This window comes from Esox lucius, chromosome 2 (assembly GCF_011004845.1).
Source record: "Esox lucius isolate fEsoLuc1 chromosome 2, fEsoLuc1.pri, whole genome shotgun sequence".
NCBI classification, from domain to species: domain Eukaryota; kingdom Metazoa; phylum Chordata; class Actinopteri; order Esociformes; family Esocidae; genus Esox; species Esox lucius.
Genome location: NC_047570.1, coordinates 32,796,314 through 32,868,243, shown reverse-complemented (window position 1 = coordinate 32,868,243; position 71,930 = coordinate 32,796,314). Strand labels below are relative to the sequence as shown.

Here is a 71,930-nt window from a genome sequence, read left to right as displayed (position 1 = left end):
AGGTAATTTACTCTTAGAAAAAGACCTCTTTGATGTGTATCCAGCGGTAGCCTAATAAACCGCTCTTCTAAAATTACCGCTGAAATGTCTAATTAAAAGCGTCGCGCTCCCGCAGTAGCCTATATAGGCCTACCTGCGCTGAACTCCCGCCTTTAATGAGAGTGTCGTGAGCCACGTGAGCTCACGTTTCTCCAGAATAAGCCGTGACAATGGCTCATTCAGTCGGTGGTCTAAATAATTAAAAAGAGAGGAATAATTACAGTATAAAATTGTAATTATTGTTGGGCTGGAGGAAAGCCTTTTGATTGTGAAAGAAGACACGAAGGAGCCTGGTTGGGTTTAGGTTTCCTTTTCCATCAATATTGCAGGGAGCTAAGCTGACCGTGCTTCTCGCTATCTGTAGCCTACTGCGTGTGTATTGCAGGGCAGACCAAGTCCAACTTTCGAAGTAATTTTAATATTCATTAGAGTTGGCCTAACAATGATTGATAGTATTTGAAGAAGCCTATGATGACGCAGTCGAGCAAATGTGTGACTTGCAAATTAATTTAAAATGTTTCCCTCCTAAATATTTAGACTGATAATCTAATTTCTTGTGATAAACATTTTATAAGGGCGAGACATCTATTTTAAGAGACATTTGTCTACATTCTGTCAATTGCAAAATATCCGGCGTTAAATAGAGGCTTTAGGTAGCTTAACATAGGCAGATTCAGTATCCTTTAATGTCAAGTTCTACATTATCAACATATGATGTGTAACCTATGCTATGTTTTCAGGGCATACGGCATATGCTTTACTTTAATGGGGTCTGCTTAGCAATAGTTGGCTTGGGGGCGTTTATGGACGTTATTAACTCCTATTTGATTGTGGTAATTGTTCACATTTTGGTTCGGACAGTTTGATTAATTACAGTTTAATCAAATGTCAATTTACGACCATGTTGGGCATATAGTCTGCTACTCAGGCTATATGTGTATGCTAATAAAAAAACAATTGGTAATTTTACTTAAATCCTTCAAAATCATAATAAGGATTAAATGTAAAACAACTTTCACTTTTTTCTACTCAAACAAAGGATGAACATCCTGTATGCAGACTGTGCCAAAATGTTGTTAAACTTGAGGTTAGTCCAAATAATTTAAATGCATATAGTTAAATGTTAAACTAAAAGGAAGTGTTGAACTTTAAGATGGGAATTTATACCCGGGCAAGGTATTGATACCTCAGCATTAGGCTTACAGGGGTTAAGCGAGGGGCATTGATCAGGTTATGAATAGTTAATATGGTCTTACAGTATTGGGTTCCATTACTTACCTCAGCCTATTGCTCTAATATATCACTGTGTTTGTAGACGCAATCTGCTCTCACCGTGTCCTGTGTGCTCAACAAATTTGCTTCATTTACAGACTGTTTGGACCGTGGGTGGTTGACAGAGAGAGAGAGAGAGATGGAGGGGTGCAAATGACAGTTTAGCCCGAGGCGTGTTATCTGCTCATCTAAGATGCAGTCTATTTTGAATGCAAAATCTGAAAAGAATGCACGGTATGTGATTTAAATCGTGTCGAATTGTTTGACATTCGAACAAAAGCATGCAAGGCGCAAGCCTTAAAATTCATTGCGTTTTTACCAGAAGGGCAGAAATTGATTTGCGTGTCCACGAGAAGCCAAACAGATGGTCATGTAACTTGATAAATGATACACTCAGTCATTCTGTTGCCTTCGATTTCATATTCAGTCCAGTCCTTAATTTGCTCGTTTGTTAATACCGAGGAACAGTAAATAGTATTGGAATTTGGTATAAAAACTGTTATTACAAATCTTGTCGTCATTAATTGTGTGAATGTATGCGTCACTAATATGTGCCTTCCAACTTGGTACACCATGTTAATGCATAGCCTATCTATTATGTTTATCCGTGAAATCTATTATCAAACTAGCTAACTAGCTAGCTTCAGGATGTATCATTAGATCAATAGGTCTATCAATTTTTTTCACTTATATAAAGGATCCAGCGAGTTTGGTTTAAATGGGCCAAGTAATAGCCTGGTCTACCGTCTGTTATTCCTTCATAGTCTCGGAGACAAATAGTTAAAGAGAAGGAAGGAACGCTGTAACGCTAAGTGGGTGTGCCTAGCCATTAGTTTAGCGGTCACTTCTTCAGTGAGAAGCGTGGGTTGAGGAGTGGCGAAGGCTCAAGGACTGCCATGTGGTCACTATCTAGTGCGACATTCAGCCCGAGAGATTCGAAGAGGATGGAAGTCAGTTTACAGTACTGAGAGCGAAAGAGAGAGAGAGACAGAGCGAGAGAGGGGGTGATTAGTGCTAGTCTGCATCTTGGCAACAGTCTCTTTTATCTCGGAATAGACCTCTGATTGTGTTGGTTGATTTGTTTAACTTTTATATGATCAGTTCTTTCGTAAGCCTAGGAGTATTGTGTTCTTTTCCTGCGAGAAAGGTAAGAATGCTTTTTTGTGTAATTGTGTTATTACAATTTAAAATGAATGTTCTCCCAAGTTTTCGATTGTAATTATTGAATATTCCCTTTAATTTATTTTGCAATTAATTTAACATTTCAAGAATATATCTTTCTGTGGGAACTGTTTACTAGCGAGAAATCGGCAAATGTCTGCCTTTGCTCAAACAAAAACGATCTGAAGCATTTGAGATTGTTAAATAAATATTTGCATTTTGCAAAAGTCGAATTTAGATGTTATTATAGGCCTTTAAAGCCATTGTACTAATCTAGGAAGACACTCATGCGATGTTTTAATTATATATAGGGCTAGTCTTTTATTAACAGATCAAAGACGTACAATTGAACCCGTGTAATTACCAAGAAAGCAGCTTATCTGTTCTTTTCCTCTTTGATAAGCGCATTGAAGCAGCTCAGTGTATTTTCCTTCTGCTCTTTTGCGTATAAGGATCTTAAGTCGTTCTTAAGTAATCACCCTCGCCCCTGAGCCGATTTAAAGACTTCAGGAAAAGGACGAGCACATAGACAATTAACTGGTCATGGGTAGCCTATGTTGGCATAGGCCTAGAAAAATAATATCCAATAGATGTCAACAGAAAATATTTTTAAAATACTATTTAGATTGTTTAGAGACTATTAATGTGGATAGGCCTGTATTCAACATTATTGGGGAAAACTTTGTATGAAAAATATTTTTAATAGATATTTTTGTATTCATTTAGCTGATATTAATAATTATGTTTTTAGAACTGGGTCACCAAAACGAAAAATTGTCTGGGTTTAAATGTATTTTTTTTGCTGATGTTCAATTAGTAACACTATTCGTTCATAATTTGTATTATTATACATAGAATAATATGATTGTCTATGATAACACATTTTTTTTGAGAGTGATTATACTTTGACTGTGCTTAATGGTAGGTTAGAATGTATTGTAATTTCCATTGCTTTGTCGATTTGTGAGGAACTTCAAACTATGTAGGCCCATTGAACTTGGTCTACATTTGGAACAGTGTCAACGAAAATGTTAGGCCTGTACTTTTATCTTCAAAAACCTCAAAATTATTTATTTCTTTATACAGACTTCCAGGAATGGAGTCGATACCCAATCAAATACCAGCGGGACTAGATTCCAGCTCTTCCCCCAGCTCTAAGCAGGACGTCCAGCCCTTCTCCAGTCCCAGCTCCCTGAAGCCTAACCAAGTCAGTGAGACCGCGTTGTATGGAGTGCACATCGTCTCTTTGGTCATAGATGGCCAGGAAAGACTTTGCTTGGCTCAGATATCCAACACATTGCTAAAGAACTACAGTTACAACGAAATCCATAACCGACGCGTTGCCCTTGGAATCACCTGCGTCCAGTGCACGCCGGTCCAGCTCGAGATACTGAGGCGCGCTGGCGCGATGCCAATCTCCTCGAGGCGCTGCGGTATGATCACCAAGCGCGAGGCGGAGAGGCTATGCAAATCTTTCCTCGGTGCTCACAATCCGCCCAAGTTACCCGAAAATTTCGCATTTGACGTCTCTCATGAATGCGCATGGGGAAGCAGAGGTAGCTTCATACCGGCAAGGTATAATAGCTCAAGGGCCAAGTGTATTAAATGCACATATTGCAACATGTATTTTTCCCCGAATAAATTCATATTCCACTCACATCGCACTCCTGAGTCGAAGTATACACAACCAGACGCAGCAAACTTTAATTCGTGGAGGCGTCATCTCAAACTAACAGACAAAAACTCAGCAGATGATGTGGCCCACGCATGGGAGGATGTCAAAGCGATGTTCAATGGGGGGAGTCGTAAGAGGACGCTACCTATGACCGGGTCACCCATGTCTTCTCCTTTGAAGTCACATTCCTCCAGTAACCCAACCCAAAGAAGTTCTCCTGATGTACCCCATAAAACGTTGCGCTGTGACGAAGACCGAGGTAACATCAGTCTGGCAAATGGTGTCCGGAACTACCCGGTGATCCCCGTGCCCAGCAAGAGCTTTGGGATGCTTCAGAAGATCCCACCGCCCCTTTTCCCCCACCCTTATGGGTTCCCTGCGTTTGGACTGTGTCAAAAGAAGGATGACGGAGTTGGAGAGCCAAATAAAACCAACGTATCGGGTGTCTTTTGGCCAGGCGCAAAGGACAGTATCTATCCCTCTTTCCCCATGTTTTGGCCTACAGCAAGCGGCCTACCGATGCCACCGTATCAACAGTCACCGCCCAAACCGCAGTCAGAACTCTTAAGTGTCCGGCAGAATGAGCTCGAGTTATCGGATCAAAGTGACAGGTGCGTAACCACACCCAAGGATGGTTTCCTCGACAGCGAGCGCTGCTCCAGCTCACAGTCCACCCGGAACGACGACGATAAATCCGGCGACGAGACCCGGTCGATGGAAGGACCCCCCACAACTCCACGTAAGATAAGTTACATCTCTGCGTTCAGACCAGTGGTGAAAGACGCTGAGAGCATTGCAAAGCTGTACGGCAACAGGGACACGTACAACGGCGTACGCTCTGGTTACCTATCCCCAGATTTCATAAGTGAAAGTTCTAGCTATAGATCTATGTCCCCGGATGTAGATAGCGCGGACGACCCAGACGTTGACGTGGAGTCAAACAGGGCACAAGAGGATGAAGAATCAGTCCAACTGTCAGTGGAGGACCGTCAGAGTCCCATGCCCTTGAACCAAGCCCATTCCGGGCCTGAAGATAGTCAAGAGCTGGGGACAAGTCCAAGACCTTCCCCGGAAAATCCCAACACTGGGTCTTCTGATGACGAGAGACAGGGAGACCAGGGGTCAGACCGCAATGATACACCTGTTTACGAAGTGAGTATGCCAAGCTCCATATGAAGTCTTGCTACATGCTGATTTGGTGCCATCACTTTCATGCGCAAATAATTTAGATATAATTTCACGAAGACGTTTGTTTGGTTGTCATAAGAAAATTGGTGATGTGTGAGGGGATATGTATTTATGCGACATTGTGTTAGCTAATGTTAATAGACCTATGCAATCTATTGATATGGTTGCCAGTTTGTAACAGTGTGAGATTAGTAGGCCTAAGAAATGTAAACTCCACAGAGTTTCTGGCGAATTATTTAAATATTTTGTTATAATGAAAAAACAAAACACACATATTGTCAATTCGCATTGTTTTTTAACTGATCCCTTCCATAACAGAAGGCTTAGTCTGTTCAGGGATTATTGACAGGTTGAGGGTGCTGCCTAGTACAATGAACAAATATGGAAATTATCGGTTGTTAAGTAGGCCTACATTTTGGCAATGACATTCAGAAAAAAGCCCATCGCCCAAATACTAAAGAGGTTGCAAATGGAGTATTTTAATACGAGTGTGGAGTGCCTATCTGTGTCTTGTCTTTTGTTCTTGATAATTACAGTGTTTCTGTTAGGAGTGTTTACTGCGCTCGGTGTAGTGTTTTCAGTAAAGGTCGGGCGGGCCCCTGCCTCATCCAAATTTCAGTCAAGCTGCAATTTAGAATATAGATGGCCATAAATTATTTCCCTATAATTATGAATTGTATGCGTGGGTATATCTGCAGAAAAGAATTGCTTGGGAAATTAAGAGAATTACAGATAATTGCGGTTGTATCCACTATAATGGCGATGGTTAATTTTGCAGGTGTACACACGTGAAAAGGACAGACACATGCCTTTAAGCAGTCTATCTACGTTTGGATTAAAACATAGCGGCCCAATGCAATCGAAAGGTAGGTCTATTATCTTGCACAGGCACACATGCGTGGGATATTTTCTGTATGCAAATACTCATTTCGTTAATGATACATCTTTTCGTTTGTCAGGTGGCCTCCATGTTTCCGACCAACATAAGCCACGTTCTCCCACAACAGACAATGTTCCACAGAGAGTGTATCCGAACCAAGGGAAGGAAAGTCCACTTTGTGAGTCTCGCGGTGTGTGTGTGTGTGTGTGTATGCGCGTTTGGCGTAAATTGAAATTGTTAAACAATCGTTTTTCTGCAAATTACGTTTTTTGGTGCACGAAACCGTCTGGATTAAACGGATTAAAGGACACATTTTATGGTTTAAAATGTATCTTCCAGGTGATGGGACGTTACGTCAGCATGATGTCAGTAGAATCCCCCAAAAAGACATCGAAAACATGGCTAAAGGTAACAATTTCCCCGACTTTTAATTATTATAAGCATTGTACAGAAGACTATAGTAGCTATGAAACGAAATTGTTTTTCATTTCCAGTATAGCCTCTCATCGTTCAATCTTACATTAAAAAAATGCAAGGTGGAAATCTGTTAAAACACTATTGGCCGGTCTGTTCCTTTTGCATGTTTTATATTTCGTATAGATTAAACGACTAAACATAACTATTTATTATAAATATTTTTTAACACAACAAAACGTCGTGAACAGGGATCTATTGTAGGCTACATCTACTTTCACAATTTAGTCCTAAGCAAGATATACTCATATTTTAATGAAACTAAATACTTGTTCAATTATTCTTGTCCGACAAGTTGGCTATGATAGCCTACATAGACGTGTTCAATAACCAATCTAATATGTTGTGTATATTACAGAGTTTTCATATGTTCTACCACACTAACGAAATTATGCTTGTAATGGATTGTCTGTAATAATATGATGCCACATGCAAAAAATAAAACAATATAATTGTGGGCCTACAGTTTACGCTATCGCATTTGAATTGTTTTCCATTCATTAACCTTCTCTAATTGTACTCATTATTGTAACACGAAATCGTTTTTAGACTATTAATATTTTAACGAGCCCAGCTATTACTCTGCAGCTCTCCAGCCTCTAACCCCAAGGCGATGGAGCTAATTATTTAGCAATAGCATGCTTGGGGAAACAGTGGGGCTGAACGACTGTTAGTGTTCCAGCAATAGGTCTTCTAATATCATATAATCCTTGGGAAATAAACCAAGGAAGACATGTATTGTGGTTTTTACACATAAATTAGTAGGCCTATGGTCTATTATGCTAGGCATATTAAGGTCTGTAATTAAAATCAAACGCTTTAATATTGAATAGGCTATAAGATAAATAAGATAGGCCTATAGGTTTAAGGGCAGCTGAGAGCGCCATTTGGGAATTTACTGTTATTCTTATTGTATTTGTAAAACTATAATTTTTATTACGTTTTGGTCTTGCAGAGGAACTTCAGAAACAACTTGTAGAACAAGTGGAGCTCAGAAAAAAGTTGGAACGCGAATTTCAAAGTTTGAAAGGTAGGCTATTGGTATCTTTATCCTTTTCTGCTGAAAACAACCAAGGGTGGAAACATGCGTAACTCTCCTCAAGTACATGAATAAAGTTGTAACAAAGAGTTAAAATAAAAAATGGTTTTTGGTCTGTTTTGTAAGTGCCAATACAAAGAGACGTAGGCCTACAGGAAACATATTCAATTGGCTACAGTGAAGAAAACATTTTAAAACAAACATTAGTGAACAGCTTCATGACACTGGAGTGGTTTGAGCCTACCCAGAGACACAGACTGCATCTGCGGACAGCGGCATGGTGCTGAAAATGAAGTAAAATATTTGTTTAGCTTGGAAGCGTGAGGAGCGCATGTTTCTCAATCACTTAATGTTTATTTAAAAGTAAGCATATCATATGCCATACTGTTGAGAATCCATTAGGCTTTAATTCCATTATTTGGACTCACGCAGCTGTGTTAACGGTAGCTTTCTGCTTGCTCACTATGCAGATAATTTTCAGGATCAAATGAAGAGGGAACTGTCCTACAGGGAAGAGATGGTCCAACAGCTTCAGATTGTCCGAGGTGAGTCTCCACGAGAGTTAATGGTAATATACTAACTGGCCAGAGAGTTTTCATGAATTCAATAATGCATTACGTCCCGTCAGTTATTGAATGAAACGACTGGTATTGATACCAGTGATGTATGAAAACATGGATGTAGAAGGTCAGTCAGATTGACTTTGTTGCTTTCGTGTAGGCCTACCACACACGAAGAAGGAAAAGTGACACTTGCATAAATTCGGTGATTATCGAATTGGATTTCCCCAATAGGCTTCAAAATAGTCACAGTTGTTTCCTGTAAGTCCTGAAATTGTTGAGTCCAATAATTTTAAACCAAAGAGAAATGTCTGTCCCTGTGTTTGGTTTGCAAAGGTTATTTTACATCCAATTCATGCTCTGAAAAATTGAAAAGACGGGCCATTACGTATAGTCGTATCAGTTACAGTTGCAAGGACGACATGAACTGATGTTGGCCTTTCACGGATAGGTCGAGTTACTACATACTGTAGTTCAAGTGAGCTACACTCAAGGGTCACTCAAAATACCCGAGGGCACGAAACATAAATTACCGACCTTCATTTCAGAGTTTATAAACCACAGCTGTGTCACTACATCATTGCGTTTTTCTTATTTATTTTTGTTGTTTGCTTAGACACTTTGTGCAGCGAGTTGGATCAAGAAAGAAAGGCGCGTTATGCAATACAACAGAAGCTTAAAGGTAATTTAAATGTTCCAAAAATTGAACATGTGCAGTCGCTAGTGAGTCTACACACCAAATATTCTAAGGCATTCCCACTTGCTGCTTTCAAAATAAATATACTAAAAATGATTATATATAACTATTCTATCTCCCTAAGAATCCATTTCACATGTTCCAATTAAGGGATAAATTACAGTCAATTTATCAAATTAGTTACAAATAAACAAAGACCACGTGCAGCTTAATATGTTTTCACACACCCCACAGTTAATGCTTGGTGGAAGCACCTTTAGCAGCCAATACACATATCATTATTTTAATCAAAATTCCTTTGGCCTCGCAAAGCCTAGCACAATCTTTTCAAACAGTACAGACCCATTCTGGTGTCATTTTGGCATTACAAATGGTGAAATTGTCCCGCTGAAGAGAAAAATGTGTCTCAGCTTTGTAGGTTTTCATACAACCCTTGATGGTTTTTCTTCACCCTTTCACCTGGGTTTGCTCCTGTCATATGGCACCAAATCTATGTTGCTGACAAATATACTCCTAACATGATGCTGACACAAGACAATACGAAAGGATTAATTACATTGCATTTGTTTTTCTTTACTGTCCTGAAGGACTGTGGGGAAACAAAAATACTGTGTTAGACAATCCATTCAAAATAATGTTTGCAACCAACCAGACGACACATCAAATATAATTTGGCTGAAATGGACGTTTTCAGTGAAATCCTCTGTATTGTCCAAGTGTTGTTGTGGCAGTATTGAGGTGTGTATGCTTATTTTGGAGGGGACTTCTGTCACAGTCAAAAGAAAATGTGAAACAAAAAAAAGTTTGTGGAAATACTGCCTCAGACAGCAAAATGTATATTTTTCAGCAAGACAATTGCACAGAGTGTGGCAATAAAACACTTGAATTTCTTTCCATTACATATTCTAAAACGACTTTTTCACTTTGAAAATGTGCAGTAAGTTGGGTACATCTATAGAAAATAAATCAAATTAAATCACTTTTAGATTCAATTTTAAAGAAGAAAAGTGGGAAAGGGTGTGCAGAATTCGTGAGCCTCCGTAGCTGCCTATTCTGAATTAGCTGCATTTTGAATGACGTCATTAGCTAGCTAGGTCAGGACAAATACTGTCTCATTCAGTTTTATTTTCAATATTCGTAGTATTTGTCGAATTTTTGGTCCAACCGTCCCCATGCAAGTGCTACTTTCTTTCTTCACTATAGCATGTGTGCCCTCATCAGGTTTAGGGTTAGCATATGCTGATTCAAAACACATGTCATAGGAGATTATATAATCTACCATGAACTGGAAGTAGGCATATGACGCCGTGACAAGTGAGAATTGTGTGCACGTCAGTAAAACAAGTGCACGTCGATTTGCCCGCTGTTCAGCAATGTTTAAAGTGACCAATCCCCTTTCTCCCTAGAAGCTCACGACGCGCTGCACCATTTCTCTTGCAAGATGCTCACCCCTCGTCACTGTACTGGAGCTTGTGCTTTCAAACCCCCTTTACTGCCCCCCTGAGAACCACGAGAACCTCATCCAACCCTGGTACAGCTCACTGCAACCAAAAAAAAGGGACACCGGGCACAAGTAGTCACAGTGTGTCCGCGACGTCTTCACCTTGGGCCTCTCTCACCGGTCATCCAAGGACTCACCATGTACACACTACATACAGGAGCCACAAACGCTAGCTCTGTTGATTTAGCACAGAAGAATTGGGACGTGGAGGTTAAGAGAACTGCATCTTCCGTTGAAAAGAACTCTTGAGCTAGAAGGTACACCCCACACTAAACTACTGTTCATTGTATGTTTTCTATTTCTAGGCAGTTATCAAGTTGTGAAGAGCTCTTGATATGGACTTGGCAAGTCCTTTTGAATCATAATCGATTGCTCTTTAGATATCCTGAAAAGAAAATATATATATATACGTATATATAATTATGTGGAGATGTGCAATGAGTTGTATATTGTGATATTTCATATGTAACACTAACCCCATAATTTAGAGTTATTTTGTGTGTTTTTTTTTTACCACATTATGTATGTGTTTTTACATGTATTTATTTAATGTATTTAATTCAGTTGTTGATGTGTTCTGTCCATATGAAACATTCCACAATGTATTTTGATGTGAAGCACTTTAAATGGGCCTCATTAGTACTGATATGGACCACACTAATAATAAATACAGAAAACCCCTTAGGCATCTAATGGATGAAATGCTCTCCCTTCTAACTTTTGGATCTTTGTGATCCACTTTTACACAAATGCTCTAATCCTAACACAAAAATAAGCCTTGATGTCTAGTCCTTGATTAGGCTATTGAATTGTGCGAATGCCTAGGCAGATATAACAACAGGCATATCCCCTTTGGGTCACCAGCATGAGGATTGGGGAACTAATGCTCTAACGACACTGAAAACTATTTTAGCACTTATTTCACAATAACCAATGAACTTTCAACCTTGAGCTAATTAGACTGAAGGCTCAGTTTGCCTGAGATGACAGACAAAAGGGTAATGCATGGTGACAGTGTATCAGAATGTTCATTGTCTCTCTTAGTAGATATCTTTAAGTAAATACCACGTTGTCTGTTCACTGTACATTTCTTCTCGTATGATTTGGGTGTCTGTGCAGTTATGAGACCAGGTTTCGAATGATTCTTGGAACCCTACCGTACATTTAGAAAACCACAAAGAGAAACCAAACTATTTGTTGTGTATTTAATTACATTTATATATTTTCTCATTACAATCCTTTGTGCATGGCAAGAGTTATGAGTGTGGATGAGATCCAATGAAACCCAGACGCCACCTAGAGACTTGAAACTACACAAGACTGTGTGACTGTAAATTCTATGTTGTGCAGTTGATTTGTATAACCGCTCATTTTTTGATTTCCAATTGATCAATTCCAAGCAAGTTGATGTTGATATTTTCCACAATCTATATGACCTTCAAATTCCTGCTGTGGCCCCATTAACAGCCAATATCTCTAATGTATGTATAAATAACATAAATTCATGTAAAATATTATTAAAAAGTTTCGCCTCTTTTTGCCTCGCCTCATGAATTTCTCTTAATAATTACAACACTGACACCTGGTGGATCTGAAATTTATTTAAAAAAATAAGTATTAAGGTTGTTTAATTTGATGTTTCGTATCTTACTACTCATTCCATACATGGTCCATCTCAGAAGTCCAGTCAAGTTATAATGTTTGACATTCTGTCAGGGGAATAGTTGGATTCAATAGTGAAATCTAATTCTTCTGATGTGAGGCCTAATAGATATTGATTAAATGCTCTTTAGATGGCCCCTTGTCCCAAGACACAGCCGAGGGAGACCTGCTCATATAATGGCAGCGAGGCATGTTGAATATTAATCATTTTTGACAGTAATTGCTCCCCACATGAAGACTAATTTCCTTTGGATACTAACCACTCATGTGTATTGTAGTAACGTTTTACACAGCAAACACTGAAGAACTCATTCATCAACTGTACTTATCATTTTCCTACTCCATCCATGTGACAATGGCATTACAAACAGGTTGTGTTGCTTTTTTCCTATTAAACATTTTACATCAGAAGCAGTTTTTATAGGATAATTTATGTATTGATTTTCTTGTAGAGCTTTACAATATCACAGTCTATACAAATGTGACTCGGCAATTTCAGACGTGAATTTCACATTTAGGTGAAATACTGAAATAGTTGCATGGATTGTATTACACAGTATGATTATTTTTCCTTTTTTAATCGTTTGTTGGTAAATATTTTTACCAACAAATTTTAAAAGGGCCATGGGATGAATTATCCTTAAATTACAAGATGCAACAGATCCCATTACTTCCTCTGTAAATAGTTTCTGTCATCTGTTTTTAACATCAAACAAATTACTCAAGCTGTTTATATTGTGGTAAGCCCAAACATAGACATGCCCACTTTAAAATCTAGTTTACTTAGTGAATCCACTTTCCTTGGTCCGTGATTTCAGATGAATATGTACAATTATTCACAATGGCCTTTTCAATCTGAAAAGGTATATGGTTTATTCCTTGTAGAAGTAAATGTGTTTCAACCTTTTAGAGTGACAATAAAATGATGTTTGTTCAAGGTTCATTATCATATTTTAATAGAAAACAATAATAACCTGGTCATGGAGTCTAACAATAAAAGACTCAGGTGACGAAGACCAATTCAAAGTTGACCTGCCTTTGCCCTGTCACTGTGGATGAAACATTGAACTGGGAATGTGTAACAGCTATACTTGTTCAAAAACACCTCCATGTGAACCTGATCTAGTGGATTTGTGTCAGCAATTATTTAATTCTAGGTAAATTGCATTACTAGCGAGATATCTTTACTCTGCCCGGTGTGATATCTACCCTAAGGATAAGGAGTAGCCATTTATGGTACTCAACTGCAAATACTGTATGTAGATGTATAAACACTGGGAAGCTGGGTATTATCACATTCATTATTAGATATGAGATACAACAGAATAAAGCAAGCAGGGTTGTATTTTTAATGTTCATGAAAACTTCGGGGTCTCAATAATTATAGAAACATCCGGAGTCTGGCAGTGGTTGTTGTCTCTATTGCAATGGTGAGAGTGCCATCTACTGGCTCAAGTGAATGTAGACTACTCCCGCATTTACAACTTCACACACGCGAGTAGGGCCGATACTGCTTCCATCTCGTTCTAAATTATAACAAATATATGTATTAACATTTGAATACGTACTACATATAAGAATTGAAAAGGTAAACAATACACTTTGTTAGAAATGCTGTAATTTTAAACCGGATATGGCACTGCGCTCTGTGCTACAATGTTAATTGCAGGCCAACCGAAGATGATTTAGGGTCCCCAAAGACGTATAGTCATGCCAATAATACATATCTATTGTGATTACCGGACTGATGATCTCTATTGGATAACTAAAACTGTTTCAAACACTCGAACAACGTTTCATAAATTTGAATAGAACCCCACAAAGTGAGCGCACGCAGCGTGTTGTTCGTCAAAGTCACGTGACATCACATCATCACGTTTGCGCTAGGAATTTCAAGATGGCGGAGAGTGCGGAACTGAAGGTAAAGCGCAGCTTGAAATCATTATAAATGTAAACGGTTACCAAACCTTATAATGCCACCGGAAGGCTTTGCATGTGTCATTTAAATGACATTTTTTTTGTGTGTGTGAATTGATGTCTAGTTTGCGCATAGTAAGAACTTTAATTGAATTAATTATGTGTTTATTGTTGATGTTAGGAGAGACCCGCTCGTTCGTTTAGCGGTCTTCTGGATGGGATATCTTCATTCGCTACCTAGATGAACAATTAAAAGTATTTTTCTTTTTAGTCCTTTAACATTGAGTAAACACTTAACTAAACGTGTCTTAAGACAAAGAAAGGAGATTTTTGACTGTTTGAAATGAGGATGCCACTATATCAGGTAATTAGTTGGATATCGTTTGGAAAGGGCGCGAGCGGTTTTGACGTTCTGTCAAGCTAGTTAACACAGAGCAGAGGCTCACACCAGGAGCGAGGGACGGTAGATGGACATGTGATGTTTTCTGCTATTTTACAAATAATACTAAATCAATTTGATGGTAATTATTTTGTTTTTTTTATGTTCGGAACTAGCCATTGTTGTGTAATTTTAAAACATTTCGTTGCCTGACTAGGTAACTAAATGACAGCAATGTGAAGAAAAAGTTAATTATTTCTTTCTCCACCCTGCTAACTCAGCATAAATGTTTAGCCAAAAGGTTTATTTCTGTTTCAAGTTTTGGTTACTTATCTGTCACTAGCTATTTCAGTCTTAATTCCAGTCTTAGCTAGTGGTCAGAAAAGCAAGCCTGCATAGCCTACTTTTCTGTCTCAGTATCGATGATTTGCTATCTACCGTTTTGCATGGTTCCCCCAGAACACTTGTCTTTTTATAATTATTTAATTTGAGGTTCAAAATCATGGTATGGTTGGTAATTAATTGAAGGACCCCGGGTCAGTAACCCTTGAATAGTTTCGCCAAATTATTGTTTGTGGTTTAGGCAGAGTGCCATCTTTACGTTTGTATTTGTTTTCTCTCATATTCAGCAATTCCTTATAAGATCGTTTTGCATGCTGGGTTTGATGAGTTGTCTCTCAGTCTGTAGATCTATTTGTGAGACATTGCAGCTGCAAATACGATGAGGCCTAGCAAACCCAAACACTTCAGACCAAAAATGTTCAGTCTGGTGGACCATTGCGTCAAACTTGGCCTTTAAGTTTACACCACCACCTGAGGTAGCGTGCACCATTATTTCCCCACACAGAGGTTGGTAAATGTGAAGATAATTGTCGGAACTCTATAGTTTCTGTGCAGTACGCATGCATATTGCCCTTATTTTCTCTGGATCGACGCCCACAATTCTTTGTAGTACGTCCGTGTGAATTCAAATTTTATGGAAGTTTTTAGGTGGCTTAAGATTCGTCTATCTAGCGTTTTATTCTCTGTTTGGTAATGTAAATAAGCCCTCATAGCCAGTCATCTCCCAGAGTTCCTTTTCCCTTATCCTCCTCTTAAACGGTCTTGCTTCCATTTCGAGTCTCACCTGGGAGCTACCATTCTCGTTCATCATGCAATTAAATTATGAAATACTTCACTATGTAAGGTCACTCCCATTGAATGGTATAACAATTTCTCCCGTCAAGGCCAGACGGGAGAAATTGAACTTCTCTCATACTTTAGATGACTTCTGTCATACGTGATCTTCCACTGTTATCAATGTGATCAATTAATTACTGCAACCCTGGAACAGATTTTTTTTTTTTTTTAGGGCTCACATTTAAAAATAAAATCAATTCTTAAATCTTCTCATTGAAATATAATTTGGGTCTGTGTAAGGTAGGCTGTTTGGGTGCAGGCAAAAAACACTCATGCCATTTGTTTGAATGCAAAGTTATACATTGGCTTTATAGGAACAATATTGGAACAATGTGCCAAAAGGAAAAATCTTTGCTTAACATCTAGCATGCTGTTGCAGTACACTAAGCTATGTAACTACTGTATTAGTTGTGACATTTTATCATGAAACATCTTTTCAAGTACTAACACCTATTAAATATTCAAGTAAAATGGTATGAATAAAATAATAGAAACATGATTCTCTTCCTTTATCTATGAGTACGTACACACAACTGTTTTGTGTGTATGTATTCTATTTGAAAGTTTATCCTTTTTTTGTTTTTATTATTTATTTTTTCTAAATCACCAGCAGGATGAAGTAGCACTTGGACATTCGTAACTTAATAATGGGAAATAGAATAATTTACATGGATGTAACAAGCGCATTGGTAGAGACATTAACATCACTTTTTATCGTTCTGTTTTTGGATATCTTGGCTTAATAGTTAAGCTAACCCTACTCAGAATCCAGGTTCCTATGTTGTAGTAAACATGCAGTTTTAACAATAGTCATATCTGAAAAGAGATTAGCTCTGTGATGAATATTTGCTATAGCCAAAGATCTCAATGGCTAATGTAGCTTTAAAACGTACAGTACTAAAAAGAAGCGGTACATTAATTCCTGCAGCCACTGTTTGTTTAGCGAAAAGCAAAAAAAAACAAAACAATACGTGATCCAAATGCAGTTAGTAAATAATTCTTCAGGCCATCTTCCAATGCATTTCAGGACATGCACCTCCTAAGGTCGCCCCAGGGTGAAGGGCTCATTTGAAGGTCCCATGTTGCTCAGCTGGTAGAGCAAGGTGCTTGCAATGCCAAGGTTGTGGGGTTAATACCCAAAGGGGACCAGGAGGCGAAGGTATGAATGTGTGTCCGCTCGCTACTGTATGTCGCTAGGCGTCAAAGCGTCCCCTGCATTACTTCAATGTAGGGGTGGAACGGTACGCCTCACAGACGGTGGTGGGGGCTGTGTTGCGTTTTGTGGGTCATTGTTCGGTACAGGCTGGAACCCTCTATTCTCAAGCATGGAGTACAGGCACATATCCACAGCCATACACAGGTTGCTCGTCGTTTCTTCAGCCTGATTACACGGATGCTACAGGCTGCTTGAAGGCACTGCGGCGACTACGTCGTCGTCGTTGTTGTTGTTTCTTTGCGTTTTCGTTTTGTTTCCGGGGATCCTGGTCCTGGGGGTGATGTTGGTGTACCTGAGTCAACGCGTTTTGAGGTGGTAGCATCAGTGATGACATACTGTTGATGTTTTATCGGTACCTCTGTCCATCACCGTTGTAGTCTACCTGGGAGGCCAATATGCTGTCAGACTGGAGATTTAAACTAAGCTGGAGCGTTCTACAATGTTGGTTAATCAAAGCCACCACTCGCCGAGCTCGCTGGCTCATAAAAGTAAAATTTGGGACATGTAAGTGTGATTTCTTCTCTGAGTGAGTTACCCTATGTTAATATGTATGTTTACAGAGACAGTCATTTGCTTGATTTATCAGATGTTTTAGGCCGACTCAGTCCTCCTGATGTTGTCTTTGTAGGTTCTCCAATCTCCAAAAAGAAACTCGGAAGCACTTAGTGGCCAATTGAGTCCTTGGTTATCTACTGTCTTGACTGGTTACTTAGTTTGGCAGCGCAATCAAGAGGGTTGGTGATTCCAAACATTGTCCCTTTTCACAATTATGTTTTTTGCTTTGACATGAAGCCACTGTGAAGTGTGGGATCTTATGTAGACACGTGTATACCTAAACGCGCGTGGCAACCATTCAACATTTTGTGTCACTTGGACATTTCCTGTTGTTCTTGAAATAAATGTTTTGTCCATTAAAACAACAAAATTAATCAGAAATACCGTGTAGATGTTGTTGCTGTCGTAGATTTCTAGCTGGATACAGAAGATTGTTTTAAATATAATATCTACATATGCTTACAGAGGCCCTTTATCAGCAAAAATCGGTCCTATGTTCCAATGGCATGTTGAATTTGCTAAGTTTATAATTTTAACAGGTTAATTGATCTTTTGCAATTGTTAGCACAGCTGAAAACAGTTGTGCTGATTTAAGTAGTAATATAACTGGCCATCTTTAGACTAGTTGAGCATCAACAGTTGTGGTTTGTATTACATTCTCAAAATGCACAGAAACCATTAACTTTCTTATGAACCTCGAATGTCTATTCTTGTTTTAAGAAATTATGGCTTTTCGATGCAAGAAAATGCCAAAAATCTGAAGTTCTCTTACAATGCTGTGTACTTATCCCTTCACAGAACAGCGCAAACTTCTCTAACCAGAATAGAATGGGGAGTGGGAGGCCCTGGTGCACAACTGAGCCAGAGGAAAAAATACATTAGTGTATAGTTTGATAAACAGGCAGAGTTGCAAAGAAAAAGCCATATCTCAGGCTGGCCAATAAAAGAGAAAAGATTCCGATAAAAGAACAGACACTCGACAGAGGAACATTGGGGAAAAGTGTTTTGGGCAGTCAAATCTAAGTTTGTGGTGTTTGGATCTCAAAGAAGAACATGTGTCAGATGCAGTCCAAATTAAAGATGCTGGATTGCTTGATGCCTTCTGTGAAGCATGGTGGAGGTAATGTGCTGCGGGTGCTTTGGTGGTGGTAAAGTGGGCCGTTTGTACAGGGTGAAAGAGATCTTGAAGAAGCAAGGCTATCACTCTTTTGCAACACCATGCCATACCCTGAGCTCAGTGTTTGATTGGAGCCAATTTCCTCCTATATCAGGACAATGACCCAAAGCGCCAAACCATGCAAGAACTATTTGGGGAAGAAGCAGTCAGCTGGTATTCTGTAGTATTTAATGTAGTGGCCAGCACAGTCACCGGATCTCAACCATATTGAGCAGTTCTGGGAGCAGCTTGACCGTCCGGTACATAGAAGTGCCCATCAGGTCAATCCAACTTGTGGGAGGTGCTTCAGGAAGCACGGGTTGAAACCTCTTCAGATACTCTCACGAAATTGACATCTAGAATGCCTGAGGTCTGCAAGGCTGTAATTAATGAACTAATTAACTAATGGAAAAAAACCCTGAATGGAAGCAAAGTTTGAAGGACCCAGTTATTTCAATTAAAACTCTTTCAATGACTACATTTCCTATTCATTTAGTTTTATTTCCAATTCAAACTCATTTCATGTGTTTTCATGGAACACAAGAACATTTCTAAATGTCCCCAAACTTTTGAATGGTAGTGTAATATCCAATCAATAAGGCAGGTTGGGGTGTGGTATATGACCAATATACAACAGCTAAGAGCATTTCTAAGGCACAACGCTTCACGAGTGCCTGGACACAGTGCTTAGCCGTGGTGTATTGTTCGTAATATATCACAATAATGTATCACAGAGTTTGTAATATATCACAATAATGTATCACAGAGTTTGTAATATATCACAATAATGTATCACAGAGTTTGTAATATATCACAATAATGTATCACAGAGTTTGTAATATATCACAATAATGTATCACAGAGTTCGTAATATATCACAATAATGTATCACAGAGTTCGTAATATATCACAAACTCCTGAGATGCCTTTGCTCTTATAAACCAGTTAGAAACGCATTTAGAGCTCAAACCCGTGGTATACCGTCTCTTATAAACCAGGTGGTTTGAATACTGATTGGCTGATAACCCTGGTGTGTTGGCCATATGCCGCACTTCCTCATGCCTTATTGCTTACATATACCACTTACATATAAGCCATTCAGCAATCACAGTTCAAACCGCACTATATATATATATATAGACGTGTGTAAAATCATATGTCTGCTTCACTACAGCCAATGCCGGATGTTATAAGTCCATATGTGCCGGGCTTTGTGGGAATGTTACCATAATAAGGTCAACCATGTAGGCTGATGGTCTTGTCACCTTAAGCTATGACCTCGACCTAAGCTACTATAGTCGGACAAATACATCCGCTCTTTCTATTTTGAATGGGCAGTTATCAGACATATTTTTGCAGTAGCCTCTTAGCGTTCCATGGCTGAAACCAGCAGTGCTGTACAAACGGCTCCCTGTCCTCTGGAGGCTTTACAGGTGGCGTCTATTTGTAGAGCCTGTGGCTAGGTTAATCTCCCAATGACACAGGTCCACCTCTCTCCCTCTTCTTTTCACAGCTCCAGGTTATCTCTCTTCGTTATGACCCCTGCCACTCTATTCAAAGGAGGAGAGATGTGTGCTCAGAAATCACCAAAGTGGATGATTATTGTTTTCTTCTCGCGTGTGTGTGTGTGTGTGTGGGCTGGCGGGCGTGTGTGTTTTTTCTTTGGTGATGTTTCTGTGTACTTACGCAACAGGGTCTGTGAGGTTTGCTGTAATTCTTGGTAACTCGCTGATGACTGATCAGATTGTTCCATTGCGTCAGAATAAGTGATAAAGCTATTTAATGTCTAATTATTCCCGTGTGGGTTTCAATAACATGGAAAGCTTGTTTCAGGGTCGGAGAATCTGCAGTGAGGAACCTGCCGTTGACAAAGCCGGACCTCTCCTTTAAAAGGACACCCTTAAGTTCAAGTAAAACAGATTAGCGCCGCGGGTCAGTGACAACACCCTGCGGCAGGTCGTGGGTGACTTGGTTAGGATCATTAAAAGCACCAAGTCGTCGACTCGGTTACAGCAGGTCTCTAAGCAGAATTAATTGCTGTTTTTTTAGACCCCTAGGTGGCGTGTCGTATTGTTCCACTCCCCTGCATGTAGCTACTTATAAATACAGTTTTGCCGAGTTGTCGACGCGTGTTAACCCTAAAATTGCTAGTCATCGCTGTTCAGTGTTGTGGAACAGAAAATAAAATACACTTGTCATTCTCCGACTGTCCTAGTTTCTTGGCTCCCTTATCTTCCTCTGGTATGGTGGCTGTTTGGCCGCTACGTTCACCTGCTTTGCTTATTCAAAGGGACATGAACGTTTGTCCCAGTGCCGGGTATGTAATAAGAGAGTCCATTTGAGTTGACTTAGTGACTGCAGGTATTTCCATGGGTCTGCTCGTACTCCTCATGCCCTGTGGGGAATCGAACCCTCAACCCTGGCGTTGTATGCGTATGTGTGTCGGCCACTTTACCATGATTGGCCTGGCTGTTTACTGCGGTAACAGTCAATCAAATTCCGAATTGTCCTTTTTTTCTAAATGCAGTTAGTGTGGTGACTATTCAAAATTCAGCCCTCTCACTTAGGCTAATTGGCCGACGAGAGCCTGCTCGGTTTTTGTATTGAATTATGCAATTCTGGAATTGCGTAACGCTGAATTGACTGATTTCGGTGCGCAGGGTTGTGTTGATCCACATTGTGCATTTTCATAATAGCCTCCGGGAACCAAAAATAGAATTTTTAAATATCTGCCCAGAATAGCCCTCGCCTCAGCTCGCTCCCGGGGTGGTTTTCAAGCCCTGTGTTGCCGTGGAAACGCGTAACTGGTGTTTCAGGCTATCTGGACAAGGACTGGAAGCACACTGGAAATGATTTGTGTTGAAGAATTGTCTTCTTGCTAGTTGTCAGACCAGGTTTCCATTCAGCAGACGAGTTTAAAAGGTCTGTCTGATCAAAGTCTAGGCGTGTGTGTCTGTGTGTGTGTGTGTGTGTGTGTGTGTGTGTGTGTGTGTGTGTGTGTGTTTGTATTTTCATTATTTTTGGGTTAACCATTTGTCTTGTCGTGTAAAGGTTTGTTGTTCTGAGGATTCTGAGAAGGCAGCGGAGGGGGAGGGGAAATATAAACAGATTACTTCCTTCTACCTGGGTGTAGTTCCAGTACCTATTTACATGTTTCAAGGTTCCTCCATTCCATGCACATTCCAGCGAGTCTCATATAACACAGCAATCAACTTGGGTAGCGTCGTCGTGCTTTAGTGACAACTTGTGGCGGCTTGGGCTCCTGTGAGCTCAATTAAATTCTAGTGAGTGTGTTTATTCTGTTGTGTAAATATTCTGTTCTGGACTGCCTGGTTGAACAAGCCATGTGAGATAAGGACAGAATAGAATGGGATGTGCTTCTGGAAGCATTCCTTGACACTGACTGTTTGCAGTCTACATGGACTTGCTAGGATAGAGGAGGACCTTGTGAAATGGATCACCAAGTTGAAGGAAAACTGGGTAAAAAGGAAAGTCCAAAAGCCAGTTGTGGTCCAGATAAATGTCAATTATTGGGAAATGTATAGGTCCATTTTAATTTCCACGTGCTTATGTCGCTTTAGTTGTTTAATTGTGGCCAGGATAGTTTTTTTTTTTTTCTTTTTCCAAAAGATCTTTAATCATATTTTTTATAAACTGCACACAGGCTGAATTTGATGGGACATATTGTTCTCTAACGAGTTTGTTTCCATTTTTAGCTACTACAGAGGAAATCCCTTTTCTGTTCCCGGATGGCTGGATGAAACGAACACGGCATAAGCCTATACATTGGGGTCACTCGTTTTTCTTTCCGTTGTTTAGTGACTGCTGACATTTCTTTGTTGCCCGTGTCATTATGAGTTACTTGGAACTGGGCTCAGCAAGCAGAACCGCACACACGACTTGTATCTGCAGAAAGAACAATACAAAGCTACGTCTTTGCCAACCTTTTTTCACCCGGTGGCCTATCTTCTGAGCCTTGAGGAGAAAAGCCCTGCTTTAATACGCGTGTGTGTCTGTGTGTTTGAGTGAATTTGGTGCATCTCTGTAGCACAGTGGAGATGAGCAGGATAGCACACACCTTCGACTGCCTGTCTGATTGTAGTGATGGGTTGGTCTACAGTTAAGCAGTACAGCAGGTATGTCTGCAGTGTTTGGTTGGTCTAGAGCAGAGGTCTCAAACCCACGGAGGGCCATGTGTCTGCAGGTTTTTGGGTTTTCCTTTAAATTGGTTCCCAGTTCAGACCTAAACAACCAGGTGGGGGTAGAAACGAACCAATTAGTGACCTAATTAGTCAATTAAGTACAAGGTGAGAGCAAAAACCTGCAGAAACTCGGCCCTCCGTGGAGCCGGTTTGAGACCTCTGGTCTAGAGTGAATCAGTACAGCAGATATTTCTCTGATAGCAGTGCTGGGTTGCTCTACAGTAGGGCTGCACGATTAACAATATGGACATGTGCAACATCCAAATGGCCAACTTGTGATTCTCAGCACCAAAAAGGTGAATGAGATGCGAATCAACGGCACGTGTCGTACATCCTCCAAGTTGGTAATAAGTGTAAAATAGCAGGTTATCTTCGCTCTTTACCCGTTGTTTGAAAATTAGAACTGTAATGGCAATATTTGTCAGAGATATTGCAATTCAATATTTTATCCAAATCGTGCAGCCCTATTCTACAGTGAGGCGGTACAGCAGATATCTGTGTGATTGCAGTTCTGGGTTGGACTATGGTAAAGGTGCCCCTGGGGGTGTCATCAGAGTGCTAGAGGTGTAAACTGGGCTCTTCTAACAGAATGGATCATCAAGCGATTAGCGTAGTGCCTTCCTGTCATCCTAAAACCACGGAGGCATTGATTGGAAAGTTGTCAAACGTTTGTTTGCTGATAATATCTTGCACAGGAGTTTTAAACCCATTTTGACCCATTGCGCTGTGTCCGGACTTCAAAGTGGTGCAGTGAGCCAAAAAACATTCGTTTTTTTCTTTCCTTTTGAAAATTGCCAACAATTGTTCACCACCTGTTGTTTTGGGAGTTGTCAGTGCTCTCTGATTGTCACAGTCCAGAAACTGTAAACGTTGGGTCCGTTGTTTTTCAAGTGACCAGACGATGGAGCATTGGTAGAGTTTGGTTCGAGTCGTCAGACAAATAAATGTTCTAGTCATGTAATGACTACTGTTGCCCCAACGTCCTGTGTTCCTTCTAGAGCATGCGGTTAAATGTTCCGTTGTTTGTCTAGAACGCTGGAAGGGACTCGTGCCTTTTCTCCATGGCTTATTCACATCTGTCGTTTAGCCAATGGTCTTAACGCGATTCTCAGTGGCGCGTCTGTCCTTTTTCATATTTGGTCACTATCCCCTCGTCCTGAGTCTTAGTTTGCCCTAGCAAGCCACATTGAGAATTATTTACCTCTGGCCCGTTTGCCTGAAGACAGGTAGAACCGTGGGTCTGCCTCCCTCTTCCCTTCTTCAACCTCCTTTTTATATTCTTTGTTCCGCTGTGGATGATTGAGGTCAAGGGAGAGGTCAGCCGTAATCCTGCGGGTGGGATGCTGCCCCGCCGGGACGTTCTTGTTCTGGTCCCCTGGCCCCTTTCCTCCCATGAGCGTGTTGCATTACTCACCAAAGCAACTCAACCCAACGTTTTACGACGGTTTTGTTGGGCCGTCTAGTGAGGTTGGGGACCCAAATCTACGGTTTCCAGCAACCGAAGAAAGCCTGTATTTACAGTGTTGTGCTTTGGGTGTTTGAAACTGTGGTATGTAACATAAATGGTAACTTTGAAGCTCCAGTCGCCATTCGACCCCGTTGTAACATGTGGGGTTGCGTTATCTTGGTGACAGTAGTCGTTTGGCAGTGGAACTCCACCACTAGCATTGGCCGTGCCATTTCGGGTCTTGTCTGGCTCACCCTCGTGGAGTACGTCACATTGAGGGGTTTGATTCCCGCAGTGGACTGGCATGTCCGGAGACAAGGCATTAGCCTTGGCTTTAGCTCAGAGTGTTTCCTACATGACTAAAATAGTGTGAGATAAGAAATAAACAGTCAGTGTCTAAACTTGCATTCTGCTTCGTCTAGCTGGGGGTTGAGAAATCAGTCTTGCCTGCAGGCAAGCTGGGGCCAGACTTACGTAGCCCTTGGCAAGTTGACACACCTGATTCTTTACCAGACATCCATACAGCCGAGGTAGGTCCTGTCTGAACGACATCCTCGACGCCCGAGGCTTCAAAGACGAGGGAGGAAGGTCTCCATTCTGGTAAGAGGTAGTAGCCCCGCCCCCTCATCTTCCCGCATTTACGTCTTCTAGCTGGTTCCTTCCTTTGTGTCCCCGTGGAGACCGTAATGTGCTCTGTCTATGTGATATTACAGCCATGCCCAGAGAGCACAATGAAACTAGGTATTTGGGAGTTGAGCTGGAGCCAGGAGAGCTGGAAGGCAGAGCGGTTGGGGGATGGGAGAGTGGAGAGGGGGGAGGGAGGGAGGGAGGGAGGGAATGGGGGGAGGGGGAGAGCTGGCACACATAATAAAGCATTACTCCCTCTAGCTGGGAGCCAGGGCTTTATATAATGGGGAGGTAGTCCACCCCCACAACCAACACACACACATTCATAAATATACACACACACACACACACATGGTCGCATACTGCAGAGCTTGGCCGGCCTGGCAGGCCATAATCAGTTTCATCTCCCAGTCACCTAGCTAGAAATAAGGAACTGCTTTTCTGGGTTCGTTTGCTAGTAAAAGAGAGGGACTCACCAGAGCGATTGTTGCTTTGTTCGCTGTTCGTTCACGCTCTGTTAACGCAGTGCGTTATGTGGACCGTTCGTTCACGCTCTGCTAACGCAGTGCGTTATGTGGACCGTTCGTTCACGCTCTGCTAACGCAGTGCGTTATGTGGACTGTTCGTTCACGCTCTGTTAACGCAGTGCGTTATGTGGACCGATCGATTGCTGCCTCATATCTACGCGTAGTATAGGTTTGCCAATCACGTCCGGCCATCTGTTCCGAGGTGCTGTTGATTTGCACACGGTACTGGTCCGTATGTGACTGGTCCTTCTTGTAAACGGGATGCATACTGTGTTCTGGACTTGTCCCAGATGCACTAATTACTCCACCACGCTGGCTACTCAGCTTGATGTTTGGGGAAAGGTGATTTTGGACCACAGAACAGGGCACCAGGTTTGGTGCCACTGAACAGGGTACTGCTCTAGATTACAGAGTGGGTCAAAAGCGATGCCTGTCAAGGGCAATCGATTTGAACAAACAGTTTGGTCAAACCCTGAGATAGAGCGACAAGAAGCCTTTGTTGTTCTCTGGTGATGAATTCTGTTCTAAATACAGTTTCATATCCATACCCAGCAGAGGTTTTAGTCCCTGGGGAAGGCATATATAATAGTTTTTTCAACGTTTTTACATTTTAAAATAAGGAATAACAAACGGCTTTGCTTCCTGGTCAAACATCGGGGTGTCTTATTAAAACGTCTACCAGACAAAGTTGGGTGAAAAAGGTGAAATCCTTGAAAACAGAATTAAAGTTGTTAATACCCCTAGCCAACTAATGCTAACATTAATATTGTTTCGCGGAAATTCCTGACCTGTGAGTCTGTAAAATATTGCTCAATAATCATTTTCTTCCAAAGTCCTACATTTTCTTTCTCTCCCAAGAGAAGGAAAGAGAATGAAAGTTCAGAGAAGTTACTGAAATGGGCAGACTGACCAATGACTTAGTGTTTGTTGGTAAGACGACCTCGGTGCGGTCCGCACCCTGACCCAAATGAGTAGGCCTGCACAAAAACAAATACTTTCATTATTAAAGTACTAGGCGTATAGGTTCTGGCTAGACTGTGTTGTAGACAGTTGAGGAAATCATTGAGGAAATCTACAATAATCCCCCATCCCCAGGCACTCCTTTAAAGAAGTCTTAGAGCCTATACACACATTATAATCAACATCATGTTTGACATTGTAATCTTGACTGATGCTGTTCAAACTGTCCTTTTGAAAGATACCACGGGCACAGCCAGGTGCTGTCTACAATAGCAAGTAGTGTATTCTATTTACCAGGACCGGGTGATCCTTCGTCTTTAAGTCTCACGTTTGGGAACATTTTAAGGTCTGTGGAAGTTAACATTTTTAAGAATCCAATACGACTGAGAAAATATCTACTTGAACAGCTCTCCAAATGATAATTTATGGGAAACTCCTATAAATTCCACCTCTCCCACATGACGACTTCTGACACAACCCCTTCTATGATAACTGACTGTTATAAACCGTGATTTCTGACAGTTGAATGTAATGTTTTTTTGTTCTTGATATTTTGATTTTTAGTGTCAGAAAAGGAATGGTGGTAGATAATATACTTTTAAAAAAAAAATTTTAAACAATGCCTCAGAAAGAAACAAAAAAATATCTCAACCTTGACATAAAATAAAATAGAATCTGGGTTTTTTTTATCCAATTTTTTTTGTTTTTGTTGAACTACCTGGCCCACTGCTTTGTCATAAAGCTGTGTCATTGTGGTCAGGGGTTTGAATCCTGGGTGGGCTGTACTGACAGTGACGTGGGGCTTGCAAAGGGCAGTGTAGTCCTAAATTGAGATGTTGGACCGGCCTGTCTCTTAGGGCTCTTGCGACTGCAGTTGCCTGCATGAAAAATCATGGTTTATGGCCTGGGTGTGCGCTCTCCTCCTATGCGCATTTGCCAGTACAAGGATTAAGTGTCCTGTCTTGAAAGATGCAAAAAAAACTTTGACACAGAGCAGTGATTACTGTAGGCTGTTTTTGTTCTCAAGACGTTTAAGGAACCAGACATGTTGACTCACAATGTCATACAGGCACTTTTTGTGAAGAGGAAAACCCCAATTTGATCAACTAAGAAAGAAAATAGATACTTCCGTGTTCCCTTTAATATTCATCAACACAGGCTCGGCATCCCAGGATGTGGACATTCTTGTTGAACATTCCCCCTCCTTTTTTTCATCAGCCCCTAGGCAGACAGAAGGGACTCGATATCACTTTAATCTCACTTGTTTTCTCTCAGATTTTGGCAGGCGGCTTAAATCTTTCAGTACATATCTTTGCACCGTGTTAGCATTGACGCAATTGGTTGCATGACAACCGGTGCCTCGGAGGTGTGACCCCTGTGCGTATGGCTGTTTTGGTTTCACCGTGTGCAGTGTGCCGTTACCCTCTGAAATACTTGCCATTTGTGTGTTCCTTATTTGTTTCTTCAAAGCGTGCCAACGCCTTTTGTGCCCACGCTAGTTTCCTATCGGTTTGTACATTGGCAGTGGAGTAATAAACCGTTTCCTTAAGGACTGTTACGTGAGATACGACCCCACCTTTCGCTTCACCGTCCAATCTGGCAGTTATGTTGAAAATAGACATTTCTTTACCAACCAAAATGTTTTTTCACAGTTGGACCATAAAACATTTTTGGCTGTGAGAAAAATGTGACAGCGTTCCTATGGTAACAGGACTAACGGCATACTGTATCTGAGAATCTTCCCCCACTGTAGTTCCCCCTCTGTAGTTCCTCTTGCTAGCTTGAATATAACTATTGTAATGGGTACACGTCAACAAAAATAAAGCAAGACAGATAAAATAAAGCGACATTAAGACGTGTATGAAGTACCTAATTTTCTTCATGAGATTGTAATACCGGGGCGTTCACAAAATGCTAGTAACATTGGTTATTTTACCGTATTAGTACCTGGTATTAATGGGTATGTTAGGTGTTTTTCGATGAGCTCCTCTGCCGGAGTTCACCTGTAGGGCCGTCTCATTTGGCTCCTGAATGACTCATCACTTAAAATGCTTAAGAGATAAAATCCAAACAATGAAAAGATTGCAGATAACCAAAAGGTAAGGCAAAGTTGGCTATAATTAGTCTGATATGGATGTCCAAATAAGTTATATCTATGGTGTCCTGTTCTGCCAACAGACGTTATGCCACTCTGGCATAAGAGCTGGAACACTAACATGGTCTCTCACAATTATTTATTGTTAGTGCAATACAGATGAGCAATATTTAATGAATAATTAAGCAAATTTGTCTCTATGTAAGCAATTATTGTCGCAGTGGAAATTAATGGCTTGGTTCATCAATGAGATGCAGTTTCCAATGGTCACCTTAAAGAGCCGTTGATTGGGGAACGACCCCTCGCTGGCTGCTGGCCCCCTCAAGCCTAACCGTAGGTCGGGACGACCCCGTGGGTATGGAACCTAGGTTGCCTGGCAACCCCAAATATCTATGAAGTGAATGCTGAGGACGACGCAGAGTTGAACTCGGGCAGCACGCTCCCAAGTAAGATTGTTCCTCCGTAGCGGCATAAGGTCGTTCCCCCCGGCTGCAGGAAAGCTTAGCGAGAGACACTGGCCCTTTCATGTGTGCGAGTGACAGGAGCGGCGACTCCCATGTCCTGCCTCGGTAATGACATTTGAGTGTATTTATCTCCTACAGCCTTGCGCTCCTTCTGCCAGATGAAGCAGTCTGTTCAAAGAGGCTGCCGTGTGTTGCACAGCTGAGCCTGCCTGCCTGCCTGCCTGCCTGCCGCCTGTGCGCCTGCCTGCGCCTTCAAAGAATATATATTTTTTTCCCCTTGTTTGCTGTCTGGTTTGTTTCATTTGTCAAGATGGCGGGGCGAGACGTTAACAGGTGTGTGTGTGTGTGTGTGTGTTAGTGGCTGGCTGTGTGTTTGAACTAGCCCATACATCTGTACAGCGGTGTCGACGCATGCGCCCATCTGCGGGTTTGCGTGTGTGATGATTTTTTTTTTTTTGTGCATGTGTTTGTTTGGTCTTCGTTATCTTGGGTTAGGGGAGTGTCATAATGACTTCCTCTGATGGATACAGTGACATCTGTGAGGACCTGTGTTACCCATCTCTCCCGTCCCCCTTGCCCTCCGTCTTCCCACCGGTTTAGTTTCAGTTTAAAGGGCTTTATTGGCATGGGAGGCGTTTGTTTACGAGTTTCAAAAGGATATTAGTAATGGATGCACGACACATCAGTGTTGTTGTGCCTAGTGGAACCCTTGCTGTTAATAGATTGCCAGTGTTCCAGTTTCCCACTAAGCTAATGAGTATGCTGAATGACAAGTTCGTCTTCTGAGAGCTGGCGCAAAACATTTTTGTTGGCCAAAATATCGACCCGGAACCATGACAAAATCTCAAATGGTAAGCCCCCCCCCCCCCGGTATTTTTCTGATTTTATTGCTAGTTCATATGGGCTACATTATACCCCCTCCTGTACATATCAACAGTGATTGAGGTGGAGGAAGAAGAGGGAAATTAGCCATTGTTATTCAGTGTTTTGTAGCTTAATATGTCGCATGTAAGCCACCCGATGTGGCCTTAAAAACAGCATCTGTTGAAACTGCTAGTGGGCTGATCAAGGTGTAGGCCTTTTCAGGATTTTGCTTATGGTGCAGTTTGTTTTGTGTGGTGTCTTTACAGAATACTGTCATTTTTTATCCAATGGGTCCTGATGGGTCCTATGGCTGATTTCAAGAATTTTTAAGCCAGTTCCTGATACCGTTTTGTAATTTTCTTCAAGTATGTTTCTGCCTTGACTTAGATCTGTCATAGCATTGTTGAAACTACCTAATGGTGTTGACGTTTAGGCTGCCTTTGGTGTAACTCTTTGTGTGCTCTAGGGCCACTTTGAACACTTCTCTGCTCACTCATTTAGATATGCTTGTCCAATTTTGCACGGCAATTGTGATTGCTGTCCGAGACGTGCAACATCTTGGGCCTGAACGAGCACAGATAATGTTTCATAGGTAGACAGCCCAAATTCTTTCTGTTCATTAAGCTGGCTAGGATTGCTACTGTGAAGATGTGCAATCTATTTTATTAATGCACTATATTTATAAATTACGTTAAAAGTTCAGATTTTTCATTCAGCAAAATTTTATGAAAATAAATAAACGATTAATCTGATATCGGCTTATTCAGTATTGGTCAACCTGCATTGAATAGCCAGCTTTTTGTGTTGTTTGTTTCCAGGATTGAGTTTAGGAGTGAACTTTTTTTTTTCCCAATCCTGTTGACCAGTTTTCTGACATGCTGTTCCTTCTTTTTTTCTTCTTAGTGTATTCCCAGCATTTCCCTTTTGTTCATTTAGTAGCAGTGGCCCGCTGCTGCTAAATTGTCCGCCGCTCCAAGACAAGGTGATGATTTATAAATCTTTTTTATTTATTATTTATTTTTAAGATGTATTTGCTTTATATATGCTTTATTGGACAGGAAATTGATGAAAGATTGAGGGTATCGGCTGAAATAGAGGTGGGATGGATTCCACCAGGATACGGCTTCGACTACTTTATCACCCTAGGCCATTTATCTCTGAGGGGGGGGTTCCCGAAAGGTGCCTTTTAAGATCAAACAGAGCCTAGCAATACAAGGAAGCAGTGGGTCAGATGAGGGCCAATCAGCTGCTAGTGTGACATCCTTACTGTCTCATTTACTGTCTCCCCAGCCATTATAAAACTTTATAATGTGTCACAAATCACGCAACAGTGACCGGGACGGACACAGTAGCCAAACACAGTGGTTTAGAATTGGTTCATCCTCTGGGGACAGATTTTTCTCAAAATTTAAAGGTAACTAGCTAGAAGTTAGTCTGGTTTATGTTTCAGTTCTGTTCAGTAAAACAAGAATCCTGATAAATTAGTCTTGTTACTTTCGTGGCACGTTGTGGATGATGATGGCGATCAGCAGAAAGGTTCTGTATGTTGTCCATCTCGAATACGCAAGAACGCATAAGTGTCTTCAGACCATCGCTAACTGCTGCAACTTAATGCTATGCTAGTAGTTTGGGGAGATATTTTCAAGGCTGGGGGAAAGTTTCAAATGTTCTGCTGGGCTTTGGCACAGTGGATTCACGTTGATATATCAATTGAAACTTAAAGGTATTACCTGAGTGATGTGGGGACGGTGTTGGATAGTTCCCTGCTATTAATCAACATCCAGGATCACAACAATCTTTTTGCCGGACCAAGTAAGCGGAGCTGGCCAAGAAGAGCGAATGTCTCATTCTGACTGGGTGGGTGGGTGAGTGACTGACTGACTACCCATTGTTAAATACCGTAGTGGTTACAGACACGGACTGCCACAAAGACAACCGATGTTCGATCCTCGCCATGGATGACAAAAATTAGGCAATAGGATTTTTTCATGATAGACTCAAACTTCACTGGCTACAAGCATAAAACTGCTTACTGTTATATAGCGATGGACAAACTGCACCAACAAGGAACATATTGCTCTCAATTTACATAGCGTAGTTCACATATGATAATGGTTGGTTATTCAATTGTCATTGTTTTCTAAAGAAACGAACCAGCCATGGCATGACTGGAGTCATTGTTTTCATTATAGTTACTGTATAGCCAGACTACAACATCTCTGGCTACAAGCTTCAGTAGCTACTTCATAGTAAGTGTAAAGTAATACTGTTTATGGTTATATTGAGATGGACGAACTGCACTGACAATGCACACACTCCTCTCGATTTCGATTAACATAGCATAGTTCACATAGCGTAGTGAATCCTGCTGTGCAGTGATTGGAGTCATTTTCATTACTCTATAGCTATTAGCTAGCCATCTAGAGTAGTCTCTTTTTAATTTAAAATGTTGAATATAGTGTAGCAACCCTGTTATACCTGTTGTTGGTGTAGATGTTAGCTAATGTAGGGAAATACTTTCCAGATCCTATGAAGTGTTTCAACTAATTGTTTTGACAATGCAGAAGTAAACAGACACTACATCTCTACATACATATCAAGTGCAACAACACCCGCTGTATAAATAGCGTAGTGATTAAGGAAAACCGCAGATCGAATCCAGCCAGGGGTAACAACATTCATCCCTTCTAATCACGGGCTGGCAAAACTAGGGTTGTCTGGTTCCTTTTCTTGTTTATTATTACTATGCTACTGATTTTACTATTATGGGTTATTGAATTGGCTAGTTATGATATTGATATTCAAAAGGTTAATCTGCCCTTGATTTTCAGATGGGTTTACTCAAGTATTTGTTTTTAAGAAGACCAGAGTAGCAGAGAAAGTGTGAGGACAAGGGTGTAAGGTAAATTTCAGTAAGCGCAGGATCTTTTATCTCTGTCAGAGCCCAAAGTGGAGCTGTGTATATTAGAGTACCAAGTTAAGAGAATGCATAAAGATAATTGTATTGTTGTTGATGATCAGTGTATTGTTCATATTGCTAGATTGCAGAAAGAATTTGAGGCGTGGCAGTGGAAGAGCCAGGAGCATGTTGTTTTCATTATGACAAATTCAGAGTGAAGTTGAACTTGTGGACAGAAAAATACATGCTGCTTTTTACATAAGATTAAAGACCTTAGATCAAGATTTGCCACCGCTGCAGAAGATAATCCTAGGGGAAACACTGATTTCTTTATGCTTTGTTTCCCCACTCAAAAGCTGTGTGTTTTGGTTTTCTGGGTCTGTTTTTGATAGGCTAGGGTTCTCCATTCTTTATTAGGTTTTTCTTTCTTGCTCTCGCTCTCTGTCTTTGTTTGTCTCTCTGTGTGTCTGCCTCTGTCTGTCGGTCTGTCACTACTCTGGGCAACTCTCCACTGAACACTTCGAGGTATTTTGTTCAAGAAACAAAACCAGACAAACCCATTTTGTTCAAGAAACAAACCCACCTCAGCGTCAGCCCTTTCTGACCTCCAACCACTATATTTTAAGTAGTTGCATTGTAGATTTCGTATTTTAGGACAGGCAATGTCGTTCCTTCAGGGCCAAAAGAGTTTTTTGTTTTTATGTGTTTAATTGCCTTCAGTGCCTAATCTACTTGTCATCATGGCTCATAGTCTATTTCAGTGCTGCTCTGGAAAGGGAAGGCAGTGCTCCGCAGTGCGAAAATCTGACTCTGTGGCCATCTCTCCGAGATCAGCCGCCCCTTCACCCTGACTCACCAGCTCTCTTTGCGCCTGCCTCCTTGTTTTCACTAGAGCTGTGGAGAATTTCATTTGTTTTAGAGGCTCAGCTGCTCGTTTCTCTCCCTCACCCCTCCCTTCAGAGGAAATGGGAAGTTAAAGTTACCAAAACAAGCCTTACCCCCCCCCCCCGCCCCCCAAAGAAAATATACCACAGATGATGCTGGGTCTGAAGACAAGGATAAGCAGATGGATGGAGACAACATATATAGGAAAGTGTAGAAGCTATTAGGGGGCTTGGGGTTGATGTGATATGACCTTTTACTGTTTTAAATATATACATACATACAAACACACACAGTAGAAATCCTGGAGCCGAACATGCAAGTGGGCACTACAGAAATATCTGCATGTCAATGTCACACGGGACCTAAATCTGAACTTGTGAATCTGGATCTTCCTTGTGGTTGCTGGCTTGTCATGTACATTTATGCGTTGTCCGTGTGACGTGAAAACGCTAGGCCACGTGCTGCCGTAATATTAGCTTTTACTGTAACAGTCGTTTGGCTCCCATAGCGCTCCATTACAGTTTTTAAAGCCCTTTAAGTGATTTGGAAGGACCAGAGGAAGTTTCGGAGATGAACCAGTCAAGTCATCATCTTTGATCTGGCCCCCACCGTATTGGAAGCAGCTTTTCTCAGTAGAAGGTGTAGCCTCTTAAATTCAGACTCGGCGGTAGAAATCTCAGTCGAAGGGTAGATCTCACCCTGTCCCGATGTGCAGCCCCCAACTAAGTGAAGCCACAGCAACAGCTAAGGCCCCGGAAAACCACGTTGCACAGTATGGATTCCCAAATAGTTCGCTTTGAAGCTAGGCACCAGTGAAAGCTGCTATAAGCATCAAGTTCTTGCAGGTTTTTATAATAGCTGCGTATGAGTGGCGGTTTTAACGTGCTGCGCGATGTCAGGTGTTGTGGCCCCTGTTGGCTAAAATAAGTGGCCCCGGACATCCTTTGCCAACAGCGTCCCCGATGGCGACTCTTAATAGGAGACCGTGTCACCTCCTGTGAAGTGCGAGTGACGAAAGGAAGAGAGGAAATGAGACGAAGAATGCTGTCCATCAGTCTCCTCCTCCTATCGCTCCCGTTGTTATTTTTTATTTTTTTTGGACCCTTTGTTTTAAATATTTCTCTGCTGTAGGAATGCAACACGTTCAAAATGTCGAGTGTACACACACACACACACACACCATCTCGTGTGTCATGCTGTAGAGTATGGTCACGGGTCATGTGGCGCACAGGTTGACGGTAATCTCTCTAAGGCACTTCCATATGACGTACTGTACAGGAAATGATTTACTTCCTCAAAGGACGAAGTTACCTGGCTGATTTAAAGTGCTTTTCATTTCTGAAAACAATTGAAACCCAAAATAGACAATTAGGTTATTTTGGAAACAGGAGGATAAAATGGAGAACAACATGGAGCAAAGTTTATATAAATACACACACACACCCCTCTGGATAAAAACTGAGACCACTGCACCTTTTTCTCTCCTTTCCAAAAAAGTCGAAAAGGAAGGTTTTGATTGAGGAAAAGAAGGGTTAAAATTAAGAGACTATTGCAAATTGAACGCTTCTGTTCCTCACTCAAACTTTCATTTTCAACATTTTTGGAAAGGAAAGAAAAATGTCCAGTGGTCTAAATTTTTTCCGGAACTGTATATCTATCTCTTATCAGTCCCAAGACCCCAGCAAAAACTGTCTTTTATAATTTATCTGACTTGGATTTCACTGTATATCCAGGTCTTTCTTTTCATGAGAACTGAGGCTATAAACAGAACCCAGCAGTTTAGACATTAATAAGTGCATTCGTGTGTTTTATTAAAAATGTAACAAAAAACGCTCCATAGGGCCCTACCAAATGTTTTATTTTATGTTTGGTTCAAATGTGTATTTCCCAAATTATTATAGTTTTTTTCAGTTTGGTTTTTCCAGGTTCCACGTTTCCCTTGAGTAATAGAGTTTTTATTTTTTTTTATAGAAAAACAACCTAATGTCATGTTTTAAGTCCATAGCAATGCTTAGAAACCACATGTTGCCGCTTTTGAGGTGGAATTGCCCTTTATGTCAAGATGCTCTTCTAGCGAGATGTTCTGTTTCAGAGGTTTTCTTGTTGAACTCATCTAAATGTAATACTAGCTGGCTTTATATTCATACCATCCTGCCACCACCAAGTATTGACTATTTACAGATAACATTTAATCCTGAAGGTTTTTGGGAAAACAACTCTCACACATTCTCGTTGCTTTAGAAATACAAACAACGCTTTCTGGAAATTCGAATTACTAGTGGATTCTGTCCTTTATAATATTTGTTTTTGTTTATTCCCTACTAAAGTTGTTGAATTCTGATTCAATGTCTGGATTTTCGGAATTCGCTGTGTGTTTTCTGTAGTGCATCTTTTAAAGAGTGCTAGTTCCATCTAAGTGCATAATGATCCATTCATTCATGTGAATGTTGTAAGAGCTGAAATTGTTTTCTCAATCAGAAATTAATATCTGTTTAGTCAGTAATGACTGTGTGAACTTAATACTATTACTAATACTCACCTTTTCTTGAATATTCTGTGTAGAAAAGCTTGCCCAGGGGCCAGTAAAAACATGTCAGGTAAATGGATCTGTCACTCACTGCTTTGTTGCCGTTTGTGTTCACAAGAGCACACGCACAGTCGTGACCAAAAACATGTTTGTCAGTCTGATCTCTGAACTTCTAGGTCAATTTAGGCATGTGAATGTTTTTAAGTGTGGTCAGAAAAAATAAATGGCCAAAAGAAGAACGCTACAAATTGAGCATTCAGCTAGCTTACTTCAGCCAGTACAGGTCCTCTTTTGGAATGTCTGTGTAAGTTGAAACATTTTCACGTTTGCCAAAATCAACGTGAAGTTATTTAGCAAATTTGTTTGGCCATGCTTTGGAATAGGAAATTAGGAGTTCCACCTTTTATTACTTGGCGTAAATAGCTTCTCTGAAATCCTTAACAAAAGCACCATCCGCCGCCCCCGTTCCTCTGCTCAAACTCTGGAATCTGTGTCATGGTATTGGACTCTGGGTACCAGTCCATTTGAGTTATCGTCCCCCTGTCATGCCAGACAGATGACAAGAAGGGCCACACATTGGAATGTAGCCTGAACACATCTGGCACCAGGCTACAGAAGGGGAACTGCTTATCTGTGGTATAACTGTGTGTGTGTGTGTGTGTTTGAGCGGACTCCATTAATATGTATTTGCGTGTGGATAGAATGGTGAGTGTTTGTGCTTTCAGAGCAACCACGGTTTTAGAAGTGCATGTGGACGTGTGCGTGGGCGTGCGTGCGCGCACTGTGTGTACTGGCTTCACGGCAGAGCATCCAAATCACTGCTGTCTCTGTGTGTCTAGTTGTGTGTGCCTTGTGCAAATCTGCTGGATCAATAGACTGCTCTTATTGTGTTTTGCCTGCAAACAATAGGAGCTGTGTTATGCTAAGCTACTCTTGAACTGCTAGCTTTGGTAGCCATGCTGTGCTATGCTAATGCTCTAATTCGGCTAGGGTTACATTTTCGGTTCCTGGGCTATGTTAAGCGTTTGGTAGTGTTAGTAGCTGGCCTATGCTAAGCTACTGTTGGTTCTTCTTTTGGAAGCTGGATTATGCAAAGCTTTCAACAGTGCTAATGCTAGTAGCTGGGCTGTGATAAGCTGCCGTTGGGGTTATTGTTGGTAGCTGGGGCAATGAACAGGCAGGCTGACTGACTAACTCACTTTTCAGCCGTGTGCACGTGCGCCAGCCTGGAAGGGGTGGGGGGGGGGGGGGTGGGGGGGGGGTGGTGGGGGTTGTTGGTTAACCACTGGTTTTATCTCTCCCCTGTCATTAAGAACAATGATATGGAGGTGGCAGTCTGAGTCTCCAGCATTCCACGCCCAGGGCGTTAGCCTCTGCCAGAGGTTAGGACGAGCCCATGGATTTAGAGTATAGGTCGGAAATGGGGGGCGTGTGTGGTGTTTATAGTTGTGCACGTGTTCTGCACATGCGCGTCTGTGTGCATGTCACAATGACTTATGTGCTCCATCATGTCTGGCATTTTGTCCGTATATTCTAGTATCCCATTAGGGCCCGCTGAGGGGCTGGCATCCATGTGAGAGTGCACAGCTGTTGCTCAACGGGCCCGTCGCCTCTCGTTCCACTCAGACCCGTCTGAAATGGCCTCCCCCCAGCCACCTTACCTTTCCTGAGAGACTTGTGTTACCGGGGACGCTTCGCAGCTGGGTCTGGCCTGGCCTCCATCAGTCCATGGTCCCTCAAATTCAACTGTGGACCTTAAAGCCAGTTCCACCCGGTTTCCCTTTAATCGTGGACTGATTAAAGGGAAAGTTAGGAATTTTGGGGCCCTGTTATTGAGTCAGATGATGGTTGTGGATAACAACATTTTTAGTCTTTGCATGTAGGGAAGGGAAGTTGCATTGTTAGTACGGTGTTTCCCGGTCTGTGACTGTTCTTCATACTGGACACAGGAACATGAAAACGGCATCCACAAGTTCACCGTAAATGCATGAGTGGATCGCTTCACTGCCAAGATCAGATTAAGCCCTGGGACGTTGGTGTCGTTAATGAGCCGGTTGAACAGAAATCCCCAGGAAAGTATGGAATACCCGGTTTTAGATGCAGGAACACTTCGTTTGATGTTTTTATTCTTCACTGTTGATAAGCATATTGTAGTAGTGCGGCAACAAAGCTATATTGATAATGCGTCTGTTGATTATTACTGTTGAGTGTTTACACTTAAAGTACTCTTTGTTTTGGAATGTGCTTTGAATTGCATGATATCCTTAATGAGTCTGTACAATACTACTATGTGACAGCACGAGGACTAAGGAACCGGTAGACATGTCAAAGAATCTCCTAGCAGGGAGTTTGAAAAATAGCTCATATAGTGCCAGAAGTACACGTGCCACCATACTCTATTGAATTAAATAGGCCTTGACTGGATGTAGAATTTTCCCAAAGTTTCTATCGTGGAGAATTAGAATGTCCATTTTGACCATCAAGGCGTGATCCGTCCAGTTACTTAGATATTGCGTGGCTCGCAGGAGCTGCTTACTGTCAACAAACTCATTCCACAAGTAATCCAAAGGTTAGGTGATGATTACCTTCCGTTAACGAACAGCTTATTGTCATCTGTGTCGTGGATTGGTTGTTTAAATGCAAGATGTGTGTCATTATTATGGTACATGGAGTGGCTGGGTAGCTTGGTGGTTAAGTGAGTTGGACCAGTAAACGAAAGGCTGCTGGTTCTGTTTGTCTGATCCGACAATGTGAAAAACACCCTGTCGGTCTGTCTCTGAGCCGGACGTTTAACCCCTAATTGCAACCCGGTAAAATAGGCATTCTAAGCATATGTACTTGGATGAATAACGGTAAAAATAAATGATCAGCGTGGTCAAGTAATTTATGAAGTTTTATCCGCACAGACACATCAGAATCACTTGTCTGTCTGAGCTTAGATGCAAGAATCTGGACGGAAACTGCTTTGGGGATGTTTCTGTGAGGCTCTTGGGAATTACTGGGGACGGATCAGCGACTTTCTGTAATGACCTAACTGACAGTGAGCAAAATATATACCGAGAGACATTGTTAAAAAAAACAATTATTAATGGTGTCCTTAGTCCTGGAAAATACTCTTTCGCAGTTAAGACTGGTGCTAAGCACAGGCAAAATAATGGAGTATTTATACCACTTAGAAACAAACTTTTCTTCCATGAAACGATTTAAAAAAAAAAAAGTTTACCTAGAAGTTTCCCCAATTACATTAGTGTCCAAGTTCGTTTTTTACTTCAATCGCCTTGAAGTCTATGAGAAGACTTGAAAGTGGCTGTCTAGCCATGATCCCTAACACAGTTTCTGAAGAATATTGAAAGGAATAATGGGCGACTGTTGTGCAACCTCTGTGTGGAAAGCATTTCGAGACCTACCCAAGGCTTACGCCAGATGTTCCTGACGTACTAGATCAGCACTACCCACCTAATCATAGTCCTGTTTTTCATGAATCTTAAAACAATCCCGAATTTTTCCATCCACATTCACAATGAGATTCATTTTAATCCCTCTTTCTTACCAATACATGTGAATGCTCAAGGGAAGGGTGAATACCTAAATTCCCACTCTGTAGCCTAGCCCAGGGATGGGGAACATAAGCAGGGGTGGAGGTGACAGAGGTTGCCGCTCTGCGCACCCTCATCCAGAATCCAGGGCGGTAATGCCGTTTCTGACTTGTTTTTGCTTGACCCACAGCTGACAGAATGTAGGCCAGCTAAATGAGAAATATTCAAGCTGTTAATGCCGGAATCCTGGAATTCCAGGTCACACAGCACTGATCTCACGGAGGTTCGGCTCTGAAGGAGAGAGAATTAAATATTACTCACTCTGTCTCTAATGTCCACAGTTCATAGGTCACGCCGGCAGGAAAGCAGTCTGTCAAGTCTGATGTGGCCCGATAACAATTAATTTAAATTCGTATCACATCCTTTGCAAATGTAATTACCCACTGTATGTTGCGGGAGCTGCATTATGACTTATGAGTGCGCTTTAACTCGCATTTCACGTGCATTAGCCTATATGTTATAGGCTCCATTTTCACTCGTTTGATTAATTCAGACTAATCCGGGGGCCAAGAGAATCCAAATTGTGCTTAATAATTAACCTACAGGCTGTTTAATCGAACGAGTTTGAGGAAAGCGTAGAATATTGTCTGGTCTGTTTGATTGCCCTCACAGACGTTCATGTCACATGACACATTACTGCCTCACCCAACTCTCCATCTCTCTCTCCCCCCTCCCCCCTCCCTTCCCCCTCCCCCCCCTCCACAGCAAATGGTGATGAGCCTGCGGGTGTCAGAACTGCAGGTTCTTCTAGGTTACGCCGGACGCAACAAACACGGACGGAAACACGAGCTCCTGACCAAGGCCCTTCACCTCCTCAAAGCCGGCTGCAGCCCGGCCGTGCAGATGAAGATAAAGGAGCTTTACCGTCGACGCTTCCCCACCAAAATGCTCTCGCCGTCGGAACTGGCGCTGCCCGGGCCGCACCATCCGGCCTCCGGGGGGCCGCCCGGTAGCGGGGTCATCGCCGCTCTGCCCGCCGGCCTCAGCCGGTTGGCGTATGAGGGCCACGGACACGGCGGAGTGCCGTCGCCGGCCGCCCTGCTGCCCATGTCGCTGCTGGGGCCCGGCAAGCATGAGCTGGCGAACCACCCGCCCACCTCAGCTACGCTACACCCGGTCCACCCCGACGTCAAGCTGCAGCGGCTGCCCTTCTACGACATGCTGGACGAGCTCATCAAACCCACCAGTCTAGGTGAGGAGGGCTGCTGGGTGTAGGGCGGTTGGTGGGTTAGCTTAGGTGTGGGTGTTGGTGAGTTACACTGCTCAACGAAATTAAGGGAACATGTAATCATCGCGGTATAACACCAAGTCCAGGTGGACGTCGCAGATGTCAATCTGTCCAGTTAGGAAGCATGAGCGATTGTGAATCTGTGTCACCTGTTTTTGTGCAAATGAAAGTGACAACAGGTGCACTGGAGATTAGTGATGTGCGTTCGAGGCTTCGTTACCGTTCTTCTGGCAGCAGGATATTATGCTAGCACCGCTAACTCAAAATAAAAAAGCTGTCATGGAAATATTTAAGGCAATGTAGTTAACAATCTAGTCATTTTATGTTCCAATGTTGTTCTTGTCTGATGGCTTTTATTATGTTAAAGAAAATCTGAGCGCTGCCTGCATAATATCCTGCTGCTAAAATAACACTAATGAAGCCTCATTTGGCCATCACTACTGGGAGGCAACAGCAAGACAATCCCCAAAAAAGGAATGGTTTTGCAGGTGGTGGCCACCTCTCTAGTTTAGCATTTTGCTAGCGTCCTTGTATCTACTGGTAGCTCGAGGTGGTACCTGCAGCTAGTGATGGCCAAACAAGGCTTCATTAGGGCATTATATATTTCAATTATATATTTGAATGAAGCGCTGCTAGCATAATATCCTGCTGCTAGAAAAACTGTAATGAAGCCTCGATTGGCCATCACTAACCCATTCATGTTGCACAGGTAGTCCAGCTTCTCCAGGATGGCACATCCATACGTGCCATCGCAAGAAGGTTTGCTGAATTTCTATAGGTCTGTGTGTGTGTGTGTTGGTGAATTTGTGTCTATGAGCATTTGCTGCTGTGTTGTGTAGTTTGACGTGGGGGGGGCTTTCCAGGGCCAAAACGCAGATTCTCATGAAGGCTAGTGACACTCGTCGCCAGACCCGTTAATTGTTCCCCCCCAAAAAAAAAACCCCACAGGAAACAAATTCTCTGTGCTGTTTCTGTCCATTTCTACACCTCCCGTCTCAGTGTCGTGCCAGTTATTCACCACATGCGGTTGCTTCTCTTCATTGTGTGCATCACACCCCACTGCAACTAGGATGGAAAACCCTCCCCACACAGCCTCACCAACATGAGTGTAAATATATGGAAATGTTCATTTTCCTCCATTAGCATTTTGATGGAGTACGAGGCGAGATTGTGATTAAGTGGCCTACGCTTGCATGTAGCGACACGCAGCTCAACTCTCGCCCCAACTCATCTCTCCCCCTCTGTCAACCATTTCCATGCTCTTTCGCCATTCCTTTCTCTCTCCTCTCGCAACTTTTTAATCTCACCCCCCCCCCCCACTTCCTCTTTTCAACCATTTCTCTCTTCACCCCCTCCATCTCTTCTCCCACCCCCCCACCCCCCATCTTTCTCTTGGGCACACGTCATATTCTTCGCTGGCGCGCGCTCACTCACCCTGCCTTCCAGACAAATTTGCATGCATAGTGTGATGAAATCTTACAGGCATACACCTGTGCCTGCAGAACCTATTCTCCATCATTTGAAAGTTGGCCGCAAAACCACACACACGCTCGCTCTAACAAAACCTGATAAAAACAGAGGCCCACCCAAACACGTATTCCTAATGAATAACGCATGCCCAGCACCGTTCTCTCCCTCAGACGTAGTAGCGGCCCTGCACTGGTGGCTGTAGCCGTCTCCAGCCGTTGCAGACCTGATTTCTTCCCCTGAATGTGTGTTAATGAGTTATCCACTGACGTGGCTCTGATGAGATGACCCTCTTTATCCTAATAATAACAGGAGGACTTTAATGGAGCGGCTTGGTTAATTAATTTGTCTTTCCAGGCAGACTGGGGGACTGCGGGAAACGATGCTCTTGCTCTTTCACATGCTCTCCATCTTTCAGTGTCTCTCTCTTCCCTCGCCTTCAATTCATATCATGGATCTCCCCTCCTCTCTGCTTAAATCGTAGGTCTCTTTCCTCTCTCTCCTCCCTCCCTCTCTGTTTATCCTAGATCTTTTCTCTCTCTCTCTCTCTCTCTCTCTCACCTCCCTCCCTCTCTGTTTATCCTAGATCTTTCCTCTCTCTCTCACCTCCCTCCCTCTCTGTTTATCCTAGATCTTTCCTCTCTCTCTCTCCTCCCTCCCTCTCTGTTTATCCTAGATATTTCCTTTCTCTCTCCTCCCCCCTCTCTGTTTATCCTAGATCTTTCCTTTCTCTCTCCTCCCCCTCTCTCTTTTTCCTAGATCTCTTCCCCTCTCGGTTGATATCATGGATCTTTCCCCTCTCTCCTCCACCTCTTTGTTTATCCTGGATCTCTTTTCTCTCATTCTCTTCTCCCTGTTTATATCCTAGATAAGGTTCTGTCTCCTCCCCCTTCTCCCTGTTTATATCCTAGATAAGGTTCTGTCTCCTCCCCCTTCTCCCTGTTTATATCCTAGATAAGGTTCTGTCTCCTCCCCCTTCTCCCTGTTCATCCCCCTACCTCCTTTCTCTTTTTAACCACCTCAGTTCCTCTCTGTTGTCAGTATTAGCTCACTCCTCCCTCTGCCTCAGTTTATTGCTAGTTCTGTTCTCCAAGCCTCCCCCACACTGTCAGTTACATTTTCAATTCAAAGTACTTCATTGGTCTGGGTAAGTAGTGGAGTTTAGTGGCAAATAAAGATAACATTAATGGCAGAAGTAGAAAATGAACCTTTGAACTATGGAGGCGGATCTTCCTCTTTCAAGGAGACTTACTTAGGTACCCTGGATATGTAACAGAAATGCTGCATTGTTTTAAAGCCCTCTGTTTGATTAGAATAACAACAAGGTCAGTGCAATAGATAATGGTGCTATTTCTGTGTGTGTCTATAGTATATGTCTGCATCTGAGCCCATTCATAGTAGATGTTTTCAGGATGCCATTTCACGTTTGGTGTCTTTGGTGTTTTTTTGTTTTTTTTACATTTGCAACAGGAACGTATCACGCAAACAGAGCTAAAATCATCCAAATGTAAATGAGGCCCGAATTGACAGGCCCTAGTTGACTAGCTAAATCCATTAAAATGACCTAAGACATGTTCCCCATTAAGGCTTTGTGCTTTTGTCTCATAATTATCAAATGTTTTGGTTGCACGTTAACTCAGAGCTATGCGATTTGTGCTTCCTATTTAGTATGGCATTGAATGTATGACTTCTGGCCCCTGTTCCATGTCTATAAATGTGAATGGTTCAAACCATTTCAGTGGTTCTACAAGCTTGTAGTTGGGCTTGCCAAAGACTGTTGTTGTTGTGACGAAATGGTCATCTTAACATGACCGTACACACTTAAGGTTTAAAGCAAGATATTTGGCTGATGGCAATCTTGATTCATGGAAATAAGATCTAAATATATCTTAGATCAGCCGGTAGCGTAGGCCGTAGGTAGATGAATAGATTTGGCTACTGACACTGTGGTAATATTTTACTGTATATTACATAACAAAAGAAAAATAGCAAATAAAGCCTAATATGGGGCCAGTCAATTTTTAAAAGCATTTGATTGTGGAAGGTACCTCACAAATGTGCATTTTTGTATGTAAACCACTTGTTGTTCAACGTAAAAAAGCCTGGGAACAAGGCACAGTTCGACTGAGATTGCCTGGGGTTGTTCGAAATTACTTGTAGATCGATAACTCAAAGTGGCTGTAATGCTTAGTTCTGCAAGTGTTGTTAGTTTCAAGTTAGTTAGTTTAAAAATAAGGTTTTCAAGGCAGAAAGTCATTTTATCAAAAAGATTAGTCAGCTGGCGATTAAATGGGTTCTTTGATCGATTCCTGCTCCATTTCTATCACTTTGGGGTCCCTGCAGTTCCATGCACGCATATCTTAAACATTTGAATCGGGGACGGATGCGCACTGGTGAATCATTGCGTCCTTGTTGCACACAAAAACATTTCCGAAGGATGGAGGCACCTGAGTTATGTTATTAGCTGTCTACAGTCTGCAAATTGGTCAAAATATGAATGACAATGGGAAATCTAGAGACGGCAGAGGTTCCCTTTAAATTATTTGTGTCTCGCTGGCTGGTTGCCCTTTTATCATGGCAACGGGTCACATGTTGCTGCTGTGACACTGAGGGGTCACTCTCTCTCTCGGTCTACCATTAGTCATCTACCTCTCTCTGTCAATTTAATTCGCAGTAGCTGTATGGGCATAGGAAACCTTTTTTTTCTACAATAAATTGTTCTCCCTCTTTTCATTAGCTCTCTCCCCCTGCATGTCTGTCTGCCTCTGTCAGTTCAATTCGGTAGTCTTTATTGGCATGGACAGTTAGGTTAGTTACAATGTCAAACCATACATAAAATAACAGTAGTCAGACCAATGGCAAAACAGCCAATGATAATGTTAACAATATGAAACCATTCTCATTATTAACAGCAACAATAGTAAGTCATGAGAGTCGTAATGCAATATAATATTGAAGTAGTAGGATGGTGGTGTTGAAATGACAGAAAAAACGTGACATGAAAAACTAAACAAATGGTATCATTGACTGTAGCTCAGATTGCGGCTCAAGGACAAATATTTGACTGCCATATATATATATATATATATATATATATATATATATATATATATATATATATATATATATATATATATATATATATATATATTAATATTACTTGGCAGTCAAATATTATATATATTTTAAAAAATCCCACCCGATGTGTATTTGAAAACATTTTTCCTTTTATTGTAGTGACTGATAATTTTGGAGTTCACTTGGGTCTTCATATGTGTCTCGGTTTAATGGGACATGCAGCTGTCTCTACCTCTCCCTGGGGGCAGAGTGAACCCCCCTGGCTCACGGTCTCCCTTGTTGTCCCCCCGTTGTTTTGAGCCTATTTAGTCTGCAACAATTGTTGTGACAACAATGTGCAAATCCAATTTTGTATTCACACTAGCAGCGACAAACTCTCTGCGCCGGTGCTACGTCTTGAGGTACAGGGCGTGTACGTATGAATTCACTGTTCCTAAACTAGGTTTGTTTATCTAGATGAATGGGACTTCTGGACAGCTTCACGTTGGAGATCGTGCTACTCTCCTGAAGTTATGTGGTTTAGGGTAAGTGTTGGGGGGGCTACTCAGGGGGCCTCAAATTCTACTATCAACCAGAAACTGCTTGTTCGAAAGAGACGGCCGTATCGGTTACCCTGGTAAACAACATAGTGAGTTTTTACACCTTTGAGGACAGGAGGCCAAAACACGTCGTACGCGTGTATTGCGCCTTACAGCATATCTCTGGCCCAGGGAGTTTTCCCTTATCTACTGTGAATGGATATAAGCTAGTATTTAGATCTTGTTGAAATGCTGTTTAAATAAATTTTTCGTCAGGACCATTGTTCTAGTCTAAACATACTCGTCAGTGTGATGTGATTTTAGTTACTTCCCCAGAAAAAAATAAATTCTGGATTCTGTTTGTACTTTGAGCCAGAAAGACTTCAGAACCAAACTTCCTCTGGCATTGCATATCCACTCCAATACACATTGTTGGAGATGTCGTCTTTAGGCTTTTATTTATACAGGGAGACCCACTGTGATCAAAGTCTGATTGTTGCATTGCAACTGCAAAATAACAGATTAAAAACGGGTGAAAATACACATTGATAATACCAAACACAATTCACTGTAAAATGATCAACCAAATGTTTAAGAGGCAAAATGGTGTTCGGTGTTCTGTTTTACGATTTTACGCTCATTATAACAATAGGTAGAGTGTCTCGTTCGGGCAATGCTTCCCCCGGTATGCAGTGCTTCACTGGACACCGCCGTAGCTTTCTTAGCTTTTCTAAGGGGATGTCCGACTCTGCGCGCACTGCCACAAAGTTTTTCATGTCACACATCCACCGCTCTCTAATAAATTCTCGTCTTGAATCTGCTGAAGCAATTGCATTAATGATGGTCAATTGAAGAGGCATGCTCTGCCTAACGCAGTGCTTTCCCTTGCTCTTCACATGGGCTTTAGAGTAAGATTGTGTATTTCCACGGGTCCAATCAAGAGTATGTTGACAGAATTTACAAAACAGCTCATTGGTTGACTCAGTACTCTGGATATTGCTTGGCTCTGAATTTGGTGGGTAATTTATTTTGTTATTGACGAATCTTTCATAGTGACCGCAATATTTGGCAATATTCAATGTTTTTCAGTTGGTTCCATTCTTATTACCAAATTCTGCAAGTCCATGCGCATTTTCCGCGTTGCGGTAATCATAGGGCCCAACGAAAGTGGTGTTCATCGAAATAAAACTCTAAAAACCCTATTTTTCAGTCTTGTGTTCCCTGATTATCTGTGGCTCAGTTGCCCTCCTTTTCTCTGGCTCTGGCTTGCTCCCCGTCCCCTCCCCCACTCCCCCCTCCACCGCTCTCTCCCCCCTCCACCGCTCTCTCTCTCCCATCCCCCCGCTCTCTCTCTCCCATCCCCCCGCTCTCTCTCTCCCATCCCCCCGCTCTCTCTCTCCCATCCCCCCGCTCTCTCTCTCCCATCCCCCCGCTCTCTCTCTCCCATCCACCGCTCTCTCTCTCCCATCCACCGCTCTCTCTCTCCCATCCACCGCTCTCTCTCTCCCATCCACCGCTCTCTCTCTCCCATCCACCGCTCTCTCTCTCTCCCATCCACCGCTCTCTCTCTCTCCCATCCACCGCTCTCTCTCTCTCCCATCCACCGCTCTCTCTCTCTCCCATCCACCGCTCTCTCTCTCTCCCATCCACCGCTCTCTCTCTCTCCCATCCACCGCTCTCTCTCTCTCCCATCCACCGCTCTCTCTCCCCCATCCACCGCTCTCTCTCCCCCATCCCCCGCTCTCTCTCCCCCATCCCCCGCTCTCTCTCCCCCCATCCCCCGCTCTCTCTCCCCCCATCCCCCGCTCGCGCTCTCTCTCCCCCCATCCCCCGCTCGCGCTCTCTCTCCCCCCATCCCCCGCTCGCGCTCTCTCTCCCCCCATCCCCGCTCGCGCTCTCTCTCCCCCCATCCCCCGCTCGCGCTCTCTCTCCCCCCATCCCCCGCTCGCGCTCTCTCTCCCCCCATCCCCCGCTCGCGCTCTCTCTCCCCCCATCCCCCGCTCGCGCTCTCTCTCCCCCCATCCCCCGCTCGCGCTCTCCCCCCCATCCCCCGCTCGCGCTCTCCCCCCATCCCCCGCTCGCGCTCTCCCCCCATCCCCCGCTCGCGCTCTCCCCCCATCTCTCCCCCCATCCCCCGCTCGCTCTCCCCCATCCCCCGCTCGCTCTCTCCCATCCCCCGCTCGCTCTCCCCCCCATCCCCCGCTCTCTCTCCCCCCCATCCACCCGCTCTCTCTCCCCCACTCTCCCATCCACCCGCTCTCTCTCCCCCATCCCCCGCTCCCCCCCATCCCCCCGGCCGTTCTCTCTCCCCCCCACTGCGCTTTGCCATACTCCACTTTTTCTCCCTCCCTCCATCTTCCGCCCCTCCCTCTCCTCCACCCTCCCTACCTCTCCCTCCTCTCCTCTTCATTCTCCCTCCCGTCTTTTTCTCTCCACTCTCCATTTCCCTCTCCTCCTTCCTCCTGACCCTTATCAGTACTGGTTGGAGGCCTCCGGTCCCCCTGCTCACTGTAGTATGGACTGGTTAACCCAACTGAGGTGGCCACATTCGTGTTTTTGTCAGACACCCAGCTCTCCAACGCCACCATACCCTGGCAGTGTGCGATGTCTCTGTATTCATTATGGATGTCAATGTGGTGTGCATACATTATACATGCTTTTAATCACCATATTCTTGGGAAAGAATGTAGGGCCTATTTCAAATTTGATGAGTGTTTCATGCATAATGAGACATTTCTGAGACTTTGTTTTAATGTACCTCTTTAAAGTCATGAATTCTTGGAAATACTAAGCTTCATTCTGTTGTTTTGTGCGGAGTGGGTTCTTGTAAACCCATTTCGAGGGATGTATCCGTTTTTATGTATCTTTTTTGTTGTTACAGTATCTTTTGATTGAACATTGTAAGAGAGAGAAATTCAGCTCCCCTAAATCCACTTGGTGTACTCAAGAACAGTCTTTACCCTTAGGATTTTATGTCAGTGGAGACCAGAGATGGATGGAGCAGTGGTAGGGAGGGGTGGGGGGTGCAGAGGTAGGGAGGGGTGGAGTGTTGGGGGGAGGGGTGGAGCAGCGGTAGCCAGGGGTGGCTGTGGGAGAAATAGTTTGAAGCATGGGGTTGCTCAAGGCTATTCAGGAAATGGGGGGGCGAAGTATTTTTTTTGTACGTTTTGTATAATTGACTTAATGAAAACATCATGGTTTGGGTCTAGCCCTGCCCCACCTTGCTCTCTCCCTCTTCTCTAGTCAGTCCACTTTATGCTGTCAGAAATTATCTGTAGACGCGGTCCAGTCAGTCAGTTATGCAAATAACAGTCCATCTTCCCCAGATCATCCTCAAACAGTGTCTGTTCTTAATACATTCCGTTAACTCAGTGGCTGCTAACATTCCAGGGACCCACAGTTTAAAAGCTCAAAATTGGGAATAGTTCTCCAGTACAGTGTGAGTTCTACCTGCAAGAAATACATTTTCCAACTGCCAAACACTGGTCGCACACGTGCCGTATCATATACTCATAAATCAATGCGTCCAATAGGATCCCAGGGAACATGCCAGCACACGCGCACTCACACAATCACTCTGCCACTGCTACAGTGGATTGACTCGGATTCAAGATGGCCCCCAGAACGTGGACCGCCGCGGGCCCTGCGAATGAGGCAGGCGTGTGAACGCAGCCACGCGGGCCCTGCGAATGAGGCAGGCGTGTGAACGCAGCCACGCGGGCCCTGCGAATGAGGCAGGCGTGTGAACGCAGCCACGCGGGCCCTGCGAATGAGGCAGGCGTGTGAACGCAGCCACGCGGGCCCTGCGAATGAGGCAGGCGTGTGGACGCAGCCACGCGGGCCCTGCGAATGAGGCAGGCGTGTGAACGCAGCCACGCGGGCCCTGCGAATGAGGCAGGCGTGTGAACGCAGCCACGCGGGCCCTGCGAATGAGGCAGGCGTGTGAACGCAGCCACGCGGGCCCTGCGAATGAGGCAGGCGTGTGGACGCAGCCACGCGGGCCCTGCGAATGAGGCAGGCGTGTGAACGCAGCCACGCGGGCCCTGCGAATGAGGCAGGCGTGTGAACGCAGCCACGCGGGCCCTGCGAATGAGGCAGGCGTGTGAACGCGGGCCCTGCGAATGATGCAGGCAAACACACTTGATAAACAAATTCACCCTACACAATCTTCTTGGTTGATTATACACACCCAGTCCATCAACGGACATTTTAAATCATCGGGCATATGCCGATCTCTGGACCACCTCAAAACTAGCCCTTCATGTCCGGCTGCACAAAATGCCCTTTAAGCAACAGAAGGAAACGTCCACAAAGCAGCAGCACCTGGTGGCCTCCTTACAGCTCTGTGCCGGTGCTCATAGAGCTGCCTCAGAACAGACTGTCTTTCCAGCCTTTTCCGCCTCAATGTGCTCTCCATACATCGCCTCAGATGGCAGGGGCCGGATTCCAGCGGCATGCTGGGAAAAGACACATCTCGTCTAGCATGAAACAATTGTGTGTCTGTTAAGTGTGTGTCTGTGTGTGTGTGTGTGTGTGTGTGTATGTGTGGCTGCAGCTGGAGCTGTGGAATTTCTTAATTGCCACTATAGAGATGCTGGCTGCTTGGTATGGGCACAATAAAGGCTTGATAAGGCCGTGGTAGGACCCTATAAAAAAAGACAAGTCTGTTGTGAAACACACTGGAGGAATCACATAATCCAGACGTTGTGGAATACACGGGAGGAATCACATAATCCAGACATTGTGGAATACACAGGAGGAATCGCATAATCCAGACATTGTGGAATACACAGGAGGAATCGCATAATCCAGACATTGTGGAATACACAGGAGGAATCGCATAATCCAGACATTGTGGAATACACAGGAGGAATCGCATAATCCAGACATTGTGGAATACACAGGAGGAATCATATAATCCAGACATTGTGGAATACACAGGAGGAATCACATAATCCAGACTTTGAAACAGACTTCAACCATTTTTTTAAATGTTTTGAATTTAGTAGTTTTGAACACACAAATAAAATGAAACCTAGAGAAGGTGCCTAAAGGTCCAGCAGAGGACAGTGAAACCAAGTTGGATAGTTTAGATGTTGGACAGGGCTGCCTTGCCTTTGTGCTCTAGCAAATCTTGTTGGCCTCCTCCGTGCGTATATGTACTGATGAATACTTCCTGGTTGAGCGAGTGCAATGTTTTGCGATCGCGTAGGAAGACACGTCTCAGTCTTTGACGCCATCGAACCTGCTCAAGATTCTGCAACGAGACATAGTTGTGAATTTGAAAGACAAAATGGGGAAAAAACGCATAGGGTTAAGGTGTTAGGAAATATATTTTGTGTTCCCACAAAAGATAGTTAAACAAACGTGTGGGCAAGCAAAAGTGTCTGTTTGAATGACAAACTGGGATGATGCCTCTGGCTGTCTGATTGACTCCAGCTGGGCTTTGCTCTACTGAAGAACTAGAGCAGAACCCATTCTCCCATGCTTTACAGTTCACTCTCATCCCTTCCTTCAAACTGACCCCTGAACACATTTACACTACAAAGAAAATGTACAAATGTGAGCTCTCTGTGTGATTTTCTGTTTTACTGCCTGATTGAGGACAGAAGGTGTGGGGCGAGAGTGACTGGGGAGATGGTTGTGAGCGTGGGGGAGATGGTTGAGAGCGTGGGGGAGATGGTTGAGAGCGAGGGGGAAGAGGGGTGCAGTCTATTTATAGCCTGCATGCGGGTGGGAGAAGACCGTTGTGAGGAACCACTCGAGGCTGGCATGGATATTTTTCTTCCTTCTGCTGTCTAAGATACAGTACAGCAGACTGTAGCTCATTAGAGGCCCTGACCAATCCATCTCCTCTCATCTCTAATGGCACCTCAGGTAGTGGCAGGAGAACAGTCCCCTCTTTCCCAATAGATAGACCAACGGGCAGGGTGAGAACGGACCCTTCCCTGTCAATGCAGATAAGAGAACAGGAACCTGGTGGCTGAGACACTGATAGGTGGGAGCTCTTCCTGGTTTGTCCCTAAGCCTTCGCACAGAAATTACACTAACATCTTATACTACTCCGATAATTGAACTCGGAGCATGTGCGCGCGCGCTGTTTGTCGTGTTTGTCTGAGAGGTGTGTAATACAAGCTATTCAGCCTACTGGCTGTCAATGCGATTGTCCCTGACTGCGGGTGATCTGGTGTGCTTTAGCCTGTGCCCATCAGGTGAGCTGAGCTGAGAGAGACAGCTGCTGCTGGTTAGTGGTGTAGCCTGCATGACGGCCTGGGAAGATCTTTCTGCAGCTTGGGAAAAGCTTGGATTATTTAAGGCCCCCCGGCTATTTTTAGGAGCCACTTTTACCTGCAGTGAAATGACAGGGGCCGAGGCGCGGAAGGGTGTTTGCACGTTCACGTATGTGCGCGCGTGCTGGCCTGCTGGTGCGCGCGTGCTGGCCTGCTGGTGCGCGCGTGCTGGCCTGCTGGTGCGCGCGTGCTGGCCTGCTGGTGCGCGCGTGCTGGCCTGCTGGTGCGCGCGTGCTGGCCTGCTGGTGCGCGCGGCTGTGTAGGTTCCTGTGAGGCTGTCTGTTTGCTTACGGCTGTTGCTCATGTCCCTCCTCTGCCTACAGTTGTTTGAAAGCGGTTAAGCTTTTGGTGCCATGTAAGACCTCGGCTGTGTCAGGATGCGGCAGAACCAAATAGACGAATCCTTTTTTTAATGTTTGTCCAACCCTAAACAGCCCACTTGTTTTTTTTCCCACTAAATGGAGAGATCAGTTTTGGACCTCCAGTGTAAATGAAGCCCTGTTGCCTGTGTTTACACATATAGTGCACAAGCTGATTTACTATCACATTCGAGCCTTCAGGGGACATTGTTGACAGGAAGCCTCTTCAGGACAGTAAATTGAGGTAAAGCCCCTTCGACATGAACCGTCCCTCCTCGTGTGGACTCTACTCTGACACGACTTCAACCACATTTACATGATTGAGTGAGCAGCTATGAAGTCTGATGATGCAATGACTGGGGGACGACACCAGAAGAAATTGTCAGAGCCACTCCGGTCACATGATCACCCCCCTGAAAGGAACCAATCATTAGCTTGCAAGACGAGGTGACTGATTCTAGCCTTTTAAAAGACACCTGAATACTTCAACCTGATTTTGATGTTCATTTATTTATGGTATGTCCACGATGGTCTGAGGTCATTTTTGTACTGCTGAGGTAATGTTCTATGATAGTTTGGAAGTCAAAGCCACATCCTCCAGCGCTCATACACCATTGAAATATGGGTTAAAATCCCACCCACTGCTCTTTCAGCACTCTTACTTTCCTATTGTCTCTGCTCTATCCAATACAGGAAAAGAAGTTCAGTTGAGATCACTTAAAGAACAACATGTTATTGAGTGTGGTCATTTCAATGAGGTGATCATGTCAGTGTTGTTCCACTTTTGAGAAAGTTCTAACTTAACTTACTCCGTTGTTTTCATGTCTTTTCAGGGCCTTGTTTTTCTTAGAATATCCTCCTCTAACGCTAAAACTTGATTTTACCTTTAACCAAAATGTAACTTCAACAATTTAACTTTAATGTCTTACCGCAAACTCCCAACCTAACCCATAAGCCTACAAAAGTATTTTAAGAAGTCATGACTCATCGTTTTTCACCGTATATCATGTTTTCATGTAATTGTCAGGACATTTTGGTCAATTTTGGTTCTGTGAAAGGAAGATAATGAGTAAAACACAGTTACAACCCAGTCTTTTGTAGTTATTTACAGAGAGATCATCTGTCCCTCTACAAAGTCCCCGACCAGACGGCCTGCATCTGTATTAGACCCTGGGACAGTGTAACTAACTCTGCCTTTACAAAGGGATGTTTCTCCCCCTCTGCAAGCCCCCAAACAGCACCTCAAAGCCCTGCGGGCAGTGCTTCACTGTTTTCTCAAGCCCACATCTGCACAAGTGCCCCATTTGTTGAAAATGTATGACAAGACAAAACAGCCTTTGATCTGTCCTGCTTGCCTGCCAATTCTGTCTTCTCTCGTTCACGGTTGCGTCTGTGCTATCAAGGCGTACCCGTTGGCGGGATTACACGACCCGTCTTGCCAAAGCTCCATTTATACTGGTATTGATGACAAGGGTCGCACACCGGTCTTCCTGCCGTACAAAGTCCCGGAACCCTGTTTTGTTCTGAGGAGTCTGTCAGTAGTTGGACTGACGTCAGGACAATGGATCCTGTTGTGTCCAATGCCGACCCACCAAGACACACAACTTGTTTTCACTACCAGAAAACCTGGATCCCTGAGCAATGGAAAAATGTAATGTGGTCCGAGTCGTCTTTCATCCCATTTCCTACATCCGGACTGGTTTACGTTTGGTGGAAATCCAAGGGTGAATTTCGCCTACAGTGTCTGCTGCCAGCTATTAAACCTGATGGTGGATTCCTAATGGGATGGGCAGCCATCTTGGGCGAGTCATCGGGTCTGATGTTCTGCATGGTCGTAAAACATTCAATATACATGAGGCCATTTTACAGGTCCAGGTGCTCCCTTTTGTGCAAACACTGTCCCCTCAGGATGTTCCAGTATTCCCGGATGATAATGACCCCACACTGCTAAACAAATTCAAGGGTGGCTTTTTGAACACACAACACAATCACCAGATCTGAACATCCTTGAACCTTTTGGGAAGTTCTGGAGCAAAGAGCTTGCAGTGGTTGTAGGTTGGTTGGTAGAGATGCTGACTGAGTGGTTATAGGTTGGTTGGTAGAGATGCTGACTGAGTGGTTGTAGGTTGGTTGCTAGAGAAGCTGACTGAGTGGTTCTAGGTAGAGATGCACCAATGAAAAAAGGCCAATATTCATATAACAAAATCGCCCGATGTTGATACCCATACTGATGCCTGTATAGTATGATTATCTATTCACTATTATCTTTCTATGTATTTTAATGACAAAAGACTTGAATGGATTGAATGGAAACATTTTCAATGATGATCATGTATGATGATGAATGCATTTTCTGTTTCAGTAATTGTATGTTATACAATGCTTGGATATAAATGTTGTAAATAAGGTAGTAGATAAGAACTGAAACTGAGAAGAAATAACATTAAACCAGTTGTACACACAACTTGAGCAAAATAAATCAATTATTACAAAAATTACTGGAGCATGTTGGATCCCTATTTTTGACAGAAGCACAATTGGTATGAAATACTGGTCCCAGTTTAAATCATGCCAAGATGTTCTTGGGGATGCTGTCTGGTTGGAGTGAATGGAGCTTTCAAAGTTCCTTTGTTTCCCCTCAATACTATCACTAATTAGTACCTGTATCATTGTCTTTTTCTCATTCTCTTGTCTGTGTCTCTATCTTGTCTCTCTCTGCAGCGTCAGATAACAGCCAGCGCTTTCAGGAAACGTGTTTTGCATTCGCACTGACACCACAGCAAGTACAGCAGATCAGCAGCTCAATGTAAGAGTCTGAAACACTGAACTATGTACCCTGCATGATCATTTGTCTACATTACCTTACATTGTGGTTACCCTACATTAATGTTACTCTGGCATGTACCCTGCATATTCATGACACTGCCATATACCCTGCATTACCATTTTCCTGCTTTGCATTACCTTACATTGCCATTATCCTACTATGTACCCTGCATTAAAATGACCCTGCATTACATTACCCTACCATGTACATTGCTATACAGAGGGTTCTTGTTTTGTAGCCATGTCTCTCTATTTTCCTAGGGACATATCGGGGACCAAATGTGACTTCACAGTACAAGTTCAGTTACGGTAAGTTCATACTCCACCACCATATTATTCTACCTAAATTAGGTTTTTATTTCACATTCTTAAACCACCATGGTCAGTGTTTGCTGATACAGTATTTTCTGTGTAGTTTGCAGCAAGGATTTCACGAAGCTGGTGTGTTGTTTTTCGGTATGTGTTGGTGTCCAGGTTCTGCCTATCAGAGACGAGCTGTCCTCAGGAAGATCACTTTCCGCCCAACCTGTGTGTGAAGGTGAACGGGAAGCCATGTAACCTCCCGGTAAGAAGTACACACAGTTCCATGCCCAGCTCGCTGCTACTCATACAGGGACCAGCTGATGGAGATGGGTCATGACCTCTTTCCACTCTCAGGGTTATCTTCCACCAACCAAAAACGGCGTGGAGCCCAAGCGTCCCAGCCGTCCAATCAACATTACCTCACTGGTCAGACTGTCCACCACGGTCCCCAACACCATCGTCGTATCCTGGACAACCGAGATCGGAAGGGTAAGTTATGATGTCATATGAGATGGAGACAACGTTAAAAGAATATCGTAGGGCCAACATTTTAATGATGTTACGGTGAAACTGCTTGTGACATGGCTTTCGAAACAATAACGATGTGAAACACCCTACAGCACGTACTGTGTTTTCAGAGCTACTCGATGGCAGTGTACCTGGTCAAGCAGCAGTCGTCCACAGTGCTTCTGCAGAGGCTACGGTCAAAAGGCATCAGGAACCCAGACCACTCCAGAGCCCTTAGTAAGGACCACTAGGAAGACACCATGCTGTTAGCCCGGTTGGCGTGCCAGGCTGAAAGCATCTATGAGGCTAGCTAAATGGATCCAAGAACCAAATGTAGCCGGCTAAAGAGGCGGCCAAATATATTGTGATGCTGTTCCACGATTCGCAATTGCTTCTAAAATGCGTTCAGAAATAACAGTTTGTGATTGGGCATTGAACCTAGACTCTGTACGTGTTTAGTGATCCGGTTCAGCCACGCTGGCGTTTTTCTGTAGGATGTTCTGTGTGTGTGTGTGTGTGTGTTTATTTTTTTATTGCTCATATACTGTGCTGTAGGTGGCTGTGCAGGTTTTGAATAGGTTTTTCCCCCGCTTCATGTTGAGAGGGATAGAAAACACACCTTCGGAAGAGGCCCCGCCGTGTCGGCAGGTTTGCTAATGAGTCGTGCTCTCTCATCCCCCTACCCACCCCCCACCACCCCTCCTCCAGTCAAAGAGAAGCTAACTGCCGACCCGGACAGTGAGATCGCCACCACCAGCCTGCGTGTGTCGCTGCTCTGTCCGGTAAACAAACATGCACACGCCGGTTGTTAAGGTCATAGCTCCGCCGTGTCCCAGCGCTCCCGTCACCAGCTTTGCTAACAGGGTGCCTGTGTTGTGTGCAGCTGGGCAAGATGCGCCTGATGATCCCGTGCCGGGCGCTGACCTGCTCCCACCTGCAGTGTTTCGACGCCACGCTGTACATCCAGATGAACGAGAAGAAGCCCACCTGGGTGTGTCCCGTCTGCGACAAGAAAGCCCCCTACGAGCACCTCATCATCGACGGGTGAGGCCTCCCCCCTGCTGTGTACACCGCGTCCTGTACTGACGGTCCTGTACTGACGGTCCTGTACTGACGGTCCTGTACTGACGGTCCTGTACTGACGGTCCTGTACTGACGGTGCTGTACTGACGGTGCTGTACTTACGGTCCTGTACTGACGGTCCTGTACTGACGGTCCTGTACTTACGGTCCTGTACTGACGGTCCTGTACTTACGGTCCTGTACTGACGGTCCTGTACTGACGGTCCTGTACTGACGGTGCTGTGAAAAAGGTTTTCCTGTCTGTCGGGTTGTCTGCAGTTACAGCGAGAATGAGGACCTGATTAGATGTGAGGAACCCTGATGGTTCCGCTAATCGAATGGGAGGAACCCTGATGGTTCTGCTAATCGGTTGCGAGGAACCCTGATGGTTCTGCTAATCGGATGGGAGGAACCCTGGGGGAACCAGCAACACAACCGTTTGATTAAGTTATTCAGCACCCAACATCACATTACCTGTATCAATACAGTCACCTGTAATAAAGATGTGCAGAAAGGGTTTGGTAATGTTGGCATATATTATAATTTTCTGAGCAAAGATATATGACAACACTTGGGTAAAATGCTTATACATTTTTTTTTATTGTCACACGGACATTTCGGGTCCAATCCCTTAATCAGCGTTTTGGACTATTTAGTTTGTTTAATTTGTTGGGTGCCAATTATTCTGACTTGTTTTTGAGAAAACTACTTGTGTTTTTTAAGCTGACAACAATTACATCTTATTGTAGTCTTTTATTTACCATGAGGAGCAAAAAAATAAAAGGCAAATGTGCTACTGTACAGTCAAACATGATATACAAAAAGGAAACTGAAAGATCTGTTCAAATTGATGTTACGGTTCATCTTCTGTTGGAAAGGCTATAGATATTTATCTTTTAAGGTATATGATTAACATTGGAAGAGATTGCATGGCTTCGTCTGCATTCATTCGATGCCAGTCCTTACATTTCTCTGCACCTAGGGAACTAGAACTTGACTTACCATTTGCATTGTGGGATTGTTGACATGCTGTACGCTACCTGCTGTTACCTACCTGGCTACCTGCCAAACATTTTTCGAATTTACTCCATTTACTCGGAGTCAAGGCCCGAGCCGTCTTCAGAGGGGAATGATTGGCAGGCATGTTCTACCAGTGGGCTTGAAAAACTAAAAACCTTAGACATCGGCGATTCCATTACCTGCAGTATTAGACTAAAGTATCGGCCGGCAATCGTACACTGTTTACCGGGGGGCAGAGCCACCAATGTAGCCCCAAATCTGGGGCTAGTGCTAGCGAAGTCTAAAACTGGCTAGTATAGAGAGTTCAGAGATATTGTTATTCACGTTGGCACCAACGACGTTAGGATGAAATAGTCAGAGGTTACGAATCAGAACATAGCATCAGTGTGTAAACTAGCTAGAAAGATGTGTGGGAATCGAGTAATTGTCTCTGGCCCCCTCCCAGCTAGGGGTGGTGACGAGCGCTACTCAATTGCTGGCTGAAAACTCAGTTCTGCCCATCGCAGGAGGTAGAGTTTGTAGATAACTGGCTCTCTTTTTGGGACTCTCCCAGAAATAGGGCCATGACTGATCTGCTGAGGAGCGACGGACTCCATCCTAGCTGGAGTGGTGCTCTTCTTTTATCTAGGAACATTGACAGGAGTCTCACTCCTATAGCCTCACCATGAGATAGGGTGCAGGTCAGGCCGCAGGCTGTTAGCCAGCCTTCTAGCATAGTGGAGTCTGTCGATAGCATAGCCAGAGTAGGTAGTACAGCTTTACCTATTGCACCTGTGACTCGTTCCAGGCTGAGAGAAGTTAAACAAGGTAGTGCTAACAAAAACAACCTTATTAAGATAAAGCCTTCCTCCACCTCGGTCACAAATAAAAATAAGAATGATTGTATCACCTCACATCTCAAAATGGGACTCCTAAATGTTAGATCCCTTGCTCCAAAGGCAGTTGCAGTAAATGAATGAATCTCTGATCATAAACTAGATGTTATTGGTTTATATGAAACGTGGCTAAAGCCTGATGAATTTATTGCCTTAAATGAGGCCTCTCCTCCTGGCTATACTAGTGATCATATCCTTCTTTCATCAAGAAAAGGAGGGGGTGTTGCTAATATTTATTACAGTAAATATGAATCTACTCTCAAACACATTACTGATTTTCATTCTTTTTATGTTTTACTCATGAAAGTTAACCAGGCAGATAAATCGTTTTACATAGCTACTATTTATAGGCCCCCCGGGCCATACACAATGTTCCTCAATGAATTTACAGAAATCTTGTCTAACCTTGCAGTCATGGCAGATAGTATTCTAATTATGGAAAAGTCCAATGATTCTCTTCAAAAAGCCTTTGAAGCCATAATTGACTCAATGGGTTTTATTAATATGTCTCAGGTCCAACACATTGCCACAATCACACCTTAGATTTAGTCCTGTCACGAGAAATAGATATTGTAGATGTAATAATTTCCCCCCAAAATCCTGGATTATCGGATCACTGTCTTATTACATTTACCGTTAAAACAAGAAATCCACGTGCTTCGCAAACAATGAGTTTCAAAAGCCGTACTATAAATTCTTGGACTACAAATAAATACCTTGATATTCTTACAAGTTTGCTCATTAATGACAGAGCAAATAAATCTGTAAACGATCAAATCGAGGATCTGAACTGAACACTGCGAAATACATTAGATACGGTTGCACCACTAAAAACAAAAGAAATAGACAACAAGAAACTTGCTCCTTGGTACACAGACAATACTAGAACATTTAAGCAACCCTCCAGAAAATTGGAGCGAAAGTGGCGCTCCCCCAAGTTGGAAGTATTCAGACTAGCCTGGATAGACAGTACATTACAATACCGAAAATCACTCACGTCTGCTCGATCAGCTGAACTACTTTGAGGAAAAATGTGTTCCAAACTCACTAAAAAGTCAAAGGTATGCTTTGGTGTTCCTCAAGGCTCGGCTCTGAGCCCATTATTGTTTTCACTATATATGCTGCCCCTGGGCGTTGTAATCCGAAATCACAATGGACATTTTCACTGTTATGCTGATGACACAGTTATATATTTCAATGAAGCATGGAGAAGCCCCAGAATTTGCTACTTTGGAAGCATGGGTTTCAGATATTAGGTAGTGGATGACTGAGAACTTCTTGCTCTTAAACTCAAGAAAAACAGAAATGCTCGTTTTAGGAACCAAGAAACAAAGATCTCACTGTGAACCTCGACGGCTGCATGGTCGTTTCCCAATATACTGTAAGAAACCTTGGCGTTATAAATATGTCTAAAAAGTTGCTTATTTTCATCTTTGAAACATTGCAAAAATCAGAAACTTTCTATCAAAAACGGATGCAGAAAAACTAAAACATACTTTCGTTACTTCTATACTAGATTACTGCAATGCTCTTCTTTCCGGTTACCCTGACAAATCAATAAATAAACTTCAATTAGTGCTGTACATGGCTGCTAGAATCCTAACTAGAAATGTTTTTTTACATTACTCCTGTACTAGTGTCCTTGGCTGCTTGTTAGGGTTAGGGCTGATTTTAAGGTTTTACTGTTAACCTATAAATCAATACATGGACTTGCTCCTACTTACCTTGCTGAAATGATCCAGCCATACATACCTACACGTAACCTACGATCGCAAGATTCAGGCCTTCTAATTGTACCTAGAATTTCTCAACAAACAGCTGGAGGCAGGGCCTTTTCTCAAAGAGCTCCACTACTGTGGAATGATCTGCCAATTAAGGTTAGAAATGCAAACTCAGTGCACACTTTCAAGTGTCTACTAAAAACTCATCTCTACAGCACAGTTTATAATTAGGTGTAGCCTGGCCCGGGGTGTGAAGGTGACCAGTAGGCTTGATACTGTCCACCCTTGCTGTCTTGCTAGGAGGGCTCTCGTCGCCACTGGGATGCCCTCCCTCCAAAGCCTTTCGGGGGAAGAGTCACTGGCTTGTTGTTGTCTCTCTGTTGCACACTTGTGCAATTGGGATGTACTCTGCTGGCAATACTCTGCCCTCATTCAGGGTGATTGCGGTTGGTGGGTATCCCTTTGGTTGATGCCTGGCAATGTGGGTGGATTGATTTCCTGCCTGTTGGGCCCTGTCTGGGGCCTCCCCCAGGTAGGGCCACAATGTTGCTGGACCCCCCCTGTCTCAGTCCCTAGGTCTTAACCTGCTACGCTATTGTGCTGGGGGATTGGGTCAGTTCTCCTTCCCCACTAAGTTCTCCTTCTCCACTATAAATCGTTGTTGATCTGAAGAATGCATTTTCAGAATTTTCCCAATCTCCTACCATTTTAAACTTTAGGAGGACATGAGGTCCTGGTCCACACCTGCAGAGTATCTGGTTTGGGGGGCCCGTTGCTGTCCCTGTCCTTGTTCCTCTGGTCATACTTATACTTAATTTAAATAAACTCTGGATTTAGCCCACATGCATTTATTAATTATTCCAATTGGACTCTTAATATCTCACCCGGCACAGCCAGAAGAGGACTGGTCACCCCTCTGAGCCTGGGTCCTCTCTAGGTTTCTTCCTAAATTTCTGCCTTCTTAGGGAGTTTTTCCTAGCCACTGAAATTCAACACTACTGTTGTTTGCTCCTTGGGGTTTAAGGCCCAGTGTTTCTGTAAAAGCACTTAGTGACAACTGCTGTTGTAAAAATGTATAAATACATTTGATTGATTGATTCTACAGTGACAAATACATTGGCCAAATTGCGGGTTTGCAATAATTCTCTTCAGAAAGGTGTAGCCTAAAGTTATTTGTTTTTGATGAACAAAACAGTGTGCTAATTTCAGTGCTACGGGACAAATTTCTGTTTTTTGTTTCTCCGGCCTAACGACGCCCGTGCCAATACATCCTCTACGGCTTCTCTCGGTCGTTATCATAGATTAGATTTAGTGACCTGGTGGCGCCCAGGTGTGGTGAAGTTCTGGGACTCTCCGACTGAGGCCCTTGGATTCTTTTCCTCCTGAACGTCCTCGCTGTGCATTTGACCATGATGCTCTTGCATTCTCTTCCTGGCAGGTTTACTAGTATTCCACAAGTTGTTTTACTTTTTGCCATAATGGTGTTTTATTTAGAATCTTAAATGATTGTTTGTGCCCATTTGCAGACTCATTTAAAGGTCAACAAGCCTTTGTCTCAAGGGTGACTGATGAAAATGTTACTTTATGTGCTTATCTCTTTTATCCCAAAACTGGAAGCCTTGGGTGGTCTCAGTGCAGTTTTATACTGAGATTAACAGGGGAATGTTAACGCCAAAATGGTTAGCATTTATTAGAATCCTTTGAACTGCCCATCACTTAAAATCAAAATGTTTGAGAACATTTTTAGTTTTAAGTAGTACGTTTTCTCTGTGCAATTGTAGTGTAAGTTAATATAGGTTTACCTTATTTATTAGCAAAGAGAACAAGTAATGAGATTTTATTTTCTTGAGCCCTGTGGCCTGTCTTTGTCAAGGGTGCCAATAATTTATGCAACTCTATATGTAACAATGCGAACCATGAATGAACATGAATACATGTGACGTAGAGCGAATATGTCCCCGTTCGCGGTCCATTCAGACTGGTGTTGTGCTGTGTTTCTTGTCCAGGCTGTTTATGGAGATCCTCAACAGCTGTATGGACTGTGACGAAATCCAGTTCAAGGAGGATGGCAGCTGGGCCCCCATGAGGACAAAGAAGGATGTGCAGGAGGTCTCCTACAACAACGGATTGGAAGGTGACACCAGGCAGTGTGGAAGGACAGGATTGTGCTCCAGCCCTGCCACATTTAACATACTTGATCATTAGAGTAGTATCTTTTGATGAATGCCCTAACCGTTAAGTCCCTCTGGATAGGAGTGTCTGCTGTGTGACTCGACAGTAGCACCATGTAATTAGGGGAGGAGTTGTCTTGTTCCTGTTCTCCGTTTCCCTGCGCGTCTTTGTCCGACCTCGAAAATGTAACCGGATGTGATTGATTGACCTCACATCTTCTCCCTGGCAGGCTCCCATCGGGCCGTAGGGGAGCAGAGGAGCTCATCGTCCCACAATGGGAGGAGCAGCAGTAAGGTCAAGGTGGAGGTGATTGACCTGACCCTGGACAGCTCCTCGGAGGACGATGATGACCAACCGCCCCCCAAGAGGGCCTGCCCCTCCCTGTCCCCCACCTCGTCCCCCGTCGTCAACAAGGGGTGAGACTCCGATTCCACCTTTCATGTGTTGGTCTTTATGTGCATTTTCACCCCGTTTCTTTCAGACTTTCTCAGTCTCGTAATGTCCGGATGTGCAGTACTAGTCAAGAGGGGGCACACCTACTCATTAAGGTGGATTTCTTTGTTTTTCCATACCATAAAATCGGAACTACGAAATATCACTTAGGGAAACGTAGCAAACAAAAGAAGTGTTAAACAGATCAGAATACATTTCATGTTGTATTTTCTTCAAAGTAGCCGCACTTTGCCTTGATGACAGCTTTCCACACTCGTATTCTTTCAACTACCATGAGGTAGTCACCTGGAATGCTTTTCAATTAACAGTCGGGCATAGTTATTTTGTGGAATTTCTTTTTTTAATGTATTTGAGCCAATCAGTTGTGTTGGTACAAGTCGGATTGTTATACAGAAGACCATTCTGTCTGTACTGTAGCAGTCCATATTATGGCAACAGCTCAAACAGCAAAGAGAAATAATAGTCCCCCATTGCTTTAAGACACGAAGGTCAGTCAATCTGGAAAATGTGAAGAACTGTTCATCAAGTGCGGCTGCAAGAACCATCAAGTTCTTTGTAGAAACTGTCTCATGAGGACTGCCACATGAAAACCTTTGAATGAGTGGGTGTGTCCAGTCTTTTGACTGGTACTGTTGCTGGGGCCCATTCTCATCGGAACAACTCAGGAGATTCAAGAGAGTTGAAGGTCTGTGTCGACCCGCCCTGCTCATTTCCCCACTGCTTGTCCAACCCGTAAGTCTCGTGGGTCAACATGTGACGGCACGCTTGATCACCTGTTGGCCTCTGCTCTTGTCCGGAGCCCTGATGAGACCAGGAAGTCACTCTACCCCTGCTCCCTAGGCAACGCTGAACAATCGGTCAGCTAGTGGCACAGTCCTGGCTCTGACCTACATCTAACTGTATTGTTCTTGGTGTCTGTGTTAGTATTTTTTGTGTGTGTGTGTGTGTTAACGATCTGTGTGTTTTGTGTGTTTGCAGAGTGTTGAACCTCCATCACCAGGCATCTCCAATGAGCAGGACACCCAGCATGGCTGCTGTGGACACCAGCTATATTCCTCCTGTACCGCCTCTTATCCAGGACTACAGACCTTATTATCACCCCCCCAATGACCTCACAGGTAGCACACAACAACCACACGCACACACATTCACACACAAAACAACCACACACACACACACACACAAAACAACCACAATCTCAGACACATGCACACTCAAAGCTACTAACACACACCACCATCACACATGTCTTCGGGAGTCTTTTATGGATGTGTGTAAACCAAAATGTCAGTATTAAAGTATTTTGTCAGGCCAACATTTGACCTTACATAACCGTAGAGAATGACTGAATGTTTCGTCCACAGATCTGAATTTCTTCTCCTTTCTCCAAGGGGACAATCATCAGGTATGTTTCCAGCGTAGCATGTCTACCGCTGCCGTTCTAGGTCAACACCACAGCACCATAACACCACAGCACCATAACACCACAGCACCATAACACCACAGCACCATAACACCACAGCACCATAACACCACAGCACCATAATACCACAACACCATAGCACCACAACACCATAGCACCACAGCACCACAACACCACAGCACCATAACACCATAACACCACAAAACTACAGCACCACAGCACGGTCCAGGTGTCTGACTCTTCTGTCTGTCCCCCTGCAGCACTACAACATGGTGATGGCTGCCGCCGCTGCCGCCTCGGCCTCGGATGAACACGACCTCCTGCTTAGCCACTTCCGGCCCTATGCCACCACCACCTCCTCCTCCTCATCGTCCTCCCAGATGTTCCTGGACCAGTCGGGGGCGCCGTCCTCCGGGCCCCTGGTTCCCGTCAACAGCGGGGGCGGTGGCCTGGTTTCCCCCGGCATCATGCGGGACCCCCACCCCACACACTCGCACACGCACGCCGCCGCGGGTGGGCACTCCAGCGCTGAGGTGGCCGCGGCTGCTGCCCTTTACGGCGCTATGCCCGACGTGATCTCGCTGGACTGACAGTTAGTCGGCGACTAGCGGCTGGGTCCAGGACAAAGGCTTTGTTAGTTGTCGGATGGAGAGAGTGCGGTGGGGCGGGCCCGTTCGGGCCGGGGCTCTGGTTTGGAGGTTACAAAGGCTGACCTCAGAACAGCGTGGCGGCTGTATGCGGTGGAGGCAGCCCTAAAGGGCGCGGTCAGACTGGACCCACCCAGGAACAGCCTGGATGGATTGGACTGGGACCTGGTGTGGTGAGACCGTCTTCAGTACTGCCGTTCCACTACGCCGACCCAAGATCAGCGAGTCGTCAGAGAGGTCTGCGGGCCTCGTCTGTGGAGAATGTGGCCCGGTACTGCCCGGTACTTACAAGAGACGCTAGCCGCTCAGAAAACAGAGGAAGGGTTGTTTGTTTTCTTTTTCTTTCTTTTTTTTCTTTTTTATGAAGAGAGCAAAGCAGTGTACAGAGAACAAAAATATATTTTCTCTTTTACTTTTGTACATTAATTAACTGTCTGTCCTGTGAGTGACCTCTTACTATTTGGAACTGGAGACTGAAGATGTATCCCCCACCACGCAGCTATATGCAGATACATGTGCTGCCCTGCGCCATCATTTAAACCTTTGTATATCTTTACCTCTACTGTCTTCAAATCATCTTATAATTTGATTTTGGCTCACGGCATATACGTCCATAGCATTACAGTGTTAGCGTCTCTTGACAAGTAGTCATTTTCTCTAAAATCTCCACTCCACTAATTACTGTAGGATTTCCTGTTCAGGACAGTACGTTTCCCTTGGTTGACAGTTCATCGTACATTTTATTTTGTGTTACGTGTTTAAATTATGGCATTATTAGGCGTTCTTTAAGGATTTGAGATTTTGAGGAATGCAGAGATGGGTAAAATTTGCTTTTTGATCTGTTCCGTTTTTCTTCCGCCTCAGACCCTTCAATAGACCATCTGTGCTGTCATGTTCATATACTGATACATTTTAGGTTAATAACTCTGCTAGATAAAGAATGTCTAACTCGAAAAGGGCAATTTTACACTTATTTTAAATCCCCCCCAAAGAATCTGATAGAATTGTTTACTTGGCCAATTGTATCATTCTGCACAATGCCAAGAATGTTTTAAACTCCGCCCACACAGACGTACCGGTGAATGCCTGGGAGCTTTCAGTTGAAGGATCTTTTCCCAAACACACATTCTTCTTCTCTTGGTTTTCTCTGTTTATGAATCACCACAGCAGATCACTGAGATGAACACAGTATTTATAATAATAACACTATTTATCTCATATTGCCACTCTCTTAATGGGGAAGCGGTTTCCATCCAACTCAACTGGTCTGAGTTCAAATGGAATTGGCAGATTTCGGTGAGGGTGGAACTACTTGTGTTTCAGAGGGGATGGTAATGTGATACTGTTTTGTAGCTTGGGAAGCTGGCAGGCCTTGTCACTGTTTTTCCTGGCTCAAATAGAAAGGTAAAGGGGAGGTCATCAAAATCACATTCATTGAGTACATTTACACATTTGACTCGGGGAAATGGTACTGCTTGCAATTTACACACTATAGAGGCAGAATTGATGAGGAATTTACACAAAGTTGACATTAGTGTACAAAATATTTTTAGTGAACATGAGTATGAACTCCCTAGTGAGGAAAGGAAGGTGCAGGACATGGGTCAGATCTCAACACACTGCTGGTGGAAGACACATGAGATCATCACTGGAACTGAAGAACTGCCATTAAGGTTCATTTACAAGACTTTGAAGAAAGTCTAGATTGTCACAGTGATGTCAGTGTTTTTCACTTTTCTGCTGCGTCAGTTACCCACCAACATGGACAATCAGAAGAGAAAGTGCAGGGTTTGTCCGGGGCATCCGTAGTCATTTTCCAAAGTCCTTTGCTGTGGAGACAACAGGCTCTTACAAAGGCAAATATTTTAAAAATTTTCTTGGGTAGGTTCTTTCTTCCAAGGTACATGAAAGAGTCTGTGGGTGGATTTACTAGTCATTACCTACTTAACCCTGTCTCTCAGAGGCCTATTGCACAATTATGCTGTTTGTCCTTGTAGCCAGTGTGACGTTTCTGCAGTGTCATTCTCCCAAGGTCTTTGAGCTCCAATCCTCTGCCTTGACTCTTCACTGCAAGCCTAATTAGTTTCCCCCTCAACATAATTACTTGTGACACCGCGCTCAATCACTCTCCGTCTAGTGTCCTGAACCAGAGCAAACAACAAAAACAGACTTTACAGCCAATCAATATGGACTCTGTGGCGACTCTCTTTTCCTTTCACTCCTTCTTGCCTCCTGGCCCCCCCTCCACTCTTAAATGATTGGGTCTTTGGTTGCATCAAATGTGTTTTTGACAATGTCTTCTGAATGAACATTGTTGTGCAGTATTTTATTTATTTTTTATCTATATATAAATATTATATATTTTTACACTTTATTTCTGTGTGTGTATTTGTCGCTGCCATACACCAGTTCCATCTGTGTTTTTGCTGAATCGTTATTAATTTAATGTGCTTTTTGGTTTGTCTTTAGCTGTGTATTGTCAGAAGTATAGTTTAACTGCTCATACAGAATCACGTGTTTTCCTAGGCGCACTTTGATCATCTTAACTTTGTGCTTTTTCAGGGTTTAGGGTACCCTGTTGGTTTAGGGTACCCTGTTGGATTAGGGTACCCAGTTGGTTTAGGGTACCCAGTTGGTTTAGGGTACCCAGTTGGTTTAGGGTAGACTAACAAAGTGCGACTAAGATATTTAGTTTATTAGGCCAGATGTTTTAAAGTTTGTCCAATCACAGATTTATTTATTTGGATGATTGATTTTATTTTAGTTTTTGATTCTATTAATCAAGTTTCTAGGGAGCGTATGTCGTTGCATGTTTTTCCCCCCATTTGAAATGCCCAGGGTAGCCTTGTGTGTTCGTGGAAAGGCCTTATTCTGAAGTCCTCCTGATTTGGTAATATTGCGATGTATCCCCAGTCTTGGATCGGTCAACGGTTTTAGCTTGGCATTGCTCTCTGACCATCGTCGCATGAAGTGGTGTGTATTTAAACAGATGCTATCCACATCAGTTGTCCATTATCTCAATCTCCATCACCTTCCCACGACGCTGGTTCACCTACACGGACACAGGCATGTGGACACTTATGCTGCCTTGTGCTCTGTCTTCTGTTCCTCGTGGTTCTTTAAGTCACATAGTTGCGCTTTTCCCTGATATTGGGTTTTCAGCCAATGTCTGTAAATTTACTGACTTAATTATTGTTATGAATAGTTGCCATGGCGATGTGTTTAGGACACTTGAGTGGACGTTGACCAAAAGCATTGGAGACTTCTGTTGATCACTTTGTGTATGATATGGCTGTCTGAAGATGGATAAAGGGAAAATGTTTCAGATGTTTTTGTATATCACAATGGAAAAGTGACAGACAATTGTTCAAATGTGGGAGTTTGAAAATATTAGTTAATGTGTTTTTGACTCATCCAAGAAACATGACAGGAAGAAATTCATTTATATATTTTTAGATACAAATAGCTGTACTATATAGTGGACAATAACTTTAAAAATGTCCAATTGATTAACTGAATTTCAAGACTGATAAGTTGACATTTGCACTCACTGCCTTAAAATCCCTGATTCTGTTTTCATATTTCCGAGCAGATAATAAAAAGGCTTTTCAAGAAAGATGAGGACAAAATCTTTGTACAGTAGACCAGTGTCAGTTTGTATAAAGTATTAAGTGGGAAAAAAATATTTATTACTTGCATTGGAAGAAATTGTTTACTTATTAAATGTTATCTGTTTATGTAGGAGTTTAGATGTAATAAAACGCATTCTGTATACTCTGGACTTCATGTTGATTTACATTTCTAAATTACTAGAAGGTCCCTTGCCCTCATACTTGTCACCAGTCTAAAAACAAAACAATCTATGGCCTTTTCATGGTGTTTATCATGTTCATACTCTATTAGAAATGCATACACCAATCACCCATAACATTATGACCACCTGCCTAATATTGTGTAGGTCCCCCTTTTGCCACCAATAGAGCCCAGATCAGTCGAGGCATGTACTCCACTAGACCTAAGACTTGTTTGTCCAGCACATCCCACAGCTGCTCAATTGGATTGAGATCTGGAGAATTTGGAGCCCAAGTCAACACCTTGAACTCGTTATGTTCCTCAAACCATTCCTGAACCATTTTTGCTTTGTGGCAGGGAGCATTATCCTGCTGAAAGAGGCCAATACCATCAGGGAATACCGTTGCCATTAAAGGGTGCACACGGTCTGCAACAATGCTTAGGTAGGTGGTACGTGTCAAAGTAACATCCACATGAATGGCAGGACCCAGGGTTTCCCAACAGAACATTGCCAAAAGCATCACACTGCCTCCGCCGGCTTGCCTCCTTCCCATAGTGCATCCTGGCACCATGTGTTCCCCAGGTAAGCAACGCAGACGCACCTGGCCATCCACGTGATGTAAAAGGAAACCTGATTCATCAGACCAGGCCACCGTGGTCCAGTTCTGATGCTCACGTGCCCATTGTTCGCACTTTCAGCAGTGGACAGGGGCCACCATGGGCACCCTGAATGGTCTGCGGCTACGCAGCCCCATACGCAACAAACTGCGATGCACTGTGTGTTCTGACACCTATCAATACAGGCATTCACTTTTTTCACTATTTGAGCTACAGTAGCTCAAAGTAGCTACAGTACAGTAGCTCATCTGTTGGATCGGACCACACAGGCCAGCCTTCGCTCCCCACGTGAATCAATGAGCCTTTCCCACTCATGACCCTGTCACCGGTTCACCGCTTATCCTTCCTCTGACCACTTTTGATAGGTACTGACCACTGCAGACTAGCCATCACAATTTGGCCCTTGTCAAAGTCTCAGATCCTTACGCTTGCCCATTTTTCCTGCTTCTAACACATCAACTTTGAGGACAGAATGTTCACATGCTGCCTAATATATCCCACCCACTGACAGCTGCCATGATAAGACTATCAGTGTTATTCACTTCACCTGTCAGTGGTCAATGTTATGGCTGATCGGTGTAAATACCAGTGTGGAACAGAATGTTGCCTTGCACTTGTCCTTAACTAGGGCCCTGTTGTTCGGCGAATCTTGTCATGTGGACTTCAACATTGATATAAACCATTTACATCAAACCCGTTCTTTTCCATGTCAGCGCCACCCTGGAACAGTTGTTGTAAATTCTTGGCATAATTCCAATTTCTGGAAAAGGCTTTAAGTAAATCCAGGTCATGTGACAGGATTAACTGAAAATCGGGGTCCTGGAAGTGACTCGGACGTATAGGATACACTGAAGCGTGAGGTGTTGTGTGTTATGACTGCCACAACCACACACTGGATGGCAGCAGACCCTCATTTTGCAATTTGATTGATATACGAAACCGCGTATGCAGCGCCGATGGACGCTGAGGTTATGGAGGACATGTAACATGACAGGTTTACTACTCCACTTCTGGCGGCCCTGAATGGGAAGGTGTTGATAGACGAGAGAAACTTGGAAAGAAAGATGTCCTTACAGCAGTGGGTTTTTTATTTGCAAAAGATCATAGTGGTCCTCCTGAATGCCTCGGTCTTAGTTGCTCCACAATCTCAAGAAACTCTGTGATTGACATGTATGGAAATTTCAGACAGAATTAAGATTTCAAGGTTTTGGGGCACTTTATGGTTTGACAGATATAGGAGATGAAGTGGAAAAGACAGTGAGCTCCGAGCAGAGAGCTGAAATCAAATCCATAATGACTACCAGACCGCCCCTGGTACCTTTAATTTGAAGACATATTTTAGAATTCACACCATATGTCAGTTTGTTGTTTCCTCTGTGTACTCCCTGATACATCACTATTCATAGCCAGCAGGAGAGTAGGAAATATGGACACAAAGTGCATTATTTTCAGCTGAAAACCTTTTGATTGGCTCACTCAAGTGAGGATCATATGCTGAGTCACAGTGTGTCATTGGAGAGTTCCCAGGATATTTTGCAATGTACAGGGTGTATGCATCACACTCCTATTGTGGGTTTTACAGATTTCCTCAGCTTTTATTAAGATTTATGTGTCACCTGTTTCGGCTGCTTTGTCGAACTCGTGGCTCCATCTAACTTGTGCCATTTTCATAAATCCAGTGAAACTGTGTCAGATTCCAGACGTTGTATGGTGGACTCTAAACGTGGTCAGACTACGGCATTATTTTACATTTTCAGAGCACTTTTTGACCAGAAGTATTTGAATTGGGGTCGTTGCAATCATGCCGCTGTCCGCAGCAGGTGTGTCATCAATGGGATCAGTGCTGTGACAGCCATGCACGACCAAAGCAAACCTTCCTCCACCATATTTCACAAATTCAGTGGTATGAAACTGTATTTTCTCCACACT

The 71,930-nt window shown here is 43.4% G+C and overlaps 2 protein-coding genes across 11 annotated transcripts; both read left to right on the top strand.

Annotated features, from left to right (window-relative positions):
* Positions 1-2,235: 2,235 nt before the first annotated feature.
* skor1a (SKI family transcriptional corepressor 1a) lies at positions 2,236-11,982 on the top strand. Of its 5 annotated transcripts, XM_020053056.2 has the most exons (10): positions 2,236-2,458; positions 3,559-4,886; positions 5,052-5,299; positions 6,114-6,201; positions 6,295-6,393; positions 6,555-6,623; positions 7,645-7,719; positions 8,199-8,273; positions 8,905-8,970; positions 10,392-11,982. In XM_020053056.2, the coding sequence occupies exons 2-10, from the start codon at positions 3,569-3,571 to the stop codon at positions 10,487-10,489; spliced, it is 2,136 nt and encodes a 711-aa protein (XP_019908615.1). In that variant the 5' UTR covers positions 2,236-2,458; positions 3,559-3,568; the 3' UTR covers positions 10,490-11,982. The 5 variants fall into 5 exon arrangements, with proteins under 5 accessions (XP_019908615.1, XP_019908610.1, XP_010873536.1 ...); XM_020053051.2 differs by having other exon boundaries at positions 3,559-5,299; positions 10,395-11,982; XM_010875234.3 differs by having other exon boundaries at positions 3,559-5,299.
* Positions 11,983-13,994: 2,012 nt separating this feature from the next.
* On the top strand, positions 13,995-69,365 carry pias1a (protein inhibitor of activated STAT, 1a). Of its 6 annotated transcripts, none has more exons than XM_020055539.2 (15): positions 13,995-14,069; positions 30,640-30,718; positions 40,349-40,835; positions 55,305-55,389; positions 55,671-55,718; positions 55,884-55,974; positions 56,067-56,201; positions 56,333-56,456; positions 56,928-57,001; positions 57,103-57,263; positions 62,903-63,030; positions 63,298-63,484; positions 64,500-64,639; positions 64,886-64,926; positions 65,205-69,365. In XM_020055539.2, exons 3-15 carry the CDS (start codon positions 40,352-40,354, stop codon positions 65,532-65,534), a joined length of 2,028 nt encoding a protein of 675 aa, XP_019911098.1. In that variant the 5' UTR covers positions 13,995-14,069; positions 30,640-30,718; positions 40,349-40,351; the 3' UTR covers positions 65,535-69,365. The 6 variants fall into 6 exon arrangements, with proteins under 6 accessions (XP_019911098.1, XP_012992939.1, XP_019911090.1 ...); XM_020055543.3 differs by lacking the exon at positions 13,995-14,069 and adding an exon at positions 14,105-14,429; XM_034296747.1 differs by lacking the exon at positions 13,995-14,069 and adding an exon at positions 29,396-29,723.
* Positions 69,366-71,930: the final 2,565 nt, after the last annotated feature.

What these genes read in the sequence shown, in the direction of transcription:
- pias1a (XM_020055531.2), top strand. Translation starts at nt 14,046, where the DNA reads ATGGCGGAGAGTGCGGAACTGAAG. An exon ending in CAGCAGATCAGCAGCTCAAT is followed by an intron (nt 55,390 to 55,670) that starts GTAAGAGTCTGA and finishes CTATTTTCCTAG; the next exon opens with GGACATATCGGGGACCAAAT. An exon ending in AGACCACTCCAGAGCCCTTA is followed by an intron (nt 56,457 to 56,927) that starts GTAAGGACCACT and finishes CCCCTCCTCCAG; the next exon opens with TCAAAGAGAAGCTAACTGCC.
- skor1a (XM_010875234.3), top strand. Translation starts at nt 3,569, where the DNA reads ATGGAGTCGATACCCAATCAAATACCAGCGGGACTAGATTCCAGCTCT. An exon ending in ATGATACACCTGTTTACGAA is followed by an intron (nt 5,300 to 6,113) that starts GTGAGTATGCCA and finishes TTAATTTTGCAG; the next exon opens with GTGTACACACGTGAAAAGGA. An exon ending in CATCGAAAACATGGCTAAAG is followed by an intron (nt 6,624 to 7,644) that starts GTAACAATTTCC and finishes TTGGTCTTGCAG; the next exon opens with AGGAACTTCAGAAACAACTT.